At 41.0% G+C, this 72,089-nt stretch overlaps 2 protein-coding genes across 3 annotated transcripts; one reads left to right on the top strand and one right to left on the bottom strand.

Moving 5' to 3' along the window:
- The first annotated feature begins 37,326 nt into the window (after positions 1-37,326).
- Positions 37,327-42,824, top strand: LOC147436424 (uncharacterized protein At4g15970-like). Its single transcript, XM_086489330.1, has 4 exons — positions 37,327-37,807; positions 40,462-40,824; positions 41,006-41,456; positions 42,122-42,824. The coding sequence occupies exons 1-4, from the start codon at positions 37,541-37,543 to the stop codon at positions 42,277-42,279; spliced, it is 1,239 nt and encodes a 412-aa protein (XP_086345456.1). The 5' UTR covers positions 37,327-37,540; the 3' UTR covers positions 42,280-42,824.
- Positions 42,825-42,899: 75 nt separating this feature from the next.
- Positions 42,900-59,230, bottom strand: LOC147436423 (Tetratricopeptide repeat (TPR)-like superfamily protein). 2 transcript variants are annotated; one of them, XM_086489328.1, is made up of 9 exons: positions 59,024-59,230; positions 58,734-58,874; positions 58,356-58,451; positions 58,091-58,163; positions 44,197-44,258; positions 43,670-43,832; positions 43,480-43,561; positions 43,340-43,400; positions 42,900-43,256 (listed from the first exon to the last, which is right to left on the bottom strand). In XM_086489328.1, the coding sequence occupies exons 1-8, from the start codon at positions 59,129-59,131 to the stop codon at positions 43,373-43,375; spliced, it is 753 nt and encodes a 250-aa protein (XP_086345454.1). In that variant the 5' UTR covers positions 59,132-59,230; the 3' UTR covers positions 42,900-43,256; positions 43,340-43,372. The 2 variants fall into 2 exon arrangements, with proteins under 2 accessions (XP_086345454.1, XP_086345455.1); XM_086489329.1 differs by lacking the exon at positions 43,670-43,832 and having other exon boundaries at positions 59,024-59,219.
- Between the last annotated feature and the right edge of the window lie 12,859 nt (positions 59,231-72,089).

Below are 72,089 nucleotides of genomic sequence, written 5' to 3'. Positions count from 1 at the left end.
ATATTCTATGTATTTTTCTTATATTTCTTTTTAAATAGCTACTAGGGGGGAATCAAATCCTAGCGGGACACTAGGTGGCATGATTTCAAAGATACACTTATTTTAATGCATTATTACAAGCATGATTACAAAACTTTGTCAAGGAGCAATGTCATGCTTTCATATGGCATGAGGTGTCCTTTGGAATCAAATGAAAGTCTAAGCTAAGGGGACCACAGGAAGACTTTTGCTGCCAGAAATGGACCCTATTTTGATTATTTTTTTACACAAGGTTCCAATTCGAATTGGAAATTGATTTTAAAATGAAAATCGTAGCTAATGAGCTGAATTTTTTGTCCATAGTTTTACTTTTTTATTTGGAGCCACGGTTGAGGAGATATGATCAAAATACTGGACCCCAATCTGCCCACATCATGCAGGGACAGCTCATTTTCAACTTTTCCAGTTTCTCTTCACACTGGCTCTTCTCTTCTTGTGTAAACCCTTGGGGGTTCCCTTCACCTATAAAAGGGTACCTCTTCTTCCTTGAAAACAACTCAAGCATTCAAGGCATTGATGAGAGGAATTCATGAGGGAGGGAGTAGTAATGTCAAATTGTACTTAGTCATTAACATAAGCCTAAGCCTACAGTTTCTCCTAGAAGAAGACTAGCCATTCTTGCAACAAGCTAACCTTCAAAGATCAACTCTAATCAAATAAGGTCTTGCACTTGGTGTATCAATCAAAGTGGAATTATCCACTCTTCTTCTCTCTCCATCAATAATGGTGCCGAAGGGTTTGTCAACTTTAAGATGTGTTCTACATTGATGTTTTCTTGATTTCTTGTTGTTTTCTTTTTCATCTCTAATCCAACATATATATATATATATATATATATATATATATATATATATATATATATATATATATATATATATATATCTAATCTCATATCCTTAACCAAACCTATCTCTCTCACTCTTAGTAATTCATCCTCTCTACAAATTTTAGGTTCTCTTTGCTACAGGTACATCTCTCCCCGTAGTATCCTTATTGCCTACTGGCAAGAATAGGGCTTGGGAGGGAAACTTCTCATCTCTTCACTTCTCTCATATCTACATTTCTCACATACTATCCTAGATGAATAATCCACATGATGATAATTTCTATCGCTTTGACTCTATACGATCTATTAGAATTAACGTATGGATTAGCCGTAAAATACACTTTCAACAACGTATAGTGTTTCTCTTTGGCCCAGAAAGGCTCAATGAAATACTTCGATCACCGGATCCCATCATACTACCTCTCATAGACTATAACTTTTCTTTTGACGTAAGCGTAGTTATCTTGCTATGAACCAAGAGGACAAATTCTCTTGCTATGAACCAAGAGGATTTGTACACACAATTAATCCCAATCACTAGATAAAATATATATATTAGGTAAGCACAAAACTACAATTTCAAAGAACAATTCGTAGCCTATTTGGTCAGCCAAGATTGAATGCCATTAACTCATCTATTTACCCTTTCATACTACCCATGATACGATATGACCATAGCCTTGATGTTTTCATCTTTGTGTTGTTTTGACACTCTCTTTTGTGTTCTTTCTTTGTGTGTGTGAGTGCAAGAGAGAAAGAGTGGAACTTCTTTGATTGCACTTTCGTCCAAACCCTAGTCTTCATGGCATCTATGGTTTAACTCCTTCATATAGTTTTTTGGAGTTCTCTCACAAACTCTCACAGCCATAAGCCCGGTGCTTTCCCGGCAAGACCGCAAATTTCTCTACATATTTTTGGTGAACCCGACGCGAGCAAGCCGGGGTGAGAGTACGTAAATATGGCTAGCAAAGTGGAGCAGCTATATGCTGAAATGAAAGAGCTTGCAGACAGATGCAAATGGCTTGAAGAAGAAGACCGGATTCAAAAAGCGATTGAAAGCGCTAGGCAATCCGTATATAATGAGCTTAATATATTCAAAGGCTATGATCCAGAAGAATATCTTGAGTGCTATGTGACAGAGATGAGGCTTCAAGCAATTCCAGAAGCTCGGATGATTGTAGCATTTGTTGAACTTGTGAGTGATGATTTCAAGCACGAAGTTCAAGACTATGCAAGTGTATATGCAAGCAAGTGGGATGATTTTTCTACAGCTATAACACAGGTATGCTTGGAACATCAAGACCAACAGATGGAGCAGAGTGGAAGTGGATGTGACCAGCTAGAGTTGGTGTCTCCTGTAAGCCATGCAAGTGTCAACACATCCATACAGGCTAATTTAGAAGCAGTAATAGATGCATATCTTTTGCAAGTTGCAAATTTATTGTATGCAGATGAAGCAGACATAGTGGAAGCTATTTATGCACGTTTGGGTCTTGTAACCTTCGTATCTCAAGATAATGACTCTCATGATGCCATCCAAGCGCCTGAAACGGCTCAAAGCGACTTAGAGGATGATGCAAACTCGTCGGCTATGATAGATGATTTGGACGCTCCTTTTGATTCGTTTGAGCCGATCCTTGTCAAGCTTGGCCAATCACAGGCTTAGTGCATGACAAGCAATAAGGGTAGTCTTGGGACAAGTGCCCCCCTTTCCCCTTTGAGAGAGAGGACTTGATAAATGCAAAAACAATTAATTAAATCACCTAAATTATCATTGGACCCCTTGGGAGGCTAACCAATAGTCTTTAGGCACACTATGAGGGAAACATGAGGAGGAACTTGACAAGTGTCATATTTGCCTTCTTGGTACCAAGCTTGCCTTGTGTGAGGGTGTGTGTGTTCTCTCTCTAGCCCCTAGAATTAGGGCTCTTTCCCCCTTGTGTAGTGACATGCATTGACTTTGTGGAACACCTTACCCTCAAGCACCTTAAGCATGGAGCACCTTGCACCTTAGTCATTAAGCACCTCAAGAACCTTAGCCAGAAAGCACGACAAGTATCTTGTGCGCTCCTTGCCGCACTGTCGAAGCAAGGGACTTGCCAATACACTGTGTGCGAGCCACAAATAGCTCCAAGCACACAACAAGCCTAAACTAGCAAGCTCAAGAGAGCAAAGGGTGTGTCACTCACCGCTCTACGCTCGCCTTCGTGGTGGATTCCTCGCCGCGATGAAGAAGAAGCTGCAGTCGTACCGCGCTCAACCGCTTCGCCACCATCGTGCCTTCGTAATGCTCGATCGCACACACACTCTCCCTCTCTCTCTCTCTCTCTCTCTCTCTCTCTCTCTCTCTCTCTCTCTCTCTCTCTCACACACACACACACACACACACACAAGGAGGTGAAGAAGAAGAAGATGGAGATGGAGATGGAGCAAGAGCACTCTTCTATTGCACAAATGAGAGAATGAGTAAAAATTAGGTTTAGTTGGCTTTTATATGAGTTCACCCCATTCACACTTGGGCGCCCATGCTTAGCCAACTAATCCCTTGAATGTCCCAGTTAGAGTGCGCCTCTCATCGGCGATCACTCTTACCCTTTTCCTATTGGTCCGACAAGCCCGGTACCTGACTCTACAAGTAAATGATACAACGTCCGCCATAAGTTAGAACAACCGTCGTAGGTGATAGGGTGTCCGTGAGCCGTGAGGGTTAACATGCCCCCCTTCCTGATGTAGATTCCGTCCTCGGAAACTATTGAGTTGAAGCTGGTTCGTCGAGGTGGAAGAGCATTTGAGATGAATGTCCTTAGCCTTCTTCAGTCTCTGCAAAATCAAACAACATTGGCACAGTAATGGCATTCTCTTAAAAAGCATATGCAGTTTTAGGTAGACAAATTGATTGGTCAAAGAATTTCAAACAATTTGTCAGCAATGAACATTAAATTACAATGTAATCAAATGCATATAAATGTGCGCTCCTTGCCGCACTGTCGAAGCAAGGGACTTGCCAATACACCGTGTGCGAGCCACAAATGGCTCCAAGCACACAACAAGCCTAAACTAGCAAGCTCAAGAGAGCAAAGGGTGTGTCACTCACCGCTCTACGCTCGCCTTCGTGGTGGATTCGTCGCCGCGATGAAAAAGAAGCTGCAGTCGTACCGCGCTCAACCACTTCGCCGCCGTCGTGCCTTCGTAATGCTCGATCGCACACACACTCTCCCTCTCTCTCTCTCTCTCTCTCACACACACACACACACACACACAAGGAGGTGAAGAAGAAGAAGATGGAGATGGAGATGGAGCAAGAGCACTCTTCTATTGCACAAATGAGAGAATGAGTAAAAATTAGGTTTAGTTGGCTTTTATATGAGTTCACCCCATTCACACTTGGGCGCCCATGCTTAGCCAACTAATCCCTTGAATGTCCCAGTTAGAATGCGCCTCTCATCGACGATCACTCTTACCCTTTTCCTATTGGTCCGACAAGCCCGGTACCTGACTCTACAAGTAAATGATACAACGTCCGCCATAAGTTAGAACAACCGTCGTAGGTGATAGGGTGTCCGTGAGCCGTGAGGGTTAACATGCCCCCCTTCCTGATGTAGATTCCGTCCTCGGAAGCTATTGAGTTGAAGCTGGTTCGTCGAGGTGGAAGAGCATTTGAGATGAATGTCCTTAGCCTTCTTCAGTCTCTGCAAAATCAAACAACATTGGCACAGTAATGGCATTCTCTTAAAAAGCATATGCAGTTTTAGGTAGACAAATTGATTGGTCAAAGAATTTCAAACAATTTGTCAGCAATGAACATTAAATTACAATGTAATCAAATGCATAAAAATGTGCGCTCCTTGCCGCACTGTCGAAGCAAGGGACTTGCCAATACACCGTGTGCGAGCCACAAATGGCTCCAAGCACACAACAAGCCTAAACTAGCAAGCTCAAGAGAGCAAAGGGTGTGTCACTCACCGCTCTACGCTCGCCTTCGTGGTGGATTCGTCGCCGCGATGAAGAAGAAGCTACAGTCGTACCGCGCTCAACCGCTTCGCCGCCGTCATGCCTTCGTAATGCTCGATCGCACACACACTCTCCCTCTCTCTCTCTCTCTCTCTCTCACACACACACACACACACACACACAAGGAGGTGAAGAAGAAGAAGATGGAGATGGAGATGGAGCAAGAGCACTCTTCTATTGCACAAATGAGAGAATGAGTAAAAATTAGGTTTAGTTGGCTTTTATATGAGTTCATCCCATTCACACTTGGGCGCCCATGCTTAGCCAACTAATCCCTTGAATGTCCCAATTAGAGTGCGCCTCTCATCGGCGATCACTCTTACCCTTTTCCTATTGGTCCGACAAGCCCGGTACCTGACTCTACAAGTAAATGATACAACGTCCGCCGTAAGTTAGAACGTCCGTCGTAGGTGATAGGGTGTCCGTGAGCCGTGAGGGTTAACATGCCCCCCTTCCTGATGTAGATTCCGTCCTCGGAAGCTATTGAGTTGAAGCTGGTTCGTCGAGGTGGAAGAGCATTTGAGATGAATGTCCTTAGCCTTCTTCAGTCTCTGCAAAATCAAACAACATTGGCACAGGAATGGCATTCTCTTAAAAAGCATATGCAGTTTTAGGTAGACAAATTGATTGGTCAAAGAATTTCAAACAATTTGTCAGCAATGAACATTAAATTGCAATGTAATCAAATGCATAAACAGATGTAAAGGTAAAAAATTAAACAAGTCTGGGGTCGCTAATTTGACGATCGAAAGGCACTAGAGATCGAATATTAATACCATGGGTAAGCTTCTTAATTTTCTATGGTCAATTAAGTTGTTTAATCGCGAGAGCCGAGTATTCATGTTCGAGGGCTGACTAGAGACTATATCTAGAAGACCTTGTAGTTAAGCTACCATAAAAGGAATTTCTCATGAAATCATCGCCTGACTCATTACTTTTTCTTTGACCCCCCAAAGTCTTTTCACATTGATTCAATTATGATGTGTGTGCTTATTTTGTATGCCTTGGGTTTTTTGCTTTTCAAGGAAAAGCGCCCACACTGGGAACCTCTAGGGCTCTAGTACCATAGGTGATACATGTGAGTGAAGTACCAATTTAAGCAGGGATTTCTCTTCCAGCTTAAAACTTTACATTGTGGCACTTTGATTTTTTGCTTGTTCATTTTCAGCATTTAAATTTTGTAACTTTGGGGGGTCATATAACACTGTTACCCTCCCCAGGCTCATCACATTAGTAAACTCCCTTTATAATACTTAAGCTAAAGGTCAATAGGGTTAAGCCCACTAGAAAGCCCTAGTAAATTTCATACAATGCAACCTAAATCGGATTAAGAACCTAAGTAACCATTGCTTATTAGGAAGGCATTCCCCATGGTATTAAGAGAAGATCTCTAACACCTAACTTGGTCAAACTAGCTTAGTCGGACTGCTTGATTTTTAAACCTAGACAAGTGATTATGACAAAATATTACATTGAATTAAATGTTTGATAGTAAGCAAATGCGGTGAATATTAGGCTACCAATCACAATCAAAGCAGACAAACATGGATGCAAAAAGATAAGGGCAATGCTAATGGACATAAAACACCTGTTTGTGTTGATGGTCGCGCTTGATCTGAAGTGTGAACGAGAGAAAGGTTCCATGAAGGTCCAAATCCTATCAATAGCAACACGTTCCTGTACACACTAGGAAACAAAAGGAATACCTCCAGGAGGCACATTAGTGGGAAAAGAGAACTTCGCTAATCTCTCAACTCTAAAACAGAAACACTCCTATCGTACTAATCTTACCTACCCTCCATCACTCAAGTGATGAGGATCAAAGGTGTTTTATGGCATAGTTTTCTGTTTCACTGTACCAGATGTGACATGTGTAGGTCTGAGTCAATGTTTTGACTTTAATGTGCATACTCGTTTGCTAATTGCTCTTGCTCTTTATTTTTTTGTTTTTTGTGAGTATAAAGCTTTATATGTACATTCCCTAAGATTGGTGATTGAGAGGTCAGGGAGAAAGGTTGAGAGGGAAACAAATGAATGATGACTGTCAGCAAACACTCCCCCCTTCCTTGGGTAGATCATACCATTTGAAATGAGCTTGTCACCCTTTGAAACCAATTGTTCCAGTTGGTAATAGGTGAGGATTTTTGCCAGTAGTTTTCTATTACCCTAGGTGCCTCGTCAAGCTGCAAGGGTGGTAAGGTACTCTCCCAGGATCGAACTTGAAGTGGTTCATCAGGTGATTCTTGAACACTGGGAGGTGTGGATTCTTTTGTAGCTTCATGGAGGTCCACTACTATAGATGGAGGCTGTGTAGAAGCTTTTACCTCTATGGATGTATTACATGAGGAGCTAGAAGCTTCATGGGACTCCCCCCTTCCTGAGCTAGGTGGAACAAATCGTTCTTTCTTTGGTACCCAAACTAGCTCGGGAGCGGGTGTGTAGCATTCTGTGATTTTTTTCTTTTCACGATCATTGATTCATTTTGGAGCTACGGGATTGGGCTCACTTGGGTCTGGTGATAGGTAAGAGCACAATCTACGTTTCGGCACCCAGATTTGATCATTTCCTTGATAGTAGCCTTGGGCTTCCAATAGTCGTTTAGGGATCCATCGCAACATTTTCTTACTTTTCTTGGAGCGAGTGGTATGTTTCTTACAAGGCTTCTGTTTTTTAGCACTAGCTATGGTCACGAAAGAAGCTTTAGGGACCCACTTGTATGTTTTCTTCGTTACATTAGGATGAGTCTTGTGTGTCTCAAGCTTTCTTTCAACTACATCAGTTGAAGCTCTAGAGAGTTGGGCTATGGGGACGTATGGTTCAACCTCCTGGACATGCAATGTCTTGGGTTTTATTTCCTTAGGCAATATCTCAGGGACTATGGCTTGAGTGGTAGGGCTAAGAGTTGGCTTTTGCGTTGTAACACCCCCAGTCCCCCAATCAATAGTGCATTTGGTGGCTATCATCCACGTGCGGCCTAGGTTTATATTACCCTCCATAGTTCCAGTAGGCATGACCAAAAAGTCTTGAGCTACAATTCCATTGTCATAACTGACAGAAGTGTGCCAGATTCCAAAAATCGTAGTTTTTTTCTTGTTGACACCCTTGACTTGGATAATACTCTCAGATAGATGTGGCTTCCCTAACTGACACCACACCCCATAGGATAGCAGATTATATTTAGCACCCGTGTCCAATAAGGCGTTATATAGCACTTTTCCATAAGCACTATTTAACTCAATAGGGTATCGTAGAGGTGTGTCAGAGTCCAACCCATCCTCTTCGATTTCCATATACGAGTCCAACCCATCCTCTTCGATTTCCATGTGTGCATAAGGGGCTAGAGGCACATACGGTCGAGGCCCCATATTAGGTACTACGACACTAGGTAGTGGCACTGCGCTAACCGTAGATGTCATCGGTACATTCTCTGTCAGGCTTATCCCTGGAGTGAGCATTGTGTTTTCCTTAATAGAGGGTTGAGCCAAGTTAGGGAAGCTAAAGTTGTCGCTCGGAGGCTCAGATTGCATAGAGACCCCAGGTGAAATGACGTAAGATGGGTCCATGGGGCTCATTAGAGGAGTCTCCATTTGTGATAGAGTAGGCTGTTGAGCCTTGCTCGTATCCAGAAATCTCATGGGGCCAGTTGAGAGTATATTTACCCCTCGGTTTTGCGTTTCTGATTGAATAATGCCATGGATAACATTACAGATCATTTTCTGTTGATCTCCGATGCTCGTGGCACTAGAGGTGGATTGTACAACCTCTATCCATCCTACATGGTAGGCGTGGCCAGAGTGTAGATCCGTCAACACCTCAGTGTGGAGGTCGTATGTCCAATGATCATTAATGAACAATCCTTCTAGAGTCGACGTGTTAACGGTTTCTTGTGAGGTAGAAGCAATGTTGCTCCCCGTGGTTTTACTTGTCACCAACGGTACTCTAGAGGGAACTTCTGAAGGAGGCAACTCAACAGGGCCTTCTTGGTAAGAAGTTGGCAGGATATCCACATGGACACTCTTTGGTGGTGTGGGGTCCACGTGCGATGTGAAAGGAGAGTCCACTTCCCCACCCCCTTCGTGTGCTTCATTTGCATCAGGTTCCGAGCGAGTAGCTCTACCTAATGTTTCCATGAAATGGCTAAACATACTAGTACTAAGCTGTGGAGCTTCAGGAGGTGCATGGCCTTCTCTCTCAGTGTTTTGGGTAGGGTATGCTTCCATGATTTCTGAGTCGGAGGAGGAATCACTAGCGGCTATTTTAGGGTCTTGGGTGGTGCTACCTTGTGTCCCCGCTGAGGGTCTAGAGCTTATCGTGGATGGGTAATGGGTGTCCGTATGAACAGAGGCACCCTCAATATGCTCGTGTTCTAGCACCCGCCCAAAGCGTAAGTGCATGTGCTTTTGATACCCTAAGGTGTCAAAAAGCTGCTCTAAGAGGCCTTGTGACTAGTTTTTAGCGTGTTTTTTGTTTGTTTTTTTGCTAGATTTTTTAGAGCGTGTCTTGGAATGGGCCGTGTGATAGCTCGAAACGAGCGTATCGGTCAGAGGGTCGTGCCGTGCTTTATAGCCCTCCGTTTGGTCAATCTATGCCCTCGGAATCCCTAAAACTGTCAATTTCCAGTAGGGAACTAGGCTCAAACTAGAAAGTCTAAGGGTGCAAGTGGGAAGAGAAGGGAGGAGAGTGGAGGACTTGTCCCACATGCTCTCATTCCCTCTTGAGGGAGTAGGGTATATATATAAGAGTGAGTCTAGTATATATCATAAGACTGAGGGCTTGGGCTTGGGCTTGGGCTTGGGCTTGGGCAAATGATCCCGATCCCGATCTATCTTTTATACAAACCAACCCGTCCGTTTTAAGAGTCACGTTTTTTATTTTCGAAAAATTTAACCGCCCGCTCACTCGCGTTTTTATTTTTCCGATTTTTTTATATTTTTTTTTGAAATATTTTTTTAAATACAGAAAATTGAAAACGCAGAAATTGAAAATGCAGACTTTCAGAAATTGAAAAAACGCAAGAAATGCAGAAAATTGAAAAAAGCACGGAAAATGCAGAAAACGTAGAAATTGAAACTTGACAGAAAATTAAACGCAGAAAATGCAGAAATTGGAAATTAAATGCAGAAAATGCTAACTGTGCAGTGCAAACCAGAAAACGTAGAAAACGCAAAAACAGAAATCTCCACACAACTACACACACTCATTCCCTGCCTTTCCTATGATAGAAATTGCACCACAAGAAAGCGTAAAGTGCTAACCGAGCTTAGTGTAGGACATATCCCCGGCAACGGCGCCAAAAATGTGCGCTCCTTGCCGCACTGTCGAAGCAAGGGACTTGCCAATACACCGTGTGCGAGCCACAAATGGCTCCAAGCACACAACAAGCCTAAACTAGCAAGCTCAAGAGAGCAAAGGGTGTGTCACTCACCGCTCTACGCTCGCCTTCGTGGTGGATTCCTCGCCGCGATGAAGAAGAAGCTGCAGTCGTATCGCGCTCAACCGCTTCGCCGCCGTCGTGCTTTCGTAATGCTCGATCGCACACACACTCTCCCTCTCTCTCTCTCTCTCTCTCTCTCTCTCTCTCTCTCTCACACACACACACACACACACACACACAAGGAGGTGAAGAAGAAGAAGATGGAGATGGAGATGGAGCAAGAGCACTCTTCTATTGCACAAATGAGAGAATGAGTAAAAATTAAGTTTAGTTGGCTTTTATATGAGTTCACCCCATTCACACTTGGGCGCCCATGCTTAGCCAACTAATCCCTTGAATGTCCCAGTTAGAGTGCGCCTCTCATCGGCGATCACTCTTACCCTTTTCCTATTGGTCCGACAAGCCCGGTACCTGACTCTACAAGTAAATGATACAACATCCTCCGTAAGTTAGAACGTCCGTCGTAGGTGATAGGGTGTCTGTGATCCGTGAGGGTTAACATATCTCAAGCACCTTAGTCAGCAAGCACGACAAGCACCTCAAGCTTGGGCCCGGTTCCCACCTCAAGCACAGCCCTAGCTTACGTAAGGTCAAAGGACTTTTAACACTAACCATTGGAGGTCTTTAATGAAGCTAACCCTAAGGTCTTTAAGCTCCATTAGCTAGCCTTGCTCTTTGATATATCATCTCTCATTTAGACCTCTTTACCATTGGCCCCGTGTTGAGATAGACCCGTAAGCACATGTCTATATTCTAACCCTTATTCCCGTCTATTCTCCGGCCTTAAATGATCAATTTAATATGATAAAATCATTTGGGTTGGTCAGATATTAGATTTTATGGCAAATTAAGTATAATGGTTATGTTGTTGCCACTAATCAAGTTCACCCTCTATGTTGTTTCCACTAATCAAGTTCACCCTCTATGTTCTCAAAATAGTCTCACGAAAATGCTCACTCTAATTCTCTTAATTCTGCTATTCTCAAAGTTCATAGGCCATTTTTATTACATTGGTGTTAGAGCTATTGGTTACTCTTTTTCCACTTAAGAGAGAGGTCCTTAAGTTGCCCATGCAAGGTTGGACCTGTTCATTACAATAGGGTAAGTAGGACAAGGATCTATTATCTTTGTTGAGATGGACCTTTTTCGAGGTACACCTATAGTCTTAATAATGGAGTCTCTTGGGGCTTGCCTTTGGCTTAACCATTATTGAGCTACGAGAAAGCTCAACAGGAACCATAATCAACTAAGCAATGTTAGACCCTCTCCACTATTTTTTGCAATCGACAATGTCTAAACCACGCGTGTGGCTACTTGAGAACTAATTTCAAAGGTAAAGAAGAGTATCAACTAAAGTCTTTGAGGGTACCAAAGCACAAAGTTTTTTTCTATACATAAGTTTAATTAGCATGGCTGACAATAACCAAGAGAGTAGCATGACTCATTGATAACTTTTATTTTGCACATGAAGGTGCTAATGATGATGCCCCCATGTCTGTTGATTATCTTGTTACTAGGCTGCTATGGGCAACCCTGCTTTGCAAGCCAAAGTTACCTAACAACTTTGTGCTTATGGGATTTCCCTTCCTCTCGTAGAGGAGAGAGAGCTTAGGAGGCCTCTTGATGAGACTTCCAAAAGAAGACTCTCTCCCATAAGAGAGGAGGGATGCAAAGAATGAGAAAGAAGCGAATCACTAAGTTCCTATAAAGATGTGGCTCCATGAAGACGGTGGTCTAGACGGTTGCCAACTCCTCCCAAGAGGAAACGGTCAACCCATAGTCCTTCTCTTTGTCACTCTAAAAGGGAAGAGAGGAAACAAAGGAAGAAAAAGGCAAGAAAGAGGTCATTCTCTTCTCCTTCTTCTTCACCTTCCTCCTCTTCCGACAAAAGAAATATCTATTCTCCTAGAGAATACAAGAGGAGAGGACATCACAAATCTTACCTTGCATGGTGAAGGTCCCAATAGCTCAAGAAGTTCAAAGAGGGAGGAAAGAGTATCTCTTTTCTCACCTACGATGGCCCCTTTGGTGCTACTGACAAAGTATTGGCCTTCATCCAACAATTTGTCGCGGATTTTGGAGAGACGAGGGCTTCATGGAGTCCTCCAAGCTACACCATGTAGCTATGCACTTCCAAAAATTTGCTCACCAATGGTGGGCTAGCCTTTGTGGCAATGGAGAATCCCCAAAGACATTGAAAACTCTATGAGTTTTCATCATGAAGCAATCCCTTGCAAGCGATGCAAAGGACAAAGTGCTAACCCAATGGCGGAGTTTGAAGCTTCTCTCCAACGTGTCTATCCAAAAATATGTGGACAAGTTTTGAGATTTACCTCTCAAGGTTACAGTCTCAAAAGATAGACTTTGTCGAGCAAAAGCAACAGTTTTGTGTTGGATTAACTAAAGAAATGGCCGAGTACCTAAACTCCCAACGGCTTGGTTCTATCACCAAAGTAATCCACCACATATGGTTGCTTCGTGCATCAATTTCTAACAAGGGGCTAGAAGGAATGCCAAGCCCATGGAAAGAAAAGACAAAAGTGATACAAAGGGGAAAAACAATGCCCAAAATTCTTCCCAAGGCAATTCCAACAACAACAACAACAATCGATCGAAGGAGAAGGGAGTTTTCAAAGGTAAAAATAAAATTTCTCATGAAGAGCTTGAAGCTTTCCGCAAGGACCATAAATGTTTTAAGTCTTGGGAGCAAGGAAATGGCTATCGTTCTTGCCCCATGATAAATGCCTACAATGAGACTCCTAGAGCTTCCACCTAGCAAAGCTCCAAAAGAGGATGCTCATTGCAAAGGATCACCTCTCTCCTATGCTTGGGAAAAGGTAAGGGAGCATGATTCCCTCATCTTGTTTGACCCTAGCTCTACTCACAACTTCATATCAATGGAGTTGGCCACCAAGTTGGGCATTCAAGCTTTCAAGATGGGAAATACTGTAACGGCCGACATAACTTTCAAAGGACAACAAGCCTCTGTTACTCCCTTGTTTGGGAAGTAAAGGCTTCATGTCCAAAGCTATGTCAACAAAGAAGACTTTTTCATCTCTCCTCTCCAACATGAGGATGCTATCCTAGGGGCACCATGGTTGAACCACATGGCTGCCAACATTAAGTTCCTTGAAAGGAGAATCTACTTCACCTACAGGGAAAATAACATGTATATAGATGCTAGTGAGTCCAGTCTTACTATACACTTGTAAATCCTCTTGCTTTTGATAAATCAATGAAGAGCTCAGTTTTTGCATACATGATTTTTGTCAAAGAGTCCCTAAAAATTCCTAATGTTTCATCAAATGTAAATGGTAGGAATCAAGAAGAGTTAGACTTGTCTAATTTTCTAAAAGGATTCCAAGATGTGTTCATAGATGATATCCCTATGGATTACCTCCAAAAAGAGGGGATGATGACCATCAAATTGCGCTCCTACCAGGAAGCTCACCGCCTAACAAGCCTCCTTATCGAGTTTCCCAAGCTCAACAAGAGGAGATCATAAGGCAAGTACAAGAATTGGTAGACAAATGGATTGTAAGGCCTAGCTCCTCTCCCTTTTGTTCTCCAGTCCTTTTAGTGCAAAAGAAAGATGGTACATATCGTATGTGTGTGGACTATCAAGCACAAACCATGTCACTATCAAACACAAATTTCCCATGCCTTGTGTAGAAGATCTATTTGATAAGCTACAAGGCTCTACCTACTTCAGTATGATTGACCTTAAAAGTGGATGTCATGAAATAAGGATAGTGGATGAAGATACCTTAAAGATCGCATTCTGTACAATGTTTGGTCTTTATGAATATCTAGTCATGCCTTTTGGCTTGACTAATGCACAGGCCACATTCAATCGTTTGATGGATAAAATATTTAGACCCTACTGCAAGTTCATCATCTACTCCAAGTCCTTGGAGGAGCACAAGCAACATCTCTAGATAATTTTTCAATATTTGAGGGAGAACAAGCTTTTTATCAATCAAAAGAAGAGTGCATGTTTCCTTCAAGAGATTCAATACTAGGTCATTCTACCCATGAGAATACGAGAATATGGACAATAGTCAACAGGTTTAGCAAGCAAGCACACTTTATTCATGTCAAAAAGACTATTAAGCCACACCAAAGCAACTCTCTTCATACCTCAAATATCCAAACACCATGGATTTCCAACATCCATCATGTCCGATAGAGATCCTAGAATGACCAATAATTTATGGAAAGGTCTCTTTGAAAATCTAGGTACAAGATTGAATTTCTCTTCGGCTTATCACCCACAAATGGATGGCCAAAGTGAGATAACCAATCTTACGGTTCTTGATCTACTAAAAACTTATATCTCGAAGTAGATCAACACTCACAATGGGAGAACTACTTACCCCTTGTAGAGTATGCATACAATAATATTGTCCTTACTTCTATGGGAAAGGCACCTTTTGAGATCATAGAGGGAAGACCTTAAAATCCCTTGCTACTTAAAGTACATGGGAAGATCTTTGTGCTGATAAGTATAGCCGTGACCTACAAGAATCTTTTCAAAAGATTAAGGAGGCTATATCCATCTCTCAACAAAGGAAAAAGGTTGTTGCTGATAAGCGCAGAAGGACCTTAACATTCAAATAAAATGATTGGGTCTTACTTAAGTTTCCCATGCTCGATTGAGGCAAACGACGGGCAAAAATCCTACTAGCCATCAAAAGTATTATGCTAAACTAGCAAAAAGATACTATGGTCCTTTTCAAATCTTGAAGCCAATCAATGACATGGCTTATCAACTCAAGCTGCTCAACTATTGGCTCATACAAATGATTTTCATGTTGAGCCTAATTAAATCCTACAAAGGAGAACCACCAAGAGAACCAATTATTGAAGACCCTCAATAAATCAAAGACCAAGAAGAGGTTCTACAACCCGAAGCTATCCTTCGGCATGAAGACAAGGTACTACGACATGGTAAGATTACCCGACGGTATCTTATTAAGTTTAAAATTTGTCCTTTTGAAGATGCTAAATGGATGCAAGGAATACAGCTTAAGGATAGTATGAACTTTGTCAATGCTTACAATGCTACAGTAGAGTAAGCAAATGTACATGTTTCTTTTAAATGACCAAGTTTTTTGTTTTATAAGACTAATTCTCTTTTTATTGTGCACAAATTTAAATAGTATGCATGCTTAGAATCATGTTTGTGATGATAACGTCTCTCAAACACCAAGTAGAATTTGTCACTTACTTTGGGAGAATGAAATGGACTAAAGAGAAGACATGCTTGCGGAAGCTACATCTCCCAAGCACCAAATGGACTATTCATCCATCTTGGAATGATGTCGTAGGGTAAAAAGGGATCCTCTACCCACTAAGAAACATCGACTAATGACTAAGGCTTTATCTCTTCTACCTCATAGTCGAGGACGATTATGATTTCAAGAGAGAGGTAATATCATAAAATCTAATATCTAACCAACCCAAATGATTTTCTCATATTAAATTGATCATTTAATGTGGGAGAATAAACAGGAACAAGGGTTAGAATACAGACTTGTTCTTATGGATCTATCTCAACACGGACCCAAGGTTAAAGGGGTCCAAATGAGAGATGGTTTGTCAAAGAAAAAGGCTACCCAATGGAGCTTAAAGACCTTAGGGTTAGCTTCATTAAATACCTCCAAAGGTTAGTGTTAAAAATCCTTTGACATTAGGCAATCTAGGGTTGTGCTTGAGGTGGAAACCCGGCCCAAGGTTGAGGTGCTTGTCGTGCTTGCTAACTATGGTGCTTGAGGTCCTTGTCGTGCTTGCTGGCTAAGGTTCTTGAGGTGCTTAATGACTAAGGTGCTAAGGTGCTCCATGACTAAGGTGCTTGAGGGGCTTGAGGAGTTCTAAAACTCAAACATGATCCCTACTCAAGGGGAGGTGAGCCTCATTGTAGGAGCATGATAAAGGACAAACACACCCTCACACAAGGTAAGCTTGGTCTAAAGAAGTAACTAGGACACTTGTCAAGTTCCTCTTCATGTTGCCCTCATGGTGTGCCTAAAGCCTATTGGTTGGCCAATAACAATTTAGCTAATTTATTTAATTGATTATTTATTAATCAAGTCCTCTCTCTCTCTCAAAGGGAAAAGGGAAACACTTGTCTGAAGGCTGGCATGGTTGCTTGATATGCACCCTACATGTGATTGGCTAGGCTTATAGGGGTCCAATCATCTTCTAGCATGAGCTACAAGGGGTATCGACCAAGGAATCTAGGGGCTAGCTTGGGGGGAATACTCTCCCACTCTCTCTCTCTCTCTCTCTCTCTCTCTCTCTCTCTCTCTCTCTCTCTCTCTCTCTCTCTCTCATTGTGTGAGGTGCAAAGTGCAAGAGCTCCATCTCCTTCTCCAATCTTGTTGAGAAGTTGAGAGCCTACACCAACACTCTTGGCTATGGAATTCAAATCCAACCAAGAGCCATGCTTCAATGCTTAAGCTTGCCATCTTCTTCATCTTCATTACTATGCTATTATGTTATGCTAAGCAAGAAGAGTGATGATAAGTGAGGAACTATTTCTTTCTCCTATGAATGCTTCTTCTTCCTCTTTCCTACCATCATTCCCCGCTAGCTCTCTCCACCTTTGAAGGTGTTTGAGGCCTTGGGACTGAGGCAGGGGATGGTTAATGCTTTTTACAAAGGATTGTGTTATGCTTGTGATGCATGAAGTTTCCCATCTTCATTGCATCACCTAGGTCACAAGGAACACAAAGATTGTATTGTACCAAGTCTCTCTTGATGGGAGACTCTATAATACAAAAGTCTATTGGAGGGGGGACCGGCTCAATTGCTTTCCAAGAAAAGGTCAAAGTGTCCATTCCCTAAGCCTTCCATGCCAACTTTGGGTGTTGCATCTCATGTAACCCCATGCTTAGAGCCATTCTTTCCAAAAGATATTGGTCAATGGCTATGGGTCGTCACATGGTCATCCATGTTCATATACATACAATGCACATACATGCCCATGTCCCATGCATACACATACATACCCTTCAATTATGTATTAAATTCTATTACTCTTAGGTAGAGATTAATTGAATTGGGTGAATGTAGCTTATCCAAATTCAATTCTAAATCTCACTTTTAAAAGACAAGCTTGAGGATGACAAACTAATGCAGTAGATATACACACTTGCTATAATTAGCAATTTTTGGAGCAAGTGCCTATTTTTATGAAAACTCAATGAGACAATTGCTTCCAAATAGATACAAGCTACTCAAAACTTACTATTTTTGGCCCAAAGTGACAAAGAAGTTGAAATTCCATTTTTAAGAGTCCTACATCAATCTTTACATTAATAGCCCATCAAAGGTGAAAAACTGCTCTGTGAAAAAACTGTTAAAAATAGAAACTTTCTATTTTATATGGAGACCCCCTTTCCTAGGGTGGTAGAAACCTTACATCTATTTAGGAGGCTTCTCTTTAATGAATCAATTGCACTTTGAGTTTACTATCATTGTGTCCTACCTAAGACTCTTACTCTAAGCACTAGACTAACCTTAATTACCCTAAACTTGATCCTAACACGATGATGATCTTGAGGGTTCACCCAAAGTGGACGCTAGGGTTCACCCAAAGTGGATGCTAGAGCTACAAAAAATCTAGTTTGAATTTAGAATTGATCACACTAGTAAGTCTAACTTGGCAAACATTTCAGTGTGTGAACAAGAAGTCATATCTACCTTTGTACCCAAGGGTAGTACAAGAGGAAGCAGGTGAAGAGCCCAAAATAGAGGGAGCCTTTGTAATTTGTGCATACAAGAGACTGGTGTAGAAAGTTGGTGGAGGCGTTGGCATTCACGATCCTCAAGGTAAAGTGGTGTTTTCACGACTTATGACCTTGAGAATGTTTTTCGTAGAGTACTTGGCACTTCACTTGGGATTGAAGCAGTGCCTAGAGTTTGGGACTTTCAAGCTCATTGTGAAAGATGATGCTCTCTTGGTTATACAGAAAATTTGATGGCGATGGTAAGTAAAGAGAGACTCTCTCAAGCATTGCCTTTATTTAATTAAGAATATCTTGAAGCAATTGTATGTTAGGAATGAGCAAAATTTAATGGTTGATCAGCGCAAGTAACCATGTATACATGCATGTAGCACGCTTATTTGTGGCTCCAAACATGTAAATAGGAGGGGAATCTTTGAAGAGTATTGATCATTTCTTGAGAATCAATCAATTTGGCAACCATGACAAATTTGCAAAAGAAGAGGGTTTTCCAAGAAGCATGCAAGTTTGTTGTCCTAGACAAGGATCTGATGGTTTATAGTTAAGATGGAATGATAAGAAGGATGCTCTATAAGGAGGAGATTGAAACGACTTTGGAGAAATGTCATGAAGAAAGTGAAAAACAAGGCAAAGATCAGGTACTTTTTCATGTCTTGAGAGTAGAGTTTTGGTGTCCTTCGACAAAACTTTCCATGAGTGTCAAATCATGTGAGAACAAAGACTATCAAATCATGTGAGATCAAAGACTGGTGAACAGAGAGTTGCCAAGTTAGATGCAACCTTGTCAGAAAAGGGGGTACAAGAGCTATCTGGATTTTACCTGAAGAGGTGGCCAGGCCCATATAAGGTATGGGATTCTTTCCTTAATGGTACTTATCAGATAGTAAGGATGAATGGAAAGTTGTTGTAACATAGGGTGAATGGGGTTTGTTTGAGACTCTATTTTGATAGATCATTAGTTTGTGATGTGAACCACTTGTACATCTAGGGGGTGGGAAATCCACCTGGTTATGATAGTTTTGGCAATCATGAATAAAACATTTTACATGTGCAATATACAGGTTTTTTATCCAATAACAAGTTTGTTTAGTGTTGTAGTTTTCAAGTTCAATAAATAGATTTTTGGTTGAACATGAATTTTCAACAAGTAGGTTGGACAATGATGGTGCAATTAAAGACTATCAGTACTAGAAGAGGTGAAAAAAGTGGTTATGGTTGCAAGCCAAAGCATGCTACTAGGTTTGTACCATAGTTAGATGTCAGGGCAAACAAAGGGATCAGGATATGTACGCAAAAAAGTGTCTTTTGAATCACTTTTGGTGCTTTTTGGGCTCAACAATCAAAACAATTCAAAGCTAGAATTTTTAAAATGTATTTCTAAATTTTGAGGTCCTTGATGGGCTTTACAAGCTCATCTTTACAGCTTATCAAAAGCAAATACCAATAGGAATTTATACTAGTTAAAGTTTCAATGGATTGCAGATTAATGCATGGGTGGCCCAAGTGCTAGTTGAAGTTATGGTTTAAAAGTGTTGATCACACTCTCCAAGGTATGCTTTATAGTTCTCCATTTGGAGCCCAAACGGGGAAGATGAGCGTTGAAGTTTTCTTGAGAGCAAGGTTTGGAGCAGTTTTGTACAATTTTCTCTGATGCAAGCTGCATTATGTGCTTCAAACCGTTCCAATTGGATTCTATTTGATCAAGTTATGCTCAAAACAATTGTGATTGAGGAGCTGTGCAATTTTTGAGTTTCATTAGACAGGGAAAAATCAATAGGGGATAGGCTTGAAGAGTTGCAACCAAATTTGATGCTTGGATTGTAGGAAATGATTTCTAGGTGTAATTGGGCTTTGTTGCACTCGGTTCAAGTTTAAACTGGTGCAATTACGGCCAAAATAATACATTATCAGACTATATGTTTGAGGATTTTTGGCTTCAAATGCAAATCCTTCTTCTGGTTAACATACAAAAGTTGGAGTCTAGGATGTGAATGAGGGGCTTGGAATCCCAGCAGGTACTTTGAGACTCCATTCAGGTTCCGAGTGCAAAGAATATGGTCAAAATAAGACTCAAGGATTGTATTTTGTGTGCTTTTGAATTGTTTTTGGAGGTTTCAAAAGACAATTCACCCTGGCATGCCACATGTCACATGGTTTGCCCCACATGGGGGAACAAGAGAAAATTTTCACTCTATCTATAAGATAATGTGAGACCTAATACATCACATGACTCAAGAGCTCATGGAGTTCTCAAGCCATGGTGTGGGCTATAGTGTAGCTTTGTTGTGTGTGCGCATGCATGCATATTGATGGTGCTATTGCCATCATCTATCATCCATCACCATTGTTGCAGATCCTATAAGGAGCATTCAAGCTGCCTTTTGAGCTTGAGAAGGATAGGTTTTCCTCGCATGTGTGGAGGACTCTTGATCGGTGCCACAAAAACTTTTTAAGGGGAGCAAATAGGATGAAATGATAATCCTAAAAATAGAAAATTGCATGGGCATGCAAACACAAATGGCAAGAGACCTTGTACCGGTGGTGCTAAGGAAAAAGAAGAAGGAAAAGGAGGCTCCATGTAAGAGGAGGCTCATACATGTGAGTGGAACGGAACTAGAAGAAAGATTTTGTATTGTACATTTTTTAAAATTTAATGAGTGCATGCCGTTGCCAACATCGGCTCTATTATCTTCTCCATTTCTATCTTCTTTTCTCTATCGATAGTCTCTTGTGCTTATGCCAAGGTGTGTGCATGTGTAGACCACTTGGGCTTGTGTACACAAAGGGGGGGGGGGAGAGAGAGAGAGAGAGAGAGAGAGAGAGAGAGAGAGAGAGAGATTTTGTGTGTATAGTATAGAGCAAGAGAGAGTTTGGACTTGTGGCTATGGTGATATGCATATAGTGTGTGTGTGTGTGTGTGTGTGTGTGTGTGTGTGTGTGTGTGTGTGTGTGTGTGTGTGTGTGTGTGTGTGTTGGTTGTTGTTTTTAGAATTATACTTATACACAAAAGAATATAGTAGTTCAATAGATAGCTAGATGTAAACAAACAACAATGATGAGCAACTGGGACATGGATAACAACTAATTAACCAATGTTTAATACACTACCAGCACCTTCAATTTAGCAAAAAATTATTCAGAATACAACGTTTTTAAGGCCTCAAGAGACCAGCAAAAATAGATAACCTGTAGACTTGAAGATGAAGATGATTCCATCAATACTTTCTCTGTTTTTTTCGGTATGATGAAGTCATAACAGCAAACCAGATTTGAACACACAACAGTAGTCACAGAACACGATGCCAAGGGAGTATATGTACTCACCTTCTGAGGGTTTTATAGGTGATGATGCCACTCCTTCGCAGAAGGGCTCCGAAATCGGCCAGGTATTCCTGCCATCGAGGTCGGCCTTAAAGACCCCCTTTCCAGGGATTACATTCAGCACAAGATCCGGATGAGAGATGCCAGCGCTGAGATCCAATCACTCCAGCACTAGCCTGCTACCCCACTCACAGTATGCAGAAGTTAATTTGCGACAGGCACTCAAAGAGAACGCTTTGCAAAGGAGTTCTCAGATGCAACATAATAAAAGTATCAAGCATTATTAGGCTGAACACTAGGTAAAGACCATTTATGCCCAATGTAAAAAAGAAGATTAAAAAATAGTATCAAAGAAAAAAAAAACTTTTTATGAGCCACACTTATTAAAATGGCAGTAGATAGCAAGGTTTTTTCGCATGCTTTCGAAAGGACGATATTTGGTCCACATACTTGCTTAAGAACTATTGCTCCTGGCACTGGGTGGATATAAACAATCAATTATCCATAATACCGATATCTCACATGAAACTATAGTCAGAAAGCTATTCAATTGGACAAATTACGAGGGTAGACATACGTCAATCACTACGAGGTGAGATAATGTAATAAGATGTCAATTAGTTTGGTTAATTTGAACCCATACCCATTGGGTTCAAGTATCAATGTAGGTCTATAAAAGACGGGCATTTTTTAAAAAAGACGAGTGCACAGTATCTGTCTTGAGTAGCTTTCTGAGAGTTTACAGTCAACATCTTACTTTGTCATAAAGTGTGTCATACATATTTATATGATATGTCTTATAATGAAGATCAGGTTTTAGCTATATCCATTGCACATCTTCAGCAGTCAAGTGAGTCTACTAAGAGAACCACACTACTCTGTTACGAACGTCATTTATTTCCGCAATTAGGAACATATGTTACTCAGACGAAGTGGTGGACATATCAGGACAAAGTGACGCGGGTGACCCTTTGGGGTCGAGAGCGTTTTAGGAACAATATCCGTCTGGCAATGGTAATTGAATCCATGGGCATAGGGCCACAATACTATTATGTAGAACATTCAATGAAGCGAGGTTTTTCAGAACGGTTATATCTGTTAGTGCAGTTTCTTCCACCTCAAAAGATTTTTCTGTATCGCAGTTATGGATAGCCACTCCGAGGATACTTTAACAGTACACCACTCACCATGGAGTATGGTGTAGTTTTGCTACTCGTATCTTACCTTTGGCCGAGCGTCCAAACACATGTTATTACTGTGACAGTTGTTTGTGCGATCATGTAATGGATGGTTTACTAGATATGTAAAGGTGAAGCAAGGGAGGGGTTTTTTTTTTAAATAAAAAACACAGTCAAGCTTTTTCAATCCAATTTACGTGGTGAAGCATGAGAAAGGACTCATGTAATGTGTGTGTGTGTGTGTGTGTGTGTGGTTGTTTTTAGAATTATATTGATACACAAAAGAATTTAGTAGTTCAAAAGACAGCTAGCTGTAAACAAACAACAATGATTAGCACAAAAAGAACTCAAAATTTGACTCATTTTTGTCCATCATAGTGAGAATGAGGTATCATTCTAGTGTTTTGTACAGAAGATAGTCAAGAAAGAGAGAAGTTAAAACCTGAGCAAGTTTTTCCAAGCAAGTCACAATTCGAACACAACTAACCATGATAATATAGTCAAAAGTCCTTAGAGCTTAAACCTTTTCATAATATAGTCAAAAGTCCTTAGAGCTTAAACCTTAGAAAGACAAATGCCAAGAAGATTCATATAGAGCACTTGCATAAATTTATCTACATGACCCAATGTACATTTTTTTTGTGCACCAATTCAACAGTGTAGATCTCTCTCTCTCTCTCTCTCTCTCTCTCTCTCTCTCTCTCTCTCCAACTCTAAGTCACTCTTTCTACCTAAATTAGTAGAGTTCTATCATCAAAACACTTCAAAAAACACTATATTTCATTTTTCAAGACTCGTGAGACTTTTTGATTCTCTCTAAAAATATATCTTGCATATCTTGCCACATGAGCAAGACAGTACAATAATTGAGTAGGCCATGTTTGTGGAGTAGCAAGCGGTTACAAGGAAGGTGATACAAGAGAGAGGGATTGCACATTGGATGGTGAATAATTTATTAGGAGCATGGGGGGTGCAACAGACCTATGCCAAAGGAGCCTAGCACAATTAGAGATAAGAGTAAGCACTTAGTAAGGTTTCAAAACGTTCAAAATTTACAGCAGGTGGGCCAAAATGTCTTTTTTGTGTTTTTGAAAGTGGTCTTATTAGTGGGTATCTCATGAGATACCCTTTGGGGAAGGAATGTAAAAGACAAATCTTGGGGTGGTATGCAAGATTTATAATCCGGGCAACATGACAGGTGGCAATAACACGTGCGCAATAGGTTGTAGTAGAAGGAGGTGTGGCACTAGATGGTGACAATGGGTGTGACACACGTGCTAGTAGGAAGACAATAAAGGAGGTGACTGCATACACATGTAAGCTTTTTTAAAAATTTACTAGATGCAAGTGTGAGCATTGTGGACGATCGTCTCACTCGTTTATGATAGTGGCCTAAGAATGCTCTGTGTGGGTCCATCTTGGTTCGAATGCATCAACTCTACAAGTTTAAGGGAGGGTTGTGACCTTGAGTAAACTTAAGTAAAAAAAATCTTACATGTTCCATATAATAGAGATGAAATAGTACGTGTGAATGTTGCTTACATTGGCTAGAGATTTTTCAATTTACAATTTTACCCTAACAAACTTGCCACCCACATCAGCGTGGACTCCTAGAGGAAAGTTTTTTTTTGCCATTTTTTGCAATACTCACATACTTCAATAATGCATTCCAAAAGTAAAAATTCAAATACAAGTGTGAGTGTTGCTTAGACCACATACTAGCTTGAGTTTTCTCAATTTCCAATTTTACCCTAACAAACTTGCCTCTACCACCCCACAAAAGTTAAAAATAAGTGCTTTCTTCAACACACGTTGTCTTCAAGATTGAAGTCTAAATGATTTTCAAATTGAAAGTCTAATGGTGTTCAACAAATCCATCTCACTAAAGACAGTAAAGAGAAATACAAGACCATCACTTTCTTTCAACAAGAGAACTCAATTAAATTTGATAAAACTTCTAAGAGCTTGGTCACACCCCAATGATCCACTGAGTGGGACGAGTGAGAGTAAAGAGCAAGGGAAGTTGGAAGTTGCAACATGCATGTAGTTATTGAGAAGACAATAACGGAATAAAATTTTCCAAATATGCATCTCATTGATTAGGAAAAATCCTACTACAAATGCGAAGGGACTTTGTTTTTTAAATTTAAGCTTAGTACCTCTCTTCTCATCTAGTATTGACGAAGGACTAGGAACCCTCTACAATTACTGATTTTTGTTCATCAATTAGTTTGCCCCCCACCCCTCTCTTTTGAAAAAAACAAAAAACAAGAAAGACACATAGCTCTTATATATACACACTCATATCAATCAGAATAGCAATTAACATATATCATCAAGGCAACAAAATTTTGTTAACATCACAATGCTCTCTCTCTCTCTCTCTCTCTCTCTCTCTCTCTCTCTCTCTCTCTCTCGCGGTAGGCTTGAAGGAAGGAATTCCAAGGCCGAAAGAAATTGGACCAGAGGGAGGATAGTTCCCTCTAGTAATCTAAAACGGGTATAATGACTAACAATAACTATCATTAATAAAAGATATATCTTGTGGGACTTACATCAGTTTCAAGTTCATTGATTTATTGCATCGGCCTACTAGCAAGAATGTAAAAAACATGTCACTAATCACAACATGGAGTGCAACATGTAGCACAAAATAGGTCTCAACCATTTAGACATTTTCTCTGATTTTAGGTCGCTCAGAAAATCTCGCTCGAGCTACGGTAAGATTCATCAAGAACAACTTATTATGAAGTGAAAGAAGTCAGGTTCGATAGTGATAGATAACAACTTAACCAAAAAGATCCTAAATAAATATAGAGTCCTCACCTGCATCCATATAAATAAGAGAACATATTTTTTAGCTTTGAATACATATTACAAGTTTCAACAAGCCTATCAGTTGTTATCCATGTTTAGCTTAAAACCTTTTTAACTTATACCTACCATCCATGTAGTGTTAAATATCAGCAAGTATCCATTTTCATAACATATGAAAGTGGCATGTGTGTGTGTGTGTGTGTGTGTGTGTGTGTGTGTGTGTGTGTGTGTAAGTCGATATGCATGGATATGAGTGCATGCACGTGAAATTTGCAAATTGGTGTATTCTTTCTAGGAGATTAAGGTGTGTGGATACCATGGGCTATAGGGTGGCACTTCTTTTTGTTGGGTGTGTTCCATTTATAGCACTGAATTTTTGGTTGATTATGATCACATAGTATTACAATGTTCAATCTAAGTGCTATAAGTATAGGATCAAATTTTAGTTAAGTAGAAGGAAAGATCATGTGAAGTTACAAATTGGGAAGATACATATAATCATGAAAAGGGGAAAATAGTGTCCATTCTAGGTAGATAAGAAATTGGACCAGAGGGAGGATAGTATCATTAATAAAAGATATATCTTGTGGGACTTACATCAGTTTCAAGTTCATTGATTTATTGCATCGGCCTACTAGCAAGAATGTAAAAAACATGTCACTAATCACAACATGGAGTGCAACATGTAGCACAAAATAGGTCTCAACCATTTAAACATTTTCTCTGATTTTGATGACAAAGCAGCTGCCTCATTTCCCAGCACAAAACGCATACAACACACTACACCTTAAAACAGTAGTAAGAACAAATCATGAAAAGGGGAAAATAGTGTCCATTCTAGGTAGATAAGCAAATTGGACCAGAGGGAGGATAGTATCATTAATAAAAGATATATCTTGTGGGACTTACATCAGTTTCAAGTTCATTGATTTATTGCATCGGCCTACTAGCAAGAATGTAAAAAACATGTCACTAATCACAACATGGAGTGCAACATGTAGCACAAAATAGGTCTCAACCATTTAGACATTTTCTCTGATTTTAGGTCGCTCGGAAAATCTCGCTCGAGCTACGGTAAGATTCATCAAGAACAACTTATTATGAAGTGAAAGAAGTCAGGTTCGATAGTGATAGATAGCGACTTAACCAAAAAGATCCTAAGTAAATATAGAGTCCTCACCTGCATCCATATAAACAAGACAACATATTTTTTAGCTTTGAATACATATTACAAGTGTCAACAAGCCTATCAGTTGTTATCCATGTCCATCTTAAAACCTTTTTAACTTATACCTACCATCCATGTAGTGTTAAATATCAGCAAGTATCCATTTTCATAACATATGAAAGTGACATGTGTGTGTGTGCGTGTGTGTGTGTGTGTGTATGTGTGTGTGTGTGTGTAGGTCGATATGCATGGATATGAGTGCATGCACGTGAAATTTGCAAATTGGTGTATTCTTTCTAGGAGATTAAGGTGTGTGGATACCATGGGCTATAGGGTGGCACTTCTTTTTGTTGGGTGTGTTCCATTTATAGCACTGAATTTTTGGTTGATTATGATCACATAGTATTACAATGTTCAATCTAAGTGCTATAAGCACAGGATCAAATTTTAGTTAAGTAGAAGGAAAGATCATGTGAAGTTACAAATTGGGAAGATACATATAATCATGAAAAGGGGAAAATAGTGTCCATTCTAGGTAGATAAGCAAATTGGACCAGAGGGAGGATAGTATCATTAATAAAAGATATATCTTGTGGGACTTACATCAGTTTCAAGTTCATTGATTTATTGCATCGGCCTACTAGCAAGAATGTAAAAAACATGTCACTAATCACAACATGGAGTGCAACATGTAGCACAAAATAGGTCTCAACCATTTAGACATTTTCTCTGATTTTAGGTCGCTCGGAAAATCTCGCTCGAGCTACGGTAAGATTCATCAAGAACAACTTATTATGAAGTGAAAGAAGTCAGGTTCGATAGTGATAGATAGCGACTTAACCAAAAAGATCCTAAGTAAATATAGAGTCCTCACCCGCATCCATATAAACAAGACAACATATTTTTTAGCTTTGAATACATATTACAAGTTTCAACAAGCCTATCATTTGTTATCCATGTCTAGCTTAAAACCTTTTTAACTTATACCTACCATCCATGTAGTGTTAAATATCAGCAAGTATCCATTTTCATAACATATGAAAGTGGCATGTGTGTGTGTGTGTGTGTGTGTGTGTGTGTGTGTGTGTGTGTGTGTGTGTGTGTAGGTCGATATGCATGGATATGAGTGCATGCACGTGAAATTTGCAAATTGGTGTATTCTTTCTAGGAGATTAAGGTGTGTGGATACCATGGGCTATAGGGTGGCACTTCTTTTTGTTGGGTGTGTTCCATTTATAGCACTGAATTTTTGGTTGATTATGATCACATAGTATTACAATGTTCAATCTAAGTGCTATAAGCACACGATCAAATTTTAGTTAAGTAGAAGGAAAGATCATGTGAAGTTACAAATTGGGAAGACATTATTGCTCTTGGGAAGATATTATCCAATTTTAGTTTTTAGGACAAAATCTCTCTTCAAGGGGGAAGTCCACGACTATGAGCCTATGGACTAGTATTGCTAAGAGCATAGTGGGGCTAAGATGGTTCCACGACTATGAGCCTATGGATTAGGGAGTATAGAATTTCCTATTCTAGGGGATGCACACATGGCAAGGGGTCAATATATAGCAACATGGCTTAGCTATATAGGAGCTTGTTGGGTGGAGCTTCAATGTGCCTTTCCATTAGTCTTTGAGTGCAAAGACCATGTGAGGCATTCCCTCACCTTCACACCCTTCTAATGGCTTGTCTTCAAAAAAGCTATATCCGGGAATCATTAAAAAGAAGGGCCAAGAATCTAATAACATAAGCCTTGCTATGGTACACCTTGGAGATATGTATGTAGAAATGCACTCAAAGATGGAGAAGATGAAGGATAATCCCAAGAGTGCACAACACAAGGGTGGTATTACTAAGTGTGCTAAGACAAAGACAAGGCTTTCCCTAAAGTGATACGCATATAGAAAACCTCCTTAAAAAGGAAAAAGGTGCATCGGCATTCCTAAGTATGTCAACACACATCACTACCATAATATTGTAGCACATTTCTCTTGGAAGTGATGCGCACGATGAACATGAGCTAGTGCTCACATATAGAGAAGTGTCAAATCATGTGTGATCACTCTTCTAGGGGGAGTAAGCCCAAAGCTTTGTGAAAAGCTTTGAACTTTGGATGTCATGGGAGAGCCTTTGTGAAATGATTAGTAGGGTTACCTTGCATAAGCATATGCAAGATAACCCAAGTTGACCTCTCCTATAGAAAGTCTCTCCCTAATAATGATAATACACCTCAAAATGTTTTATGCAAGCATGGAACACTAGGTTCCTCAAAACTTCCAAAACACATTGACTACCTATGAATATGATGATGGAAACACCCAAGTCAACCAAAAGGCATCTGAAGCAAACGTGCTTAATGATCGCTATGAAAGGTTCCCTATACTCAACCTCACAACTAGATGTAGCCACTATAGGTTGCTTCTTGCTCAACCAAGATTCATGAGCTATTAAGCATGAAACAAAGACCACTAGTGGAAACTCATGTGTCATAGCAACTAGCCCAATCCCATTTTGAAAAGGCATGTAAATCTAGCGGCAATGATCCCCCCTCTTTCAGGTGGGAATTATTCCTATGCTAGCTCCCAATGTGACCTAAGCTATGAGGTCACTATCTCCTACTAATGACTCAGTTAGTGAGGTCACTTACGCTAGCATGTAGGCTATAAAGCCTTTCCTTGTACTTTCTCATAGAGAAAATTGAGTTAGCTGAGGTGTTTCTTCATCTTCTCTCTCTCTCTCTCTCTCTCTCTCTCTCTCTCTCTCTCTCTCTCTCTCTCTCTCTCTCTCTCTCTCTCTCTCTCTCTCTATCTCTCTCTCTCTCTCAATTTAAACATGGTATTAGGCAGGATTAGTATTGTCCTTAAGATCATACTTATTCCTAATCCTTTTACTCAATAGTTCTTAGGGACTTTTATCTTTGAGTGGTTTATTCTAAGCTCTAAAGTACTATCCTTAGCATTTCTTAGCTGACCATTTCAAGGATGCTATAATGAAGGTGGATATTGGATAGACTTCAATGATATCATAGTATGGGTTTTTAAAAAGTAACACCCATGAGCTTTTGGGGGCCTTCTTTAGAATTTGGGGAAACAAGATCACGCAGAGTTTGTAGCTCACTCTGTTTTAAAATAGTTTCATAGGGTTTGGTAATTGTGGCAACTTATAGTAGGGTTGCAGGTTGGCTCTAAAGAGACAAGGGGTAAGCTCTATAAGTTTTGATTGTAAGGGAATCACAATGCCTCCACCAGAGCATAAGTGTACTCTCTCAATTTGGTAGGAAATTTCTTAGTGATAGTTAAAGAATCCATGGGAATTTCTCAGTGATAGTTAAAGAATCCATGGAAATCTAGATAGCATTGAGGCTGTCATCAAGGTTGTCAGTTATAACAGTGCCTACCAAGGGAGGATCCAAGATTTTTTACACTTCCCCAATTGTTATCTATTCATTCCCTTCATTGTTCAACTGGATTTCACTTGTTTGATCATCAGGAGGATTTTGGGGTTTAGTAGGGTAGGCTCTAGGTCGTTGAAACCTCCTTGTTCTCTTCTCTTAGAGGAATGTGCTTTGAGAGGGGTTTTAGTCGAAGGGTTTGTTGGGCTCTAGTTTGAGATCTTGTGAGACTACCCTTAAAAAGGGATCACCTCTATTGCTTCCAAGGAAGATTGTGAGCTCAAAACTTGTGCCAAGTTTGAGCTAGCCTTGGCTAGGTTATCCTCCTTTGGATTTAAGCAATACTTTTGGCTCAAATGATTGATAAGACATTCCCCATAGTATCTATTGACTAAGGGCCATGCATTTTCCCTATTGTAGGGGTAGGCTCGCACTCAGGTTGGGTTGGGGGGCCGGGGGGGGGGGGGGGGAGGGGGAGGGGGGGGAGGGAGGGATTGACCCCTCTTTTTTTATGAATTAACATGTTTTTTTCAAATTGAAAGTGTATTTGGAAAAACCCCTCTTATTAATGTATCTATGTTAAATCACTCAAAAATAGAAAAATAGAAAACCTCTCTTATTGAACTCATGTGGTTCATTAACACAATTATATAGTGGACCCCCAAGTCTCTCATCGAGTGGTTACCTCCACACGTAAAACATGCATTGCTCTCTCTAAGAATTTGGGGTTAGGGTCTCTTGAGCATTGAAGACTAGCCTCATGGGAGTACTCGTAGTAACTACTAGTTTCCTTGTAATCTATCGGATCATAATCCTCTTTAGAGTAAGTTGTCACTAAACTAGGTATCTAACTTTGTTTCCCTTCTCATTAAGAATCACATCCACATACCTTAGAGCTGTAGCTCTAGATAGCAATCATTGTGCTCCTAAAATCAGGGTGGCTTGTGATGAGCCCCCCCTTGTTTATCTCCCTACCCTTAGGCCAAGGGTGGATTTGGTCTTCTCCTAAGGTCATTCATGCATGTGATCTAAAGAAGCAATTTTGTGTGTTGTGATTGCCCATTTTGTGACAAGAATCGCACCATAACATTCCACTAGCTCCTTGAGCTATGTTTATACCTATCTGGAAACTCCTCGTGGGGTAAAATTCCACATATATATGTTGAGGTATGATTGTTGACTCCATGTGTAGTGCTTTTTTCCTCTAGTTACTTGCCACACCTTCCATATCACTTGTTCTACTATGACTTCTAAGTTAATGTGGCAAGAAGTGGCACTTATCAATTGCTTCCATAGCTCCCTCTAGGTTGCAATTATTTGCATACGATAAAGCATCCATGTACAATTTGTTCAAACGTTGTGTGATGCTTATCAAATAGGTGTATGTACAAGGTCTTATTCTTGAGCTCTTCTAGGAAGCAAGACTCAATAATTCATTCTTCCAAAGGCTTCTCTAAGGTAGGATGCCTTGACATATACTAATTTAATTGGTTGATTGAATTTTGCACAGTCTCCTTAGGTTCCTACTTAAAGATCGAGATTTGAGAGATGTACAGTGGTTGATGCCAATTTTGGTATTTTCCTCTATAAATGCCCTGACCATAACTTTGAAGTCATACAAAATGAGTGCACCAGTATAGTATGGAGCCACACTAGAGATTTTCCCTCCAAACTAAGACCAATCATGGGACCATGATGTGAATATTAGTGATCTTTTTTTTAATCTCAAAATATCCTCATCCATAATGGAAAAGGGGTTGTCAATACATACTCTCCGTGCTAGAAATTATGCAATCAATGTGGGGTTGAAGAGGTGGTGGAGGAGGTGGCATTGAAGTGACCTCTGGCCCTTGCCCAGGCCCTCCTTGGGCCATTTTTTTCTTGATAGGAGTACCAAACAAGCATGCAATCGTGGAAGGGCCAAAGGTGTCAATCTTAGTTCATTGTATTGATCAAGGGTCGTAAAAGGATTCTTATCCATAGGTGGTGGTTTGCTTTGGCTTTGGGTATCCTTGTGAGAAAATTTACAGCAAGAATCCATGGCTTCATGGAGACAAGTCTTGAGAGAGATGGTGTCTTTGATACACAATTATATGATCTCCTTTTCTTCTACAACCACCAAGTGTGGAGGTAATGAATGGTCACATCACCCTATCCTTATCACTTTGGCTTTATCAACAGTTTTATAATTGCACTCATAGTGGATATGTTTAGTCTCATCCAAAGAAGGTGCTTTCCTTGGAAGTGAGCACTAGTTCCTCCATTAAGATGGTTACTACCGGATCCTTGGAAGGTCCTGCATGATTGCTACGAGTATAGGCTCTAGAGGGTACCTTGGCTCAAGAAGCTAGTGTGGTGCCAAACCTCAGCTGCATGAAGTGCTTAAGGATCTCCCCTTTTCTAGAGTTTTGTCGTAGTGGTCATATATTTCAAGTGCTTTTAAGTCCTAAAGTGATTTTTTGTATATGTTTTTTAAGTTTTTTATCTCAATGATTGTAATGGACAAGTATTTATGTTTGGTATTTGGACATGCAAGTAAGTACCCCTTTGATAGTGAGTAAGTACCCCTTTGGTATTTGGACATGCAAGTAAGTACCCCTTTGATAGTGATCAGATGTCCCTATTGTGGCTAAGATCATTTTTGGTAGCAAACAAAGGCTCAAATAATTTTGTAGCCCCTCTGTTGCTCGGCTCAGATTGCCAAATGTAATTTTTTTATCAACCTAAGGTCCAAGACCTTGAAAGAAGAGTCACAAAGAGTCCCATTATAAAATTTCACAAGGAATCCTAAGAGCCCCAAAATTATATAAGCTCAAATCATTTCGTGCCAATAGATTTTGGTAAAGTTATGTAGGGGTTAGGCACCTTCAAGGCCTTAGAACACCAATTCACTAGAAAGCTCTGAATTTTGACCCTAGATATTCTTAGATTTTTTTGTGCAAGTGATCTCCAAATGAGGCTTTAAGCATACTTATGTGTCCCAAGGGGTATAAAGACCACATTGGCCCACTTTAGGTCCAAAATAGCACCTTGAGTCCAAAACAATCAGAAACTACTTGAGGGATAGAGTGTTGTTTTGTTGCTATATTCCTGCATTTTGATGAAAAATTCCTCTATGGAACAAATCTTGGTGCTAATATAGATATTTAACCACCCATTTTAGGATTTCGGAATGCAAAAAACAAGGAAAAGTTAGTTTTGGTGTCAATTTTTCTAGGGATGAGTACCAAAAAGGTGAAACAAATAATCTTTGTGACACAATTTTGTGGTCTTTTAACTAATCTTAATCTTATCTTCTACTAAGCTACTCCTAATGTTGCTTTAACCTAAATTGATTGGCAGGAGAAAATCTCAATAGCAATGGTGTTTGAGGGTTTGTAAGCCTCCCATTAGTCAATAAAAATATTGATTCTAATGCCTAATCTACTCTAATCTAGAGAATGAAGGTCAAACACAAGAAACACACTATGCAAACAAGCATGCACCATCATAAGCTTTGTTCTTCGTTCATTCTCTTGCAAAGATGCCAAAAGAAGGTTGTGCAGCCATAAAAGTATAGTGTCACTGTAAGGCCAAAAATGTAACTTTAGAAATACATGAGTGTATTATAAGAATTTTCTATGACTTCTAATGAAACTTATAAGAAGCCAAGCTCTACACACACGCACGTGGGATTCTACTATCTTTTTCTACACACGCATGATTGAGTCATTCAGTTTATAAATACTCTCTTCAAACCCATCAATCTCACACAACCTTGACTTTGAAGAACTGGTATTCACGTCAACCCTAGCAAGATCAATCTTGATGTGGCACCATGATCATGCAAAGAGATGCAACATTTATCAATCCCAAGTTCAACCTACTGGATTGAACTATAGTCAAACACTCTTAAGCAAACCACAAGGAGTTTAATGTGTAGCAAGCAAAAAAAGAAATCACTTCAAACATAACCAAACCATTAATCAAATGTTTCAAGCATGCATTCAAGAATACAAGAGTAGAAATGAATCAGGTGAGAAGAGAATGAGAAGATTCTTTTAGCAAAACCACTATGTCTCAAGCATAGAAAACTTGGATGAGGAAATGAATACAAAAGAAACTTGGGAGTGCATGTGGAGGTGAGAGATGTTTCAAAAGGTGCATAAAAAATCCTCATGTTGGCTATATGCTTGGCCGGATAAATTACAATGCATTGGCCATTATCTCAAATTGGCTCAATCATATAATAAACGATTACAACAAAGGATCCTCAAGGTTTGAGGCCCAATTCTCTGCACAATCCTAGGATTTTGAACCAAAACATTTTGTGATCTAGAGTGCAATTACTTGTCAATTGGGATAAAGGCCGCTCATAAGTAATTTTTGTTCTCCTTCAATGAGTCACTTTAAACAAAACTTATTGTGTCCATCTGACTCTATGTAAATATAATGACCACCTCTTGAGTTGTTGTGCACCTTAGTGTAGCGCGCGCGCACACACAGAGTACAAGAGCATGTAGAAAAGTGTATGTTTGTAAGAGAAGTGAAGGATGGAGGGAGAGACAAAGACCCAAAGATGACAAGACAATTGGATACATGCTCCCCCAATGTAGGAAAGCATCCCCCATGTAGGAGTAATTACCTCCCTCGTGCATGTATTTGTAATTATACGTTAGAGTTGATGCCCAAACTAGCTACATCCACATGAACAAGATAGGAAGAGTTAATAGAGGCTATTTATAGCAAAATAGATGTTCCTAATAATAGGAAATATAATGCATGGTTTTCGTCTGCATACACAATGTGGTGGCACACTTAAATCTTGAAACCATCGTCCGTCTTGCACTCATCCATCACATTGATATACTAAATATAAAAATCCAAAAATATCATTTCTCTTCCATAGTATAAATTGATTCCAATTTCTAATACTCATTTCCACAATTATCTATCACACTCACACTCTAGTGCCTTCTATGATGGTTTATAATTAGAGAGATAGAGATAGGAGTAGTGTTAGAAAAAACCGGGGTCCATTGTACTTTAACCAATTGAAATTGTACAATCTCGATTAGATTTGAGCTTGCCTTTAAGAAAACCAAGAAATTTACAGAAGTTCTAGTGTAATTATCGGCAAAAGCTTCATATTTTGACTTAAAAGCCGGGAGAATTTCAAGTTTGCCCTTATTTTCATCGATTAGGAGGGTAGAAATCATTGGCGGCTCCCTTTCTACCTGATAGGGTGTTTGCCTTTCCTTGTCACCTTTCTCCTAAGTAGACTGTGGCACATAAATGGTCTTCAATAGTGTCTTGTCCCTACAAACCATTCCAATGACAAAAGTATCCTTTGATTGATCTGTTATAGGAAGGTTTCATCACCATAAGAAGGCTTGGTGGTCGAGGGGTTTGTTGTGTGACAGGGCTTTCTCCTTGGTGGCAACCCTAAGATAGAGCTAGCTCCTTTTTTATGTTTACGGTCTCAGGGTGGCTCCCTTTGTCAGCTAATGTATGGGATAGTCTTTTAGTTTGTATGATTTGGTGGGGGGTTGGTAGATGCCATGGCTCGGTTGGAGCATGGTTTTCATTGTAATTTCTTTTATTTTAATTTTATATATATATATATATATACACACACACACACACACACTCACTATTCTGAGTTTTGGGGAGGGGGGAAAGATGGGTCTCAAATCTTCAAGCAGTTCCAAGGTGGTTCTCTCCTTCCTGAACGAGTCCACCTTTCCCTCATTTCTTCAATTTCAATAAACATAGAGTTGGGTTCCTTTATTAAGTAGATTGAAATATGGGACCCCTATTCACAATTGTGAGTACGGCAACCCCAAAAAGAAAAAAAAAAGATTGAGATATGAAAAGTGTATGAGTGTGCAAACCTCTCTCTCCATAACATGTGCTATCAAATGTTTCCTTGGATTTTCTGTGTTTCAATATCTTCTAGTAAAATTATTGTCATCATTAACCCACTCATACCCCAATTTCCTTGAAGCCTAAGAATTGAGGAATAATCCTTGTTCATTTCGTAGGTAGTGTTAGCCTAAAGAAACTTTCAACACCTAGAAATGTATATGTAGGGTAAAGGGGCCAATAAAAAACCGGCCCCCTCTAATGGGACCCTGGACCCCCCAAGTTTAAAATTGTAAAGGTCCAATATTAGGACACAAGTCGCCTTGTGGCGAGGTGGTTAGCTCAGCTCAACTTTCAATCATAGCCGTTAGATCCAGGTTCAAGCCTTGTTGGTTGCCATGTCTCATAATATCCCCTTGGTGTGGCTTTTACCTCACGTCCATTTTTGTTACACATAAAATCTTCGACGTTATTGCGCGTCGTCGTTGAAGCACCGTTTGTGGGCGAGATTTTTACTGTAGGTAGGCATTGATGAGCTCTTCCAATTGCACACATCCAACCTGAAAACGGTGGAATATGCTGGCAACAATTTGCAATGCCCCTTAGGTGGCCTTAAGTTGGGGGTTTTACCCTATAGGCATCTATATTGCTTAAAAGAAACTCCATGAAGGATTAAAAATTATCTTATGGATGTGCACCAGCCTAAGCCCGCTATACAAGTTCCTCAATTGCTTATTTTGCCAGGATTTATGGGGATTTCTTCATGTCACTATTCATGGGAGATATTGTCGATCTACTTGTTGCAAAGGGGGCTCCTTTTGGCCTAGTAAGCGGACTATTGTTGCCTCAACATCTTTTCAACTTTATGCTAGTATAAATTTTGGCATTGCTCAAGTAAAATGTTCATAAGGATTGTCGCGATATGGCACTTGCAAAACTATGCATCGCTTTTGCATCTATGGATTATCAATCTACGTCGAGAAATTGAGTGGTTTTTTAAAGGGTTCCGTAGCAATTTTATTATGTAAAGGGGTGTTGCTTAGTTACAATGAGGAAAAAATTTAATAAAATAGAGTTCTTTTCATAGAAAATTGATTCCAATTTGGGGTACGCACCAATGGTAAACATGAAGAATCAAAACTTCTCCTACTAGGCTGTGTAGGCTAATGTAACTAATGTATTTAGTTTGTGTGTGGGTTAATTCAAGGGCCTTACTTTGGTGAAAGTAAGGCCCACTTTGTGTTTTACAGCTGGGAGGATAAACCTCTCTCTCTCTCTCTCTCTCTCTCTCACACACACACACACACACACACACACACACACTCTCTCTCTCACACGTACACACACACACAGGACAATCAACAAGAAGAACATTCTATCCCTCCCTGACGCGCTCACGTTCTCATACTCCTGAAGGAAACTTGAGGCGCATTAGTGCCAGTGCAAGGGCCCTATTATAATGCGCATAACATGCACACACACACACCATATAATGGAGACACACACATACACACACATATTGACTCCTCGCCCACTATCTTGTTTGGGATAAAAAATAGAATGCAAAGGGTAAAGTTGAAGGCTGTGGGGGGGGGTGGAAAAAGAGGGATGCTCTCGGAAAGAGCATGTAGGTGGAGTGTGTGTGGGGAAAAAGCTACATTCCAAACAGCGCTCTCTCTCCCTCTCTCTCTCTCTCTCTCTCTCTCTCACACACACACACTTACTCACTTACTCGCCCCCCATGAGAGCTTCATTCAATGGAGGCAGCAGCACCAGCAGAAAATGGACCCAATTTCTCTAATAAGAGCTCTATCACTACATGTCATGTACATTTGCTACCTCACCACTATGGAAAGCTCTTGTTCAAGAGCAAGAAAGGCTTGCTCACATTGCTATGCACCATTGCACTGATTGTTGTGTCGTATGCAGCGCTCGCATCAGTGCCCTCTTACTTCTTCTATGCACCATTTCAGCTCCCGCCTCAAATACGCACCTTCTTCGACGGCATCCTCCATGACCAACAGGTAAGTACACCTGATGCTCACCTTCTTTGGTAGTGCTCACATGACACCATGAAGAAGATGGATTGCAAAGAGATTACAGGGTAGTATAGAGCACAACAACTTATGTTGCTAGAGGCAATCTCACCTCACCATGGCTCATTCATTCTAGCCATTGCATTTTTGTCGCACCGGAAAAATTGTGCAAATATCTTACTCTTGGGATGTCCTACATTATCATTACACCATTATGTAGCACAATTTTATGCTAAGGCAACGCTATTTCTACCGTTAGGGCTGAAACCCCCACAAAGTGCTTACTCTTGAGATGTCCTAAATTATCACTACAACATCATGTAGCACAAGACCGACACTATTTCTAAAATTAGAGGTGAAAAACCACAAAGTCCTTATAAGTTAGGATGTCCTAAATTATGATAAAACAACACTATTTGTACGGTTCAACGTTCAAATCCCACAGTCCAATCACACCTCCATTGATCCAAATTATGCTAATGGCAACACAACCAACAAGTATGTGAAGATCATGCTAATTTGGCAAGACAATAACCAAGCATGGGGGAGATCATGCTCCTGGGCAGTCACTTTTCAAAATATATGTCATCATGTGAGTTAACCGGAGAGGATTATTAATAATCCAACTTGTATACTTCTATGTATACATTAGAGGGGGTGGGGCTTTTTAAGCAGGCCCACAGTAGCCTTCAAAATACTTGTTCTATTGATAGTACTCTCAAATCTCACTTCTTCAAGTGGTAAAATTAGTGCTAGAAGTTGTTAAGTTGCAATATTCCCTAATCTCAACGAAAGAAATCCACTGGTATTGTTCCATAGAAGACTTCAATTTTCTATTTACTCTCTGAGCTCAAAAGATATATGCTTACGAGAAGCTTAGTCTAAAGGTTAATGTTTATTGGTAAAGGGTTCCTCACACCTAGAAGAAACCTATCCTTTGGCAAGTAATGCTAACTCTCTAGGAGGAGCTTACCCCTCTCCACAAGCTACTCTTTGTAGGGGCAAGTATCCTTCATCCTTATGTGCAAACTAATTTCAATTTCTTCGCTTTGATGCAAATTTCAAACTCCTAGATAAAGTATCAAGAGTATATCAGTTGTCAATTGACATGTTTTCCTTTCATTAGGCCTAACCTTTTAGACATCTTAACAAGTTGGTCCACTCACGCAAGTGGACCTACATACTACATCACAACAATTTTAAGGAAAAGGCTAAGTAGGTGTGTACAATATTGAGAGTGACTTCTAAAGAATCTTATGATTTTGAAGTTTTTCCTTGGACGAGCATCATGATTAAGACTAATAAGAGCCTTGGCAATATGAACATACCCAATGGAATAAATGCAATTTCTTAAGTGTCAGTCTCTAGGGCCTCAAACACACAACCTTCTAGTTACAAAAAGCACAAGCCTTTGGCATTATCTTTGGGAATTCTGAAGAATGGTGCAGTGGCCTAATCGGCACTTGAATTGCACCTAGTAAAAGAAAGGTGTGATTGTACATGAGTGTTTCTCAAGCACCCCACCAACAAGTTTGAAATTTTGAGGCTTTATATCTTCAAAAACTTGACAATCAAGATGCAATTGAGGACTATGGTGGTATTTTTCTCTATTTTGTTTGCAGAATATAGATATTGTAGCTTTAATTACGAACTTAACAGGAAAAATTTCTCCGCTACTTTGAGTGCACTTCATGAGTAACTTTTGAGCTTAGCTCTTGCATGTAAGTGGACTAATTACCCAATAGGTGCCAATCAAAAATCTATACCAACCACAATCATGAAAATGCTTGTGGGGGAAAGTTTTGTACATGCTTTTTAGTAGTGATGTGCACTGAAGCCATTCTACAAAAGCATATATGTTATGCAAGGGAAGGGTGACACTAGGGCTTATGACTTGGGGAGGGGAGAACTTTGAGCTCAAAAACCTACACATTGCTGAAAAAACCTTTATTAGATAGTAGAGATCCATGCTCAAATCCCCCCTTCAATTACCTCCAATTTTTAGACTACGAGGTACAAAAACTTAAAAAAAAATTGAGGAGATTAGAGTAAACAATCTTCACCCTTTGGTCAATTTACCTCTAAAATTTTCAATAGGAAAGTCTTTAAAGTTTATAAAATAAGTTTCCTCCTATAGATCCACTAAGCATAGACCTTGTTCATAGAAAATTGTACTTTTGACTAGCATTGGAAAATCTTGGCACAAATTTCAAGCTTGCCTTCAAAGATAACCAACTTATTTTGAAGAATAGTAGACATTTTATGGCTCTCTCCTCCTTCATTGTTTAGCAAAAATGTTGTCCATGGATGCTATAAATACTTGGCATCTTTGTTTGTAACAAGAATATAGTAAATGCATTATAAGCCTCATTGCAACCAAGATGCACAACAGCAGTCAGACCACTTGTTATTATTAAAAAACGAAAGGAAAAAAAACGACGTAATGAAAGGGTCATTGTGTTAAAAGTGCGCGGTCCTGAGGTGTGGTGTTCAATCCCCATGACACAAACCTGCAACCCATTAACAACAAAAGAATTACAAAGATGATATCAATACTTGTGGTCTCATGATTTTCATCATATATTCAATCTACTTTACCTTGATACATATTCAGTTACTTGGTAATGTGTGGAATTCAACAGCATGAGAGGAAAATGAAGGAGGTGCTGGAGAGGGCAGCCATGCCCCATAGCAAAACAGTGATCATCACCACTTTGAATTCAGCATGGGCAAAGGAGGGTACCATGATCGACATCTTCTTGGAGAGCTTCTGGCATGGCCATGGCACCCGCCCATTGCTCCAGCACTTGGTCCTTGTGTGTGTGGACGCTGCTGCCTACGAACGCTGTCTTGTCATCCACCCTCATTGCCTCTTCATTACCACCCCCGGTGTCGACTTCTCTGGAGAGCAGCTCCTTCTAAGTGGGGACTACATTAAGCTCATGTGGCGACGCATCAAATTCTTGCAAACCATCCTACAAATGAACTACAGCTTTGTCTTCACTGTAAGTTGAAATGGTGTGTGTGTGTGTGTGTAATATAGCCTGCACACATGTGCGTCTACGTGCATGCATGTGCGTGTATGTGTGTGTGCGTGCACACGCACACGTGTGACTTTCCTTGCATATGGGTATGTGAGCTCATCAAATATTCATCCACATTCTGACATCCTGCATTTTGTTAAAGGACACCGATGTGTTATGGTTTCGCAATCCCTTTCCTCAACTAGAGATGGACCCCCAAGCTGATTTTCAGATTGCATGTGATTTGTACAATGGGAAGCCTTCAGATTTGCACAACAGTCCAAATGCAGGCTTCACATTTGCGCACGCCAACGAAAGAACAATAAGGTTTTATGAGTATTGGTATGAGGAGAGAAAAAGGGGTGCTCACATGGCTGACCAAGAGGTGTTGAATTCCATCAAGTTTGAACACACATTTGCTAGCATTGGCCTCAACATCCGATTCCTAGACACGCAATACTTCGGTGGCTTTTGTGCACTTCGGACCACTAACATGACCAAAGCCATCACCATGCATGCCACATGTTGCAAGGGTCTAGATGCAAAACTAATTGACCTAAGAGCAATGCTCGAGGAATGGAAAAAATGGGCAGCACAGAACCACACTTTGACAGGTACTCAACAAGGCCAAGGGAGCCCTTCACAGAATGCAACCTTACTGTATGTAAGCCCACAATTTCATGCCCCACTCGCTTGCCCACGATCATGGCACAGACACTAGCATACTTGTAATTAAAAGAGGCTTTCCGGAACCTCTACATTGTTTTCTCTCTCGTCCTTGATTATTTCATTCACAATTTTGCCCGCGATATTTTGTGCAAGGCATTTGACTTGGAGATGTAAGCCATACTATGTGCCAAGCAGCAATCCCTAATGTGACTCAATATTGAACATTTATACATTATGCTATTGCTGGATTGCTTGAAATATTTTGTTCCCAGCCCTCACCCACCTCCCTTCCCTTTACCTTAAAGTGCCCATCCTTTGTGCACTCTAGCAACTCACACTCACCCATCTCCCTTAGCTTTACCTTCAAATGTCCAACCTTTGAGCACAGAGAGAGAGCTGTTTGATGACAAAGCAGCTGCCTCATTTCCCAGCACAAAACGCATACAACACACTACACCTTAAAACAGTAGTAAGAACAAATCATGAAAAGGGGAAAATAGTGTCCATTCTAGGTAGATAAGCCAGTCAGGATTAGCATGGCGTGCAAGCTCCCAATGACTTAGCAAAATTGGACCACTGCGCATAAGTATGCATGGGGTTTGCCCAACAGTCCGAGCACCTGACGATGAAGTGTTAGCACTGATGTTCTTGCTCTACTTACCTAATTGCATCCATGTGCTGGCTAAATCAGGCACCCGATTAACAAGGATAATTTCAAAGAGTGGAGCTAGACTGAAGGTGAGGGTGCACAACAGTAAAAAAGAATAGGCAATTACAAAGTTTGATAGCTGGCAGCCAAAAGAGCTGGTCAAACTAGACTTTTTGCATTAGAGGCTAATGCTGTCAGGGGGCAATGCATAGGAGCGTATGCTTAAGGCTTCAGAATGCCAGTAAACGGTGACGCACTACACTTGAATAACGAAAATTGTGTGTCATTCAGGTAGGGAATATGTTGCCTTATGGGCAAAGGTAGGACAACATGTGGAATTTTCTCTTGGCACCCATTCCTTTGCAGCATCTTCTAGCCACTTGCTAGTTGAAGTGTGCATTAGGCACCCTTCTTCAGAGAGCACTCTTTTGCTTGTCAGGTCGGCTTTATGGACATCAAAACTGAAAATATGCTAGCATTATATCAACTACCATTTTTTTTACATATTTGACGAGGCGCAGGTCAAAGTAGCTGCAGAGAAAAATTGATTTTCAGCAGGCAACTGTATAGATGGTTGAAAGCCTCAGAACGCACGCCGTAGCAGTAGTTTAATAAATGGTCGAAAGCCTCAGAATGCACACCATGGCAGTACATTCTACAAAAACTGAAACAGAGCTTTAAAGTTATCAATGCATGCTTAAAGCCAAAAAAACTCAAACCTGCAATACTGCACATAAACTCTCAAGAAGCAGGCCAAAACCTGTTGCTACATTCAAAGTTCAGTATATAATAATACAAGGATGAGTAAACTTTTGTACCACACACCCACACATCTTATCAGCTTAAACCATGTACATACCATTATGTGCACCAATGACACTTTGGATAGCACAGGCAGGGACTTACAAGAAAGCTACCCCGTTGATTGACGCAGCAAGGCACTCTAATTTCTGTTAGCAAAAACAAGGATCTCATTACAAGGAAATACAAAATCTTTGAATTGTCGCCCTCCAATTGTCTGGCATCACTTCATACTTGCGGTTGAAATTAACAACCCAAAGTGTCGCGAGTGGAATTTCCAGTCACGGAATTGACCCTAGAAAAGGTTTAAGGTAAAGAAATTAGATTAGTATATTACCACCTCAATCTGTGAAGAACTGTAGCTTAACAAGGCCATACCCGTCAGCAACCGAGCAGAGATAGTTCCGTTGATCATCTCGAAAAAGAACGTCCGTGAAGTCTACAAGAATGACATGAAAATGTTACAGCCAAATCTTGTGCCTGCTTATTAACACAAACATCAAGACCCAACAAGCCACCTGCTCCTGTAATTATAGCCCCCTTGAAGGATGTGTTGCCCGTCACCAATGCACCCTCCAAATTTGCATTTGTAAAGTTGGCCTGCAAAGCCCAGTGTGAGCTCATTTATGTAGAAGTAAAATTTTAATCAATATACATCAAAGCCAGAAAGAAAAACAAAGGAAGATGTCAGAAAACAAGCAAACCTACAAAGACAATTTAAATTAGCAGGCAGTAGTTGAGACTGACAAAACACGAGCTGCTGCAAAACTGGACATGCATATGAGAAGCATGGTTGACAGGAACGATCGCATATGCTTAAGACCGTCTGATGACGTACAGTACTAATTGGCCTGATCCAAATGTTAGTGCCCTACAAAGGATGAAAAAGAAAAATTATAGTACTTTAAACTATTATAAAGTAACAACGGGAGCACCTACATGACTAAAAGGTAAACCAAATGGTTGTCAGTATTAAATTTAGTAAGGGCTAGTCCCAAATCACACAAATATAGTCAAAAAAAGGCAAGAAGCAATCGCACCACTTGAAAAGAGCTCCAAGCATCCACTCTCATATTCAACCAATCATACAGGACGATACCGATTGTACTAACATACGTCAGATGAGGGACCACTATGATGAAAAGATCTAATTTGGTAGAAAATCCAGGTAGGACGGCATAATAATGCAAAGCAAAATCGTCAAAAGAAATGGATAAGTCGCCTGGGTTACTTACCTTTGCTGCATTGGTCAAAGAAAGATCTGCACCTCGTAGATCAGCATCTGTCAAATCAGATCCTGCAAGTTTCAATGTACTTTAGCTGCTTGATAACAAGAAATATAGAAAGCAGTCAAAATGTATATAAAAACAGATACAAATGATCACATAGTATATACCTTCATAAGTTCAGAATAGTCTGAACTCACGAATTATAAGAGGGAATAAAGCACTCGTAAAACTATAAAAGCAAGGGACACACGAAAAGAAAAGAAAAACAAAAACAAACAAACTAACTAACTAAATCACTTTGTTTGCTACGAAACAAAACTAGATAAAACAAAACATTATTAACTTAAAAATGTTTTTAGAAAAAGCATGTGTAAAAATAAGTTGACGCAACTTACTTGGCTTAAAACAAGTACTCAACTTTAAGCACAAAAAAAGGATAAGACATCTTAAAAACTTAATCCTAGAAATCAAACTTCACACAACTTATAACGGAACACATTCTTAAGTCCTCAGGTAAGCTAAATATGAAATCGAAAAATGAATACTACTACAAACCTACGAAGAGCAAAGAACCAAACTTGACAATATGTGATCTCAACTTCACTGCTTGTCCAAACAGGAAGAATAAGATTATCACCTTTATCATGCATAGCTTGGACAATAGCTATGACATCCCTACTCACGTCGTCAGTGCCCAAGAGTAGGTGCAGGTTTATATAGAGGCCATTCATGCTTTGAACGTACTCTACAAAACCAACAAGCTGAGTTTCTATCACCCTCCGGAGGTGATGGGCATACTCAGCCATGATAAAGGCTAGCAATTGTCAAGCTATAGTGAAACTACTAGAAGCGCTAAAGATCAAAACAACAAAATAAGGTGTTATTAAGTCAAACAATAAGTGGGCTTTTTAGCTCCCCACTTCTATTGAATTTACTACTGATTATCTTGAACATTCCAAAGGAAGAAACACTAAAAATAAACTTACTACGACGCAAAAATGAACGAACTTTTTTCATGATTCTTTTGAATGAGTATCCTTTTTCAACTAGTAAAGAAATAAGATGGCAAGATTGAACAACAGAAGTAGATTTACTAGAACAAAGACGAGAAAATCTAAATAGTTGAGAGCAAATGACACCGTACTTAGCTAAAAGAGAAATGTTCGAAGAAATGTGAGGCATGCGGATGATTTTTAGATTGGCATATTCTAGTTCAAGGCGCTTATCATAGATATCTACTTCTAATCCCAAGGGAGTCCGAAAAATCTTAAGGTCTAAAAAGGCACAACAGTCACTATTTGTGGTACAGTTAAGTTCACAAAACTCCTTGGGATAAATTCCTCCGCCTACAAAACTCGAATTCAAGTACATAAAATCTTGAAAAGAAGGAACGTCAGGGACAAAAAGATCATCTACAAAGCGTCTTACATTGCATAACTTGTGCAAAAATATTGGGCAAGTGTTAGCAAAGACAAGACGCTCCATAAAATCAAACTCATAAGTAAAAAGATAGAAATTAGCAAGAAAAACAACACAATTGGTGCCCATAGGGATACCAATTGTTTGCTTGAAAAGAAAGTCGCCGATGGTTATATATAAATTGTCCAAAAGAAAATCTAACCAAGATATGATGTCAATGTCATCTACAATCCTGGTGAATCTCTTTCTTCCTTAGTCTACATCTACATTCTTATTTTTCAGCCATAAGAAGTCAAAGTTCAAGGCTGACTTTTCTACTAGCAATGCCTTGTACCTATCCTTCTCAAGCTCGTACGCAAAAACTTTTGAAATAAGAGACTTGACTCTAAATTTAAGGTCCTCCAAATTTAGCTTCGTGTATAACGTTGTAAAGTCAAAAGTTTGGAGACATAAAGGAGAAGATTTCTCCTTAAGGCTTCTTGAAGAGTTCAAAAACTTTAAAACAGGAATCACGCCTACTGAATCATTTAAAATCCAACTTGAATCGGTAGGTACGTCTACTTCCTTTAGCATATTATTCCACAATTCATTTACGCTAGGTAAAATGTCTTTGAAACAATAACTAAGCCATTTGGAAACCTCGGTCAAAGAGGTGTTACAAGAAGCAGCTATAAATCTAGGCTTTATAGGGTTCTTGTGGAACTTCCAAACGGTATATAAAAAAGGTAATTTAGGCTGGCACTTGAAACCAAAAGACTTACAAAAGTCTTGATGTTTCAAGATAACCTCTTGCATTGAAAGATCACATAGTAGTCTACGCATTACAATGCAAACATCCTTTCTTCTAATGACACTACACCAGATAGAATATACATCCGCTAAAACTGCACAAAGGGGCCAATCAGCCAACTTGCATAGAAGCCCCACTTTAAAGGGATTGAGTACATAGCCCTAAAGAAAGAAAGGAAGAAAGATTAGCATCTCTTGAAAGCCAAGATGGCCCATGAGACCAGAAAGAGGTGTAACCAGTGATGATCTCTCTCATCATAAAGTGACACAGAAAAAGGAAGCATAATCCTTACTAGACTCCTAGCTCAAATAGAATAGAAAAGTCTCCTAAAAGACCCTGAAGCTGTAGGCTGCAACTACCAAGTCGAGGAGTAGTCTCTCCTCAACACGCCATTTCCATAGTTGCCTCGTCTTTCGGATTCGTGGTGTAACAGTCACTCTTCTCAATGCATCCGAGCAGTAGTTCCTATGCCCCGTCTTCCAGATTGATCTCTAGAGAGTATACCATTCAGGACACACCTCTTATTCTTAGACTGGCATGTTATTTCGTACAGGCGGATAGTGGTCCTTCTCGGACTAGGAACCAGCTGCAATTAGCCACGGCATTCTTCAATGTAGGGAGACGGTCTTCTTGGTTCTCTTAGATTTGGTTCCAAATTCTGCATGTAAATTTTCTTCTGGATTCACCTGCCACGGATAATCCAGTTACACAAGCAGCGATTGTTGGATGGTTCGGGTGTTCTCCCTTCAGAGGGGGATGTGGAGCCAGCTTGAGAGTCAATTTCCGCGGACTACTTCCTTTCAGTACCAGTGGTTTTCTGTACAACAGACAGGATTGACAATCTATTTGGTGGCATTTCTACAACACCTTGTTCTTCTCTTACACAGCTTGGGAGCACGATCTTCTCTTGATCTTGCTGTGTTAGCTGCAGTCTCAGTATTGATGTGTGTTCCTTCTCTCATGGATGTTTATTCTTGATTCACTCTGAGAGTGGGGTGATATTCTCTCGGGATGGGTTCCAGAGAGTTGAAGATCAGCTACAGTTTCACTCTCAATTCCCATGAAGTTCCTTCAAAAACAATTTGCAGTTCATCATTGTATAGGATGGTTGGTGCACTTCTTTGGTTCTTCGCCATTAGACATATAATTCCTTAGTAGCCTCGGTTGTCCCATTCCTTGGACTTCCCATAGTAGCTTGGAGATTTTGGCATGTGGTATATGACCGGAAGTGCAGATTTCCAACTCTTTCCTCCAGGGTGGAGTACTTTAGAGTTGGGAAATGATCCGGATACCCAGAGCTTATGCATTTACCCTCAATATTGATGCATTCTCTTGGAGCAGTGAGCAGTAGTACCTTCTGCAGATGCTGGTTGTGCGACTTGTGAGTCAGTTGGCTTGAGGAGATTCTTGATAGAGCTAGATTTACTTTCAACGGACAGCATTATACTTCCTGGACGTCTTTCAGGGTGTCTGTTGGATGGTATACTGGCCAAGTACTATTCAACCTCAGAGTTTTGTAGCAGATATCCTGGTCCATGAAACCCTCTCTTTACAGTTGCAGATTGCTCACTCCATCTTCCTGGTCCAACTTCCTTTCTAGGAGCTGAGAGGCGGTGTTAGAGTCCACACATCTCTCTTGGTTCATCCACTTGGTTCCAATCTCTCCCAAGGAGAGGTGTTAGGGAGTGAGGGTTGTTTTGTGGTTGTGCTCGGCCACTGAGGTAGGTTTCTCATGTCAGGTTGTATCTAGCCATGTTTAGCCTTGGGTTTTGGCTCTATTCCATGGCCATTTGTGCTCCTGCAAGATGGAAACATTATTTCCCAGCCTTGTGATATTTTTCCCCAATGTCCCTTGGGCATCAAAATCCCTTGCCCATTTTCCCACATTTGTCTCCTATTTCTAGGTAGTGGGGGTTGAGGGCTAGGTCAGGCAGCTAATGGATGTCACTATATATGGACATGGGGAGGTCACTCCAGAGCATTGCAATTGTGACCAGAGGGGGGCACCCTCCCTTAGGTGCCCCAGAGGGGCTTCGTGCAGAGGCAAAGCAGCTACCGTTTTTCTTTAGATCAGCCAGCGTTTTTGGCCAGAGATCAGCCTACCGTTTTTGCTCAACTGCTCAATCCTAGCGTTTTTCATGGGCAGCAAATGCGGCACTTGGCGATCACCATCACGGTGTAGCGCTTTCTCATGGCAACCTCCCGCAAGCCTTGTGATCATGCAGTGGTAGGGATTCTCATCCGAGATCAAGATTCTCATCTAGATCTTGCTAGAGAAGGTGCACCATATCTATGCTTTCGGAGCATGTAAGAGGTGACTATGCTCTCAGTGTCACGTGACACATCCAACCCTATGTGTCCGTGGACAAAGCTACAGCATGATCAGGGTTCAGTCAGTCCAGTCAGTCTAGATTTAGCAGTGATCTGGCACTTTTGTGAGTCTATTCGTAGACCGTGCATGCCCAGTCACTTAGTGTAGATGCATATCCTCTGGTCGCACACAACATGATCATAAGCATTCCCATCAGAATCAATCAGGGGAATTTTCCAGTGATTTTAGCCTATTTTCCCTATTTTTGGCATTTTTCACTTATTAATTTAAGTGACTTTCCAACAAAAGTAGGTAGGGCAATTTTGCTAAGTTTGAATATAAGCAAACCCAAGTTAGCACTCAATGGCAGAAGAGGCAGCAAGAGCTCCACTCTCAACAGGCAACTTCTCAGCAAAACCCCCCAGGAGACCTAACGTTTTTGGGGCAGAAGCCTAAAGCTAGCGTTTTGGGATCAGATCAGCCCTGGCGTGTTGGTGCACAGTAGATTAGCCCCGGCGCCATCGCTACACAACAGATCAGCCTAGCGTTTTTGCATTTACAGAACCACGGCGACAGAAAGACCAATTTCAGCCCCTAGCGTTTTTGTATCTGCTACACACCCTAGCGTTTTGCAGATTCATCGCGACGGAAAGTCAAGGAACATCAGCGTTTTCAGTTTTCAGCACTTAGTACCCGCAGATCAAGTCCCGAACCTCGCAGATCTCACCTTCCCGCAGCAGTTCCTCGCCGCACGGTCAGTTTCCGCAAGGTTTACAGTTTCAGCCCGGAAAACGCAGATTTCAGCATCTGCGTTTTCGGCGCGTCGTCGTCATCGACATCGTCACCGACATAGAGTCACAATTCAGTAGATAGAAGATTAGCAGATTTCAGCCCATAGCGTTTTTGGACAGCAGTAGAAAGATTGCAGATTTCAGCCCAAGTGTCGGCCTCGTCATCCCGTCGTCGTCGTCAACATAGCCTAGACTTGCATCAGTCACATGCATTCAGTTTGTACCAGTTTGTGCAATCATAAGTAGACGACTCTCGCCGATGAGAGTGGGGCCTTCGGAGGAGGGTTTTATAACGTCTCTGGTGTCGTATTCTCTTCTCTCTATCTCTCAGTCTCATACACTTGCATGCACAGTGTCCATTCACTTAGTTTGTGATCATTGCACTCTCTCGTTAGGAACGGAAGGCTCTCCCTTCCATAAGAACAAAAAGGAACCTTGAGCACAGTTCGGAGCACTCATCTTGAGCAAAGCGCAAACATTCATTCCGCTGCACCTAACATTGGTATCAGAGCTTTGGCAGTGTTCTGTATCACTCAAGGAAAGAACCACAAGAATCACAAGAATTTTTTGCTTGTTGAGGTCGCAGGAACCCAAGTTCGCTTGGGTGTGTCGATTCCTAATCGTGTTTTTGAAGAGTGACAGGAATCCCAGGAAAGAAGGGCTTGTCCAGCCTCCCCTTGTGTCTCTTTTCACTCATTGAGAGCGGACCGTGCACTTAGCGGCCGGCCAATCGACGTGAGGTGGGAAATAGCAACCTTCGTGTGAGCGCAAGGCCGCCAAGGGGTGCGCCCGCAGAAAGGAGTAGAACTCGGGTGAAGAGAAGATTCTTCTCAAATGGGGTTTGCAAGTGAAAGAAAACCTCAAGAACCAAGACCCCCAAGAACCCAAGTTCCTCGTGAACTTAAGAACCCAAGACCCTCAAGAACCCAAGTTCCTCGTGAACTTAAGACCACAAGAACCCACGATTGCAAAATGGTCATCACTCAAAGCGGAATGGATACTTCGCTTGGAGGTGATGAGCATGAGAGAGGCGAAGAAGAATTTTCCCCACCAGGAGGTTTTTCCGACCCTCCCCCTTCCCCATCTACGCCAAGGATTGCACTAACTCCTATGGAGAAGTTGAAGCAGTTGTTTAAGGAAAGACAATTAGAACGCGAAGAAAGAAAAGCACAAAGAGAAGCAGAAAGAAAGGCCTACGAAGAACGAAGGGCAACCATAGATCGTGAATACAAAGAAGAAATGGCAGCCATAGAGCGTCAGTACGACTTGGAAGAAAAAGAAAGTCAAGCCAAATTTGATCGCGAGAACAAAGCAAGACAAGCAGAATTTGATCACAAGAACAAAGCCATGAAAGAAAAGAGCGACCAACACATGAAAGAATTCTTGCAACTCTTTTCTCAAGTGCAGGCACAAATGCAAGAGATTCAGGAGAAGGAGACTCTCTCAGTCTCTTCTTCTCCAAAGCAAGACACACATGATTTGCATGATGATGATTTGAATGACCATGATTTGCATGATGATTTGGATGTTAACGATGAGCATGATCAAGATGTGATTTCTCACAAGCATGATGATTTGCATGATCAAGATGTGATTTCTCACAAGCATGATGATTTGCATGAAGAAGATGTGATTGTTCACAAGAAGGATGAGTTAGTGAATGCTTTTTCTAGCGAAGCTAACCTCGTTGTAGATTTGATCAATCACGAAGAACCGATCTTGGCTTTCGAGTCGAGGTCCAAAGAACCCCCACAAGATGATTCGATCATTCAAGAAGAACCGATCTTGGCTCTTGAGCCTAGGTGCAAAGAACCCTCACAGGAAGTATTATGTGTTCGCATGATTGATACACACGCATTGTTCGAGTGTTTCATTCGTGATCGTTTCCTGTATTTTCGTCAGCATCTTTATGTGATCCCTTTTACTAGGCATGACATATTGTATGTTGAGAACGTTTCACTCATGGATGAGCACGAATGTATGCGGATTTTTCATGAAAAGCTGAAAAGTATGCATTCAAGGAAGTCACATTCCATGTCTCTTCCTTGGCACGACACAGTTATAGAAAGAGCACATGAAAGTATGAGCACCAAGCATGCGCATTTCCGTTGTGAATTGCCACAGTTGATTGCTTTAGATAAGAAGAGAAAGATTCGATCTCATTGTTTGCGTGTGTGTGGTGAACGGTTTAGCACTCCGTCTCTATGTTCATTTACATTGCATACACAGTCTTTAGCGAAGACAAGATTTTTTCCACTCACTTTGCATGGAATGGCTATGTTCATGGTTTTGTGTTGGAAGTGGTTTCAGGAATTTTCAGCCATGGAGATTCTTGAAGAAGAAAGAAGCATGACTCTAAACGAAGTTGAAGCATCGACGGAGCCACAGAAGACTTTGTGTCGCTTTCGGCGCGGCCCAAAGAAGCAAGCGTTGTAGACCTTTATGAAGTTCAAGTACCGCACGACCCACACATCAGAGTGGGCCAGCGAAGAGTCCCTTCCAGGATTCCGGATATTATTGGCGATCTCCCTCGACGCCATACAGTTCGGTACCAGTACCTCACTTTGAAAAGGAGGGGATGTCACGTGACACATTCAACCCTGTGTGTCCGTGGACAAGCTACAGCATGATCAGGGTTCAGTCAGTCCAGTCAGTCTAGATTTAGCAATGATCTGGCACTTTTGTGAGTCTATTCGTAGACCGTGCATGCCCAGTCACTTAGTGTAGATGCATATCCTCTGGTCGCACACAGCATGATCATAAGCATTCCCATCAGAATCCATTAGAATTAGTCAAGGGAATTTTCCAGTGATTTTAGCCTATTTTTCCTATTTTTGGCATTTTTCACTTATTAATTTAAGTGACTTTCCAACAAAAGTAGGTAGGGCAATTTTGCTAAGTTTGTATATAAGCAAACCCAAGTTAGCACTCAATGGCAGAAGAGGCAGCAGGAGCTCCACCCTCAACAGGCAACTTCTCAGCAGAACCCCCCAGGAGACCTAGCGTTTTTGAGCAGAAGCCTAAAGCTAGCGTTTTGGGATCAGATCAGCCTTGGCGTGTTGGTGCACAGCAGATCAGCCCCAACGCCATCGCTACACAACAGATCAGCCTAGCGTTTTTGCATTTGCAGAACCACGGCGACAGAAAGACCAATTTCAGCCCCTAGCGTTTTTATATCTGCTACACACCCTAGCATTTTGCAGATTCATCGCGACGGAAAGTCAAGGAACATCAGCGTTTTCAGTTTTCAGCAGTTAGTACCCGCAAATCAAGTCCCGAACCTCGCAAATCTCACCTTCCCACAGTAGTTCCTCGCCGCACGGTCAGTTTCCGCAAGGTTTTCAGTTTCAGCCCGGAAAAAAGCAGATTTCAGCATCTACGTTTTCGGCGAGTCGTCGTCGCATCGTCGTCATCGACATCGTCACCGACATAGTCGTCGTCGTCAACATAGCCTAGACTTGCATCAGTCACATGCATTCAGTTTGTACCAGTTTGTGCAATCATAAGCAGACCACGCCGACGAGAGTGGGGCCTTCGGAGGAGGGTTTTATAACGTCTTTGGTGTCGTATTCTCTTCTCTCTATCTCTCAGTCTCATACACTTGCATGCACAGTGTCCATTCACTTTGTTTGTGATCATTGCACTCTCTCATTAAGAACGGAAGGCTCTCCCTTCCATAAGAACAAAAAGGAACCTTGAGCACAGTTCGGAGCACTCATCTTGAGCAAAGCGCAAACATTCAATCCGCTGCACCTAACACTCAGAGCATGTAGGAGGTGTGTAGGAGGTGATACCTATGACAAGACCGTGCCAATGGTCTCGGCAATGTCAGTAGCAGTAGCAGTAGCAGTCACAGTTGTGTGCGCCTCGGGTCTATCCATTAAGCATGTAAGTTCTATGCCAGATCACCCTTGGTCACTTGTATGAACAGATTGTTATCAGCATAGAGAACCTTTCCCAGATCTCTCTCTCTCTCTCTCTCTCTCTCTCTCTCTCTCTCTCTCTCTCTCTCTCTCAGTGATCTCTCTTCTCCCTAGGTGTGCCTTGTTCATGTGTTTGGCATTGCAGGTGTTCTAGATCGGAGTCCAAGTCCCCACCGGATCACGAGTCATTCTAGTCTTTATTGCATCTTCCGTTGCCACCTTTGACAGTTTGATGCTGGTTGCAATGCTGGTTTCAATGTTGTTGAACCTCTAAGCGGTGCAAACTACGGTCTGGGGATCGTTTAGTTGTGAATGGAAGCCTCTGAACGGCGCAAAATATGGTCTAGAGATCGTTTGGTTGTCCTTGGAACCTCTGAACGAGGCACGCTGCCATTTGGGCACCGTTAAGTTGTATCTAGAACCCTCTGAACGGCACACACTGCTTGTCAGGTGCAGTGCAAGGGTTTAAAGATTTTAATACATAACTAATACTTCGCACAAACACAAGGTTCCATTACTTCACTTGAGAGAAGCTGAATTGAACAAAATGAGAGAGGCAGAGAGAGAGAGAGATGACACCCATCTCGGATCCAAACCACTTTCAAGGGCCCCCTTGCTCTATTGCCACAGCAAGTACTTGCTTCAGATTACTTGCACAAACTGTACAATGTTGAATGTTGTGCTTGATGCTGATGATATCTGGTACTAGTGTTGAATCAAACGCTCAAGATGCTAATGTTGGGGGCTGATCAGCTAACGATATGATAAAGATGCTCGTGATGAGAACTCAAGGCTGATCTCAGGGAATCTGCAAACGCTGATGTTATAAGCTGAAAACACGGATGATATTGGAGGTGTTGGCGATGGAAATGCTAATGGATGCTGAGGGGAAAACCCTAGGGTACTGCTCGGTACTGCCCTTGCAAGTAGTACTGGGTTCAAGGAGTATTGGGTTCTGCTCGTATCTTCTGATGATGCAAGGTGAACCCCAAGGCTCACATATGCAGTCAAAAGGGAGGAGGTCGAGCAGTCTAATAAATCTCACGACTCCACTTATTATTAAAAGTTTATTTACTTATAAATGGCCTAAGTGACTTTAGAGGTTGTTCACGTGCCTACTTCGCTAAGTGACCTTATGAATGCATTGTGCAAGTGAGGGTATGCAACTATTGACCTCCTTGATCATGCATGTCCTTCTAGAGGCTCACAAAGTGCCAGGATAGATTCCTAACGCTAACCTATAGCAGTAGCTTGTCCACATGGCTCAAGTGCAATGCGCACGTGACATCCTCCCCTGTGAAAGGTAAGATACAACTGCCGAACTTCTTCATGTGGATGCTTTTTGTATTTTTGATGATGAATGCTTTAGATACTTGTGGATGCATCAACCGATAAAAACTCCTCCAAACCCATGGGTACTATGGATGTAGGTACTGCTGTGATGTAAACACCAACCATACGAGTTGATAGACAGCCTTACTACTATCGCAGAATATTAGCCTTCATACTGACTCTGCCCTGCGAGCAAATACTACCACCAGAATAGTCCTATCGTGAAAACATTGTGGGTGAAGATGGAAGATAAGGGTGCTCGGAGGTATTTCCAATGGTTTCATGTCGATGGAGGTGGATGCACGCTACATGCAAATGCGAATGCAGAAGAGGATTAAGGATCCTTTGTCCCACTCCTTCCATACCCGCATACGAGGCAAGTAAATCTTGTTGATCAAGATTTAGATCTTTGTGTATTTGATGCCGATCTTCGCTCATTAGGATGAGGTTATAGCTAAATGGTATCCAAGACGTAGTGATGAAGACATAGGATTCAAGGATGTTAACACAGAACTAGTACTTTGCACAAGCACAAAGTTCCATTACTTCACTTGAGAGAAACTGAACTAAACAAAATGAGAGAGAGAGAGAGAGAGATGACACTCCATGTCGGGTCCCAACCACCCTAAAGGGTCCCCTTGCTCTATTGTCAGAGCAAATACTTGCTTTAGATTACTTGCATGAACAGAGCAAGTACTTGCTTTAGATTACTTGCACCAACTTCTACAATGTTGAATGCTATGCTTGATGCTGATGGAATCTGGTACTAATGCTGAATCTGATGTTAAAGACGTTGATGTTAGGGGCTGATCTGCTAACACTAATGATGAGGATGTTGATGATGAAAACGCAAGGCTGATTTGAGGGAACTTGCAAACGCCGATGCTATAGGCTGAAAACGCTGAAGCTACTGGAGGTGTTGGTGCTGGAAATGCTGATGGTAAAAACGCAAGGCTGATTTGAGGGAATCTGCAAGCGTTCACGCTATAGCCTGAAGATGTTGGAGATGCTGGCGATGGAAATGCTGATGGATGCCAAGGGGAAAACGCTAGGGTACAACTAGGCACTGCCCCTACAAGGGGTACTCGATTCTTATTCTATCTTATGATGATGCAAGGTGAACCCCAACGCTCAGGTATGTAGCCAAAAGGGAGAAGGTCGAGCAGTCTAATAAATATACCTAGATGAATAAGCCTAGATTCACCCTTAAAGGAAAGTGCAAGCTATAGACTCATGGTAGTCATCAACTCCATCATGCATGGTATTGACTAAATACCACAACATATACCTAGATGAATCCAGGATAAGCCCAGATTCACCCTTAAAGGAAAGTGCAAGGTATAGACCCATGGTAGTCACCCACGAGACAATATAACCATCAGCTCCATCATGCATAGTATTGACTAAATACCACGACATTCCCACTAACGTTGTCAGTGCCCAATAGTGGGTGTAGAACTAGGTGCTAACGTATGCTCCCAAACACAACACACACCACACGCACACACACATAAGCATACATCAACACAAAGTTCAGCGTACTGAGTTTCTGTCATGACTTTGGAGATCAAGGGCAAACTCAGCCATAATGAAGCCTAGCACTAAAAGAAGCATTAAATCGAAAAAATTAGCACAAAAATGAGGTAGTTGATAGGGCATACGCACCACAAAAGATAGAAAGAATTAGCACAATATCAACTGGTCGTAACTCGGACGAAAACTTCACAATGTGAAGTCTGCATGTCCGCTATACGACTAAAAAATATACCTAGATGAATCCAAGATAAGCCCAGATTCACCCTTAAAGGAAAGTGCAAGGTATAGACCCATGGTAGTCACCCACGAGACAATATAACCATCAGCTCCATCATGCATAGTATTGACTAAATACCACGACATTCCCACTAACGTTGTCAGTGCCCAATAGTGGGTGTAGAACTAGGTACTAACGTATGCTCCCAAACACAACACACACCACACGCACACACACATAAGCATACATCAACACAAAGTTCAGCGTACTGAGTTTCTGTCATGACTTTGGAGATCAAGGGCAAACTCAGCCATAATGAAGCCTAGCACTAAAAGAAGCATTAAATCGAAAAAATTAGCACAAAAATGAGGTAGTTGATAGGGCATACGCACCACAAAAGATAGAAAGAATTAGCACAATATCAACTGGTCGTAACTCGGACGAAAACTTCACAATGTGAAGTCTGCATGTCCGCTATACGACTAAAAAATATACCTAGATGAATCCAAGATAAGCCCAGATTCACCCTTAAAGGAAAGTGCAAGGTATAGACCCATGGTAGTCACCCACGAGACAATATAACCATCAGCTCCATCATGCATAGTATTGACTAAATACCACGACATTCCCACTAACGTCGTCAGTGCCCAATAGTGGGTGTAGAACTAGGTACTAACTGGGTGTAGAACTATGTTGTGGTACTAATACCACAACATCCCTACTAAGGTCATCAGTGCCCAATAGTGGTCCCAAACACCACACAAACACAACACACACCACACACACACACACATGAGCATACATCAACACAAAGTTTAGTGTACTGAGTTTCTGTCATGACTCCGGAGATAAAGGGCAAACTCGGCCATAATGAAGCCTAGCAGTGAAAGAAGCATTAAATCGAAAAAAGTAACCATCAGCTCCATCATCCATAGTATTGACTAAATACCACAACATCCCCACTAACGTCGTCAGTGCCAAAAGTGAGGAGGTCGAGCAATCTAATAAATCCCACGACTCCACTTATTAGAGGTTTAATTACTAATAAATGGCCTAAGTGACTTTAGAAATTGTTCACATGCCTACTTGACTTGCTTTAGGGAATCAAGTCTTTGTATCTGATTGGAGTCATATAACCAAGCAGTGAGAAACCACAAAAATGGGGACATTTTGAAACACATATTCTAAGTTTTAGATGAGGAAGAGCAAGAAAAAGGTACATTTTTGTACTTTGCCCTATCTACATGTATCTAAACTCCTGTACTTAAACAAAAAAGGAGGAAACTTGTAGAAGAAATGGAATAACCACATGAGAAAGCATAAAATTTGCATACAGAATGCACATATAATGCAACCCCGAGGAGTTAAAAGATCAGAAACAAGATTACATATATAAAACAGGGACACAAACACAGTAGCTTAATGCAGTTATGACAACACATGGAGTCTTTTTCATCATCAGAACATTCCAATCTGATTCTTGCAAGCAAAAGAGGGCATGCTTATGACAGAAGGCAGTGTTACAGCAAAAGATGCTTTTTGTTCAACATAAACTTTTGCAATTTGGTTGAAGAAAAATACCTGTAAGATTAGCATCAAAGAAGGACGCACCCAACAATTTTGCACCTTTAAAGTTTGTTTGTCGCAGGTTTGACTGTCATTGGTTTTGTAACGAGATTAACAGTGGCCTGGGGTCAAGCACACCCTCACAGTCCTGAACTTTGTTACCAGAATCTCTCTCTCTCTCTCTCTCTCTCTCTCTCTCTCTCTCTCTCTCTCTCTCTCTCTCTCTCTCTCTCTCTCTCTCTCTCTCTCATACACACATGCAGCAGATAAACATTCATACCGCTTTGAAATCCTGCTTGATGAGAGTTTTGCCACTAAAGTCTTTTCCTGAAAGATCCAAGCCTCTGGTAACTTCTTGACCATAGGGTCCTCCACCCTGTGCAATAAAAGGAAAATAAACTGTATTTAGAACAGATGAGCTGCACTGGCGCACTGTAGCCCATTTAAAAATGGAGAGCTTCAGACGCAAGCGTAGTGGCCAAATTCTAACTGATCCCCCCCACCCACACACACCCATACTCGAACAGAAGCCGACCAACAATATGGCTACTGACAGTCCAATTTGTAAAGCATGTTAGCACACATTAATAAGATCATACAGCCTCGAGAAATGGCATGCTATTTCACCATACTGATACACATGCATTCCTTTAAATACCTTGAAGGCAAGTGCTGGATCAGTGAACATGAGAGCAGCGGCTGCTGCTGCTATCAAAGCTGCCCTTCCAAGGTGCTGCATTGACTTTGTATGCAATTCGAGCTTAGAGAAGAGGAGCCCCGCATCAGGTTTCTGACAAGCCTACAAGATAATAAAGGTATTACCAAAGACTTCAAAACACAAATATCTTAAAAGCTCCTAGTCTTTTTCATGTTTGCAACACAAAATCCTTCCCTCTCTCTCTCTCTCTCTCTCTCTCTCTCTCTCTCCCCAAGGGCAAAATAAAGAACCTGCTTGTTAGACTCCTGAGACGCAGCTCGAACGCAAAATGCTGGTCGGGATGAAAAGCGCGAACCCACCACAACAGCGGCAGCGGAAGCGAGAGCTAGAGACGCCATGGATGTTTGGATGATGCAGATGAAGAACCTTTACAACTTGTTAACACAGAGTTTTGTCCCTCAGTTTTGGCACTGCAATTTTTTTTTCACTAAGAGATAAAGTACATTGGTCAGGATCTCTCTCTATTGTACGATGAGTCTCTAGTTATTCAACACATTGGTCAGGATCTCTCTCTATTGTATGATGAGTCTTTAGTTATTCAACAGCGCAACCAGCACAGAATCACAATCTACTCAAAATACCAGTGCCAATCATAGTAGTCACATGAGCTTTGAATCTCCTCTTGGGAGACATTTTTAGGCTTGGATTGATCACAACCGTAGAGTTCGGTGTGTCCCTTTAGCGAGGTTGAGGTTGAGAGAGAGAGAGAGCTATTTGGAGCTCTACTTAGATGCTCATCTCTAACAGGATGCCTGCAAAAACTTGGCATACTCTTTCCTCAGTTTTTCCATATGAGAGAGTCTCTCTGCTCAATGCTTATTGGGTTCTCAACTCTTTCTAGAATTCATTGAGCAATCAAAAGATTTAGGGAGGCTATTAGTATTGAAGAGTTGCCTTAGCTTATCGCTTAATATCTATGTATCTATGTATCCTATTATGAAGGAGGAGATTCAGCCTGCGAGGTGGCAACCTATCCTGTCTCCCACATGGTGCTAAATCTCCTAGAAAAGGCACTGGCAAGAAGTGGGAGTTCAAGCATTGGTAAGATGGAGCGAAAGCCTGGGAGGCGCGTAGTGGTACTGAAGCTAGCAGAAAAGGTGCTATCAAGAAGGGACGCGAAAGTGTCGGAGTGGAAATGAAGGCGGCAATTTTTGTGTTTGTGTGTGTGTGTGTGTGAAAGAGAGAGAGTGCACTTGCACTGACAAGTAAGCGGGAAAAAGAGAGACGTTGCACTATTGCACATGCAAAAAGGCTCATAAAAATTAGCATAATCTAATATATTTTAGTGTAATTCGCGCCATATGCTTCCACTTTTGACTTAAAACATCCAAAAAAATTTTAAGTGCGGCTTTGGTCCAAAAAAATGTTTTTGGCAAGCCCTGGTTATAGGAAAGTTAGATAGAGAGAGAAAGGCACCTGCGTCTGTGCTCAAAATAAATAATGAAAAAGAGAGAGAGAGAGAGAGAGAGAGAGAGAGAGAGAGAGAGCATCCACATCACTGCTTAAATAAACGGAAACCTACAAAAAAAAAATGTCAAGACTAATTGTCTATGTTTTAAGGATTTTAGAAGAACTTAGAATGGAAATTAAAGGGTTTTAGAAGAATTTAGATTTTTTTAATGTAGGTTATCTCACCTTCGAATCTCAAACATCTATACTACTCTATTATGGAGAAAGGAATTTAGGGAAGCCTCGCCCTACGATGGACCTTGCTCTACTATGCGGTCAATGTCTTGTTGCGCCATGTCTACTCTTTCCACACCTCATAAAGCATTGGTCCGTACAATTGTTGCTCGCGAGCTTTCTCTTGCTAGGCTCGCAATGAAAATCATTGTTTTTTTTTGTTGCCCAACACTACTAGCGAGTCGCACCAGTAGTTTGCACCACCCTACCCAACCACCTTGAATAGCCTCATATGCCTTTAGCCAATAGAGCTGGTCCATTGGTAAGAGCGAGTGACACCCACCGGAGCTAACTTGGCCTTTCCTATCTCTCCTTCAATATCTATACACGCACCACCATGATAACATACATGCCCACCATGATAGAGCTCTTTTCATCAAGCCAACGAATCGCCAATTGGGTGACATGTGTAGCTTTCTCATTGCATTCATTCCCATGCCGACCATCACCTTCTTGGCAAGCAAAGAGAAGTCGAAGGAGATTGTGAAGGTGTCAGGTGCATGGGGCAACTCAAATTTCTCCAACTACATCCTTGATCTCTAAGGTTTGTTGCCTATCACCGCACGCTGACCATCGCCTTCTTGGCGGGCAAAGAGAAGTGGAAGGAGATTGTGAAGGTGTCACATGCATGGGACATCTCGGCTTTCACCGACTATATCCTTGATCTCTAAGGAGAATTTTTGTTTGTTGATTCCATAGGGAATCTAAGTTTGTTGCCTATCAAGCATTGAAGTATTGCATGTTGTAAAGCTCAACCTCACTCACCCAGAAGGATTGACATGTGAGAGAGAGGCACTCTTTTCGCAGTAGAGCGCACTCATTATATATTGAATACACTATTGAATGGTTAAAGATGATTTTTATGGAACAGATCATGTGGTGTGTGTGTGTGTGTGTGTGTGTGTGTGTGTGTGTGTGTGTGTGTGTGTGTGTGTGTGAGAGAGAGAGAGAGAGAGAGAGCGGGGGGGGGGATTGTGGGATGGCTCAAATGTAACTCTCTCTCTCATGCACACCACCACTCTAAACGATAGCAAAGAGCTTTAATTACTTTGATCTTCCATAGTTTCTTTGTGTGTGTGTGTGTGTGTGTGTGTGTATTAGAGAGAGAGAGAGAGAGAGAGAGAGAGAGAGAGAGAGAGAGGTAGTGTGGTGAGGGATGTTGAGGTTGGGAAGCTATGGTGGATGGAGCCGGAGGATAGCCATGGCTTGGAATAGGGCGTGTTGAGAAAAACGAGAGAGAGAGGGAGTCGACACAAAAGCCAGAAAAGAAAAATAATGCTTGTTCTTTTTTATTCAATAGTCCTTGTACATATATAGAGAACTTAAGCCAACCATGCAAAAAATGCCATGCAAACTCCACAAAGACTGGAGTGCACATTTACCTAAAACTAGTGGTGTTCCCACAGGATTAGATCATATAGGGCTTGAACCCAAGAATCCCCCCCCTCGGTTTTCTCACAACCAAGGATTTCTGGTGTATCCATAACCTAGTGCTAGATCAGTAAACCCCCCTTGAACAGATAGGGTGTAGGTCAGAAAGTTAGCTACCAAAAATGGAGTTTTTGGTTCACTGCCAAACCTTGGGTTTATGGTGTACCCAGTAACCTCATGAGAAGCGGGACAAAAATGGGTCTTGAGAACAAAAACTGATAATTTGGGAGGTCTTACCATTTATGAATGGTAGTGTCTATAACCCGTACAAATTTTGATATGATGACAACTGACAAGCATGACAATAACTGACAACAGATAATGTAAAAGGCGGCTTTGACAAGAAGTATAGGATTGTGTTTGACAATAGATCATATAGGGCTTGAACCCAAGAATCCCCCCCCTCGGTTTTCTCACAACCAAGGATTTCTGGTGTATCCATAACCTGGTGCTAGATCAGTAAACCCCCCTTGAACAGATAGGGTGTAGGTCAGAAAGTTAGCTACCAAAAATGGAGTTTTTGGTTCACTGCCAAACCTTGGGTTTATGGTGTACCCAGTAACCTCATGAGAAGCGAGACAAAAATGGGACTTGAGAACAAAAACTGATAATTTGGGAGGTCTTACCATTTATGAATGGTAGTGTCTATAACCCGTACAAATTTTGATATGATGACAACTGACAAGCATGACAATAACTGACAACAGATAATGTAAAAGGCGGCTTTGACAAGAAGTATAGGATTGTGTTTGACAATAGACAAAAGAGGACAAATTTATGTGTAAAAGTGACAAAAAATAGTTTTGAAAATTTGTACTGTAGTCTTGAAGCAGATTCTTCTTCATTTTGGCAATTGTCGATGTGTTTGAGCATGTTGTAAAGCTTTCTCGAAGCAAATAATCACCACTATCTTTCTTTCTCGACAAACTTCGATTTTTGGAGTCGTTGTGAGGCTTTTCTTTAGCATCACCATCCAAGGCCAAGTTGCTAACCAGTAGATTAAAGTTAGCTTCAGCATCCTCATCGTGAAACAAGAATACTTGCAAACAATTGTCTTTGCGGTGCGTTGATACTCTCTACTATGAAGGGTCGACATCAAAATCACCTTAGGAGACCAAGGGGATAGCATATTGAAATGCTATGAAGAGTGTTAGCCATAGTCTTTGCAAGACAACATTTTGATAAGCATGCCAAAAAACTGCCAGCAATTTCACCCTTTGATGCGAGCTTGACGACTATGACGATTACAACCAAATTTTTGGAAATCTTGCCTTGTAATAGCATTTTGAAATGCTCGCAAAAAACTGTCAAGAAATGCCTGTGTTTTGAGAAGTTGTTCTCCATTGCCCTTGCAATAGCCACCACAGTGAGCGTGCCTTGCTGCCACAGTGAGCGTTTTGAAATGCTTTTTCCGCTCGGCTTGCAACCTAGCCTAACCCCCCAAAGGCAGCGTTTTGATATGTTGTTGGAGGCACCACCTAGGGTTGTCTTTAACACTGCGTACTGCTCCAACAACGGCGTGCTAAGGTGTCACTGCAAGTGCTGAGTTCTCTTGCATTTTGAGATGCCCATAGAAGCACCTGCCTGTGATGAGGTCCACCTTCCTAGGGAAGCCACTGCAGCACTGAGCGTCTTGAGAGGCCTTGACCTAGCGCTTGAAGAACTGCCGCCTTGATAGGGCAGGCTCTACAGCATTTCGAGATGCAAGCGTGGGCTCGCCTTGCCTTGGTCTACCTGGGCTCACCTGGGAGCTTCGATACCAGTTGTTGAGGTTGGGAAGCTATGGTGGATGGAGCCGGAGGATAGCCATGGCTTGGAATAGGGCGTGCAGAGAAAAACGAGAGAGAGAGAGAGAGAGAGAGAGAGGGAGTCGACACAAAAGCCAGAAAAGAAAAATAACTCTTGTTCTTTTTTATTCAATAGTCCTTGTACATATATAGAGAACTTAAGCCAACCATGCAAAAACTGCCATGCAAACTCCACAAAGACTGTAGTGCACATCTACCTAAAACTAGTGGTGTTCCCACGGGATTAGATCATATAGGTCTTGAACCCAACAAGGGATGCCAACAAGGGAGAGATAGAGAGAATGTGATGTGTGTCCTATGGAGATCTATAAGGATAGACACACACATGTACACACACATATATATACACACTTAGGTACGTATACACATACTCACATGTTTTGAACTTGAAAAATGTACACCACGAACTTTCTAAGTAAGATAACACTCTCGTTTTTGGCTTTGGATTTTCCCAAGGATGATTTGGATCCTTTGGGATGGAATCAACCATGGTCCTTTGTCGTTTCTCTTGCAACTCTCTCCTCTATTTGGCTAAAGCAAATTGTGTCATTGTAATTCTCTAGAAGCATGTCATTGTGGCTCTCTCAAAGTCCACAAGCTACACAGAGCAACCTTGATCCATAACACTTGAAACCCTACTTCAATAAACATTGAGCAGTTCAAATTCCTGTGGTTGATGCCCTCTTGAAGGGCTACCGTTTTTATCATCTTGATCCCTCCTACTGTATTCTCTATGTTTGTTAGTGAGTCGTTGCGAGACGGACGTCTGCAGCATAGCTATCTGCCACTAACATAATGTCAATTCTCAGAGAAGTGCCTCAATGGGGCACGGAGACTCTTTGAGGTTGTCAATCTCAAGAATTGAACCGAACAAGCAAACACACTAACTCAACAAGCTAAGAAATCACTCAATGATCAAACTCTTTGTCTATGTCCTTTCTCATCGCTCTAGGTCATCACGCCATTTCGGCACTCAAGTGGATTCAAAATGCAAAGAAACTTTAGGAGGAGGTCTAAGACACCTAAGGGCACTATCCTACCAAGTCTGGTCACAATCCTACAAGGTACCAAAATCACGATCCATCATGAAAAAGGTTCTAAAAACTACAACAGAACTATCCAAAAAGGTCACCCTATGGTCTAGGAACAATCTTTTACGGTCAAAACGTCAAAAACTAGTGATTTAAGCACTCAAATCTGAAGATTAGGCTCACTATCGCCTAGTCGCCAACCTCAACAAAACTGACAATGCTTACACTTGAATGAAAGAGCAAAGAGAGAGGAACACAATGCAAGTTTCGGAATTGAAATCAAATTACCAAATCATTAGAAAAGTTGATTACAAATTAGAGCAGCTTAGTAGCTTGAGCGTACGTACAGCAGAGCTCCTTTCTCTTTCAAAAGATAAGCCCCCTTTCACATTAAAGTTATTGACTTTTATACCTAGGGCTTTCTAAATGGCCAGTGATTGGCTCACATGGACCTTTACAACTATCATAAAAGAATTGCATCTCAAGGAATTGACCTCCTACTCTGGAATCAAGATTTACACAGACTATCACTACACTAGCTCAAAAAAATAACTGAGTACAAATGTGGTGTCCGGCTACTTGTCCGACAAGGTGGGCGTCCATTCGATCAATCAATTAACATTCCCCCCCTTCCTAGTTCGTGTCATCCCTTAACACGACGATGTGCAGCCTTGTCATTAGGGTTGTCTTCAGCTTTGTCTTCAATGTTGGTCTTTAGCTTGGGAAGTGCTTTGTCGTTGATGACGCTCCCCCTTTCCTTAAGTGATTTATATCTGCTGTGTTGTTGATACATGATTGAGCTTTGATTGTCAAGGCAAGGTTGCTTCTTGTTGCACATTCTCCTTTTTGTTGCCAGTCTATACCATGAAGATGGATTTTGATGTGTCTGAGTTTGTAGAGTTGATCCTCTTTGTGGCATCGACTTTATGATGGGTTTGCTTTCAAGGTCCACTGCAATTTTTTCTGCAATAAGTTTCCAATGTTGAAGCACTGTGTGAGCTATGTATGATTGTTGTGGATAGTTCGCTTGCTGGATTTGTCATTGCTTGTCGTTGTAGGTCTATCTTTAACTTGCCATTTTTTAATGGATCTTTGTTGTTGCTTTTGAAAATAAAAGATGCTCTTGACAAACACTGTTGAGATCTGTAATTGTTGCTCCAATGCAGTGATGATTGCTATGGGTAGCCACTTTCTTATTGTTGATGTAGAAAAAATATATACAAGAAGATAATGTGTTTCTAGATTAGGGTCTAAAACCTGGATGACCAAAGGGAAAAAATCCGGTGGGAAAAAAATGCCCTTGGTATCCGCTCTTATTGGAGTTGAGCAGTTCCACTTGAATTACCTGTCATGGAAGGTGAGTGCTTGGGAGAAACAAAAGAAGAATGTCTAATGCAAGTACCAATTATGGGACACTCTATATGAATATGAGAAATTTGCAAACAAAAGTATGCAGTGCGAAAGAGGGAGTTGATGGGTGCTTCAAGGAACAAATGTAGCACATGTGACATCAAAGTATGTAACAATAGCTTCCAAGTTTTCAAGAAGGGTTCTTTATGTGGAAGCTTATCCACTCATACCTCATTGTGTGCAATGTGTGAGTGTCCATTGGACTTCCTCCTTCACTTCGTCAGACGTAAAATACATAGACTTGGACTTGGATGCTCGCCTATACGAGCATGAGCGACACAATGTAAATATGCTCAACTCTTCCAACTTGAGCAGTACCAAGAAAAGCTAAGACACTTAGACCACAGAAAATATTATTTGAAGCTTTGGGACTAACGCTTCGCTCATTTAGTGGCTTAGCTACCCGACTTTGACTTTTATGCCATGTATTTTTAATGGCGACTTGGACGTACCTATTCAAGGCCAAAAACTTAATTCCATAAGTTCTTGGAGATTTAGACCTCTTCCATTGTGTTGGTCTATGGATGCAACCAATTTGTCCAATAGGTTGGCATACTTCACCTTCTCTTGACTTCCTTTTTGTATTTGACACTACTTTGTGAAACAATTTCTTCTGCTCTTGTAGGGACTGATGTAGCCTTTGCTTTATCTCCCATGAGAAGCGGTTATCGAGGTGTCTGGGTTCGTTGTGATTGAGTTTCCACGAGCGATTTAGGAACCTACCTTGTCTTTGGTCCGTGTGTGACCGTCTTTTGTATTTGCTCGCTCTGCTCTCTGTAACTTGATGGACACTAGGCTTCGATATCCATACCTTGGTATTTCCATTGTAGAAGTTTTGCTTTTGTAGTAGAGGACGAGTTATACATCTAAAGATTGTAGCACCGTCGATTTTGATTGGCTTTTGTTGGTGCTTAATTTTGACTTTTTTCCTTTGGATGGAGCTCTTTGTTCCCTGACTAATCTTCATTGTTCAGGTTGAACTACAACTTTGGGTAACCATATTTGAGTGTTACCTTTCTAAAATCCTTGTGCTTCGAGTAGCTTCACTGAAATCATCTGTTGTTGCACCTGCTTGTGTTGGGTAACTTGGCTGAGATCAGACTTCGACACCCATAGTTGTCGCGTGGCTTGCTTTTCTGAAGGTCTTTTCTTTTGCCTCTTGTGGTTTTTTTTTCTCTTGGTTGAGTTGTTTGTCTTCCGTTGATAGCTTTGATTGCTCTTTGTAGATCTTGTTGCTTGAGGTGAGTAGATGCACACTGTTACTTTTGGCTTTTGGGCCCAAACATTGTGGTAAGTCCTTGAAAGTAGCCCTGAGCAATGATTGACTCATTTGATGCGACCGACCCAATGATCTTTGGTTGTTGAAGTTAAGCCCGTGCTTGATGTATCCAAAATGGATCTTTGACTCGGATGTGCTCTTTGGATACTAACACTTGGTTGATTCTCTTCGTCTTCTTCTAGATGCTTTTTTGTGATGGAAACTTTAGTTGATAGAGTTTTTGCTTCGGTTTCTATTGCATCATCGATGGGGTGGCTCTTGATGTAGAGGCTACGGGCGAATTTTGTTGGAGGTTCGTTGAAAGTAAAGTTGTCTTGCGAGGTTAATCTTCTTCAGTATTTACCTTAGCTTTACCTTTTTCTGCAATGGTTGGTGATTTTTTCTTTGCATGGATTTGAGAAGCTTCATGGACTCTTACTATTGTCGTTGTCAAAGCTTTTGATTGTTGTCAAAAGAAGATATTTCTCTAGCTTTCTGTCAGGACCAGACTCTCTTTGATGTGATGGGAGTTCATTATTTGGAAAGTATGAATCGATTATTTGGAAAGTATCCTTGTACTCCCCAATATTCAACTTGAGTACAACTTTTTCCATGCCATAGCTAGGAATCGGCATTTTTGAACTTGTATACCTATCTCCTCTAGCTTGGTGATTGGCGGCTTTCCCATCATTATCCAACGTTCCATATGACATTAGATTTTTTGTCGCTTTTCGATCTATCATAGATGAACATGTAATTTTAAGTCTTGTTTCTCTGCATATGATGAATTTGATCTTTGTAGGAGACAATCGATCTTCTTCATTATCCTTGTTCTTCTCTTGATTTTGCGTTTGTTGAACATTTGACGTTGAACTCGGAAACTTTGCTCCTTAATCTAATTTTGGTTGTGCATTCTCTGGTGTTGGCTTCTTTGAAACAACTTTTATTGATTCTTCAAGTATGTCGATGATGACATATTCTCGTGGTTGCTCTGCTTCTTTTGTTTGCACTTTGACATCATGCTCCATGACCTAGTTATTTGTCTCACATTTTTTGCTTTCACACTCACAAACCTCATTAGCTTTCTTCAACACCTTTATCGTAAATAAGGAAGTTATGTCATAGCCACTTGAAAATTTGTCTTCAACATTGTTTCTTAAATTGTCTCTCCTCGAATCATGGTAATTGTCCTCATCATCGTGTGGAAGATCCTGTACAGAAGCTTCGTCCATTATTCGTTTGCAATCGCTTGTCTGTTCAATTTCAGTTGTTTCAAAAATGTTTTCTGTTTCTTAGACAACAGATACCATTAGATAGGGTCTTATATCATAGCCATTTTCATCGCAAAATGTGATGTTAGTCACCTCATTTACACATACATAAAGAGTCGCCATTATTTGATCCCATCCAAAAGGTTCAAACAACACCTCTAAAAATGTCTCCTTAATATAAGCTTCATCTTCTATTGAATGCTCTAGGATACAATATTCCTTGCTAAAACTCCGGCATTCTAACACTCTCCACATCCAAATGTGAGCATCCTTCACTATCCAAGTAGGTAATTGCGTTCCATCATCCGTAGTGACAAAAAAGTTTGCTATCGGAGTTTGGTTTACTATGATCCTTGGTGTCAACCTTGGTTGTGACACCCTTATGCCGCAAATAGAGATGGTCATAGCCCCAATCTTGAACCATCTTGAGTTGACGTATGAATGGTCGTCCCAAAATAACCTCAAAGTTCTTGCATTTTCCAAAGTTAACCACAACAAACGTGTGTTCATATTCTATCCCACATGAGGATACTATTACTTGTTCCAGCATCCTTAAGGGTCTCTCTACACATTCGTCTGCTAGTTGCAACATCATGTGCGATTTTCAGAGAGTTGGTTTTTTTTTATTTCTCCATGATATCCTTCGTAGAAATGGCTATTCCAACCCCACTATCAAGTATGGCTATCATTTTTATTCCCTTGTACTCGAGTGGTAAGGTGGTATTTCCTTCCTCTCCTTTTGCAATAGTCACATACCTTATTCACTGGTACCGGCTTTGCCTGTGGTTTCGTAGGCGAAGTTTCATCCATGTTGTCGTCCGTGAGTTGGTCATTTGAAGGGATTTTCAACCCCGTCTTTTCCAAGTGTTTACCCATTTGGCCCCATAGATGCGGTCTAATTTTCAGCAGCTCTAAGAGAGAAAGTGTGCATTGTATAGGAGAAGACATCAATTTGTGCAAGCTTTTGGTATCCATCATTTTTGGTGTGGCTTTCCTTTGATAAGGTATCACTCTAACCTCATATTTTGTTTTGAGTTCTCCTATGAAAGGTGGCAAAGTCTGTAGATAGTGTGGTTTGCTCTTTTCAGATGCTATAAACCCGTCATCCCCGTATAGAGACTGTATATCTCCTTGGAAAAATTCATGCTCCATGTAAGGTAGCACTTTTGTCTTTTTGGTTTTTGATAGTCTCCCATAAGGATTGTGGCCACGGCTCGTCCACTTCAGGAATTGACTGCATCTCGTGAGACTTCGCCTCATCCGCAGTATTTTCCGCCACCTCTGTGGTCCCTAGTTCTTCCTTGTTTGCTATTTTGGGTTTGATTTTGTTGTCTGGATTGTGAGCACAATTCATGAGCACATGATCTCTTCCACATCGGTCACAAAATCCTTGAATCATATACTTTTCACCTGTGTTGGTTTCCTCTTGCAATCCTGTGTTTTCTTTTCCCATATCATTCGTTACAGGCTTAGGAAATGTTGGACCTCTAGATTGCATCAGGGCTTGAGCAGTTTCTACAAGTTTTTTGTATACCTCCATTGTATTGGTTTTGTCTTCTAGATGCGGATAGGTCAGAATCTTTGCTCCAAAGTTTGGTTGTTATTGAGCCTTGCAACATATGCTTGCAATATTGCATCTAAGTGCTTGTTCACTTTCTCCACCAAAACTGAACCACCTGAGTCAGTCTTTGACTCTTCCGCTCCCTTTGCGTCTTTCTTACTTTCATGCTCATATTTAAGCCACTCTTTGGTTTGGTTCAATTTAGTTTCCAAAGCTGTTTTTTCCTTCAGTCTCTTTGCTTTCATTTTGTCCCGTTTGGATTTCCATGATTTTCTTCATATTTTCACCGTAATGTTCTCGATTTCTGTTTGAGGTGGCAATGTGGGTTCCTTGGTTGGCTTGTTTTTGGCAGCTTCTCAAGCTTGAGCTTGAGTCATCACCTTTGAAGGAACTGTGGGTTCTACCTCGGATCTGCCTGAAAAAGGCATCACTCCTACAACGTTCATTGTTGTTTTCCCCTTGTTGTTTGGGTGTTTAGGACAGTCATGAACCACGTGTGCAACAATGCATTGCAGAAAATATTGAAGTATCTCCACGTTTTTTATCCAACGAGGAAATTTATTGGCCAATGATTACATCCACACTCATGGCATGGTCCTACTTGTTGCGTAGATGGTGGTGCAGTTAATGGTTATTCTTGCCTGGTCAGAATAGTCTTTGAACCATACTCTTGATTGGATATGAACATGAGCGTATTCTTGTCCATTGAATAATTATTTTCTATTAGTGGTGGCACATATGCTGGTTGAATGTAGTTGACTACTATTCTAACATCATTCAAAAGAGGTGGTTTTTACCCTAGCGCACATTGTGACTTTGGCTGAGTGTTACACCATTAGGTGGGATGATCCCCTCCACAAGTCTCATATCTCTTCAATTGAGGTCGTTGTTCATTTAGGCTCTGATTGTAGCCTTGGTTTATCCTTTTAATCACCTCCTTGACCACTTGATTAATGCTCGGTTTCATAGGAGTCAAAATCTCTCTCTGTTGTTGTGAATTTTCTCTTTGGAGAAGAGGCACTACTCGTCGCATTGTTTATAACTTCGATCACCTCTCTATAAGCCTTACAATTGTCGACTAGATAAAGAGTTTCTTGAGTGATTTGTTCAAAGGTCATGCATGCTTTCAAATGTAGGTCCTTTTTAAGAGTCTCATTCCTTAAGCCCTCAATGAAGAGAACTGATAATCTCTCATCTTGTGGTAGCTCTCTCACAGGACATCTCTCTATGTACTATTTGAAGCGAAGCGAAGCTTCCTTCACTCTCTTGTTCTTTTTCTGTTTGAAAGCTTAGATCCGTGACATCGTGTTGTGCTTGATTTCCCTTTTCAAAAACTCCTCTACAAATTCGTGTAAGAGTTGTGCTATGTTTGAAAAATCATCTTTGTTTAGCGGTTGGAACCAAGTCAAGGCTATTCCTTCCAATGTCAACCCAAATCCCTCATACTAAGTATGGAAATATGCAATTTTTCCAGCTCTCATAACTTGTTTGAAGAGTGAGACTTGAGCATATGGATCACGTGACCCATCGCACTTTGTTTTGACACATTGGGCCACTTGATATGGTCGTAGTCGTTGTGGTCCAGTCACTAATCTAACCAGTTCGTGGTCTCTTGCAAAGTTGGATCTCGTTCTCTCCTCTTGTCTTGGAGGAAATATTGATGGAATCCTCTCTGATATGTGCTCTCTCATCATCTTTTACTAAAAGTAATTAGAGATCAAAGTACCCTTGTATGTGTATTGTTCAAGGTCAATTGGATCGACAAGTTTGTACTCTCGTCCATACTTGTCTACAGTCAATACTTGCACTTTGTGGGCATGTGTATACGTGAATGCATAGAGGT

The sequence above is a fragment of the Adiantum capillus-veneris genome, chromosome 18 (assembly GCF_014529385.1).
Source record: "Adiantum capillus-veneris isolate H3 chromosome 18, ASM1452938v2, whole genome shotgun sequence".
Taxonomy (NCBI): domain Eukaryota; kingdom Viridiplantae; phylum Streptophyta; class Polypodiopsida; order Polypodiales; family Pteridaceae; genus Adiantum; species Adiantum capillus-veneris.
Note: the sequence above shows the minus strand (reverse complement) of the source record. Positions and strands in the feature narration are given on the sequence as shown.

Excerpts from the sequence above, each read along its gene's own strand:
- LOC147436424 (XM_086489330.1), top strand. The coding sequence starts at position 37,541 with ATGGAGGCAGCAGCACCAGCAGAAAATGGACCCAATTTCTCTAATAAG. Across the intron at positions 37,808-40,461 it reads GCATCCTCCATGACCAACAG|CATGAGAGGAAAATGAAGGA; the intron begins GTAAGTACACCT and ends GGAATTCAACAG. Across the intron at positions 40,825-41,005 it reads ACTACAGCTTTGTCTTCACT|GACACCGATGTGTTATGGTT; the intron begins GTAAGTTGAAAT and ends ATTTTGTTAAAG.
- LOC147436423 (XM_086489328.1), bottom strand. The coding sequence starts at position 59,131 with ATGGCGTCTCTAGCTCTCGCTTCCGCTGCCGCTGTTGTGGTGGGTTCG. Across the intron at positions 44,259-58,090 it reads CTTTGATGCTAATCTTACAG|GATCTGATTTGACAGATGCT; the intron begins GTATTTTTCTTC and ends TGAAACTTGCAG. Across the intron at positions 43,562-43,669 it reads TGCTAATTTAAATTGTCTTT|GCCAACTTTACAAATGCAAA; the intron begins GTAGGTTTGCTT and ends TGGGCTTTGCAG.